Below are 72,089 nucleotides of genomic sequence, written 5' to 3' on the forward strand. Positions count from 1 at the left end.
AGTTGAGTTGAGTCACAGCTGAGTGACTGAGACCTTCGCGAGGCCACAGAGGAGGACGAGGCGCTGGCCCCGGGACTGCGAGGACCAGCATACACCATCTCCAGCTGGTCCTCTTCCCGTGAGACCTGCGCCCCCTTCCAGTGCCCCGCCCCCAGCTAACCACTACAACTGCTCGTGACACCCGCTTCGTGGGTGCCACTCGTGGAGCAAACGCTTTTGCCACAGGACCGCTTTTGCCACAGGACGAGGCGCCGGCCCCGGGACTGCGAGGACCAGCATACACCATCTCCAGCTGGTCCTCTTCCCGTGAGAGCCGCGCCCCCTTCCAGTGCCCCGCCCCCATACAACTCCTCACTCTACAAAGGTGCTTCCTGGACCGTGCATCGCGGGACGCGCGCGGGTCGAAGTCCGGGGCAAAGCCCGGGCCAAGGGCGGGCCCGTTGTTGCCCGTTAGCGCCCGATAGAGACCGGACCGGGCCACCCCCCCTTCATCACCGAACCCACAATCAGGTAACACCATGCCACCTAAAACAAGGAGCATCACTAAGACTAAATCCAAGCACGCACAGGAGGTAGCCCAAGTAACAGGTCCGATCGACCTATTCATCTCACGGGCCCATGAGGCAATAAATCAGAGCATCGCCCTGATGGAAAAGAGAGTATCACTAGATCTTATGAACGCCAATGCAAAACGTTCCTCTCTAGGCGCTATAGCAAACGCCACCTCCCCTATCCATCTCAACACACAAAACTGTTCCCTTCCCGTGACCCTGTCAGTACCAGACACAAACACAGTACCATCAGTAGTAAACCTTTCCATTACACAGTCTGAGTCAGACCTCTCTATAACCAGACCTTCCAGCCTATCGCGATTTCGCGATTTGCAAAAAAATCGCGAAATCGGCCGATCCCTGCAAATGCCGCGATATTTACAAAAACGGCCGCGAAATCCGCCGTTTTTGTAGCCAGTCAGCAGCAACGTCTCCTTTCCATCTCGCATCTGAAGACCTCGGGCTACAGTTACCTGTTCCAACCCCGGTTTGCGGTTGTCCAGAGTGCAGTTATCTTTAGAACGTGTAGCCTTTGATTGTTTCACGCATCCTTGGGCACTCCATACAAACCGGATGCATGAAATGGGCGTTTGATGTGTTGGATCCGGTGAGGTTTTTTTTCCCAGTTTAGGCCCCGCGCACTCTACGGCTATCATCAGGGTGAGGTCACAGGAGGAGAGGCCCTCGGCCTGAAAACTCGAGGGCCCCGCTAATCCCATCATTACGGCTCCCGTAATCCACCGTGACAATTAAATGTTGATGGCCCTTCTCCGAGAGGGGCTACGGGCCTCTCTCGGCAGGAGGCGCACCTCGCCCTGGCAGGAATCTGTCCTCGCGGATTAGAGACTGCTCCAGCCCGGTGACTGCTGGAAGATGGAGGAAGGAGCGTCTGAAGGGGGGGGACGGAGAGAGAGGGGGGAGCTAGAGGAGTAACAGAGAGAATAGAAACTTGAGGAAGGAACATCTGAAGGGGGGAACGGAGAGAGAGAAAAGAAAGAAAGAGAGGGAGGGAGGAAGAGAGACAGGGAGAGGGCGAGAGGGAGGAAGAGAGAGAGAGAGGGAGAACGGGGGGAGGGAGGGCTGCAGGAGGACAGAAAGGGAGTGTGGAGAGGAGCTGGAGGAGTAACAGAGAGAATAGAAACTATAGGAAGGAACATCTGAAGGGGGGAACGGAGAGAGGGAGAGAAGAGAAAGAAAGACAGACAGGGAGGGAGGAAGAGACAGGGAGAGAGAGAGAGAGAGGGAGGAGGGGGGAAGAGAGAGAATAGAAACTAGAGGAAGGAACATCTGAATGGGGAACGGAGAGAGAGAAGAGAAAGAAAGAGAGACAGGGAGGGAGGAAGAGAGACAGGGAGAGTGAGAGAGAGAGAGAGGGAGGAAGGAGGAAGAGAGAGGGAGAGTGAGAGAACGAAAGGGGGGAGGGGGGTCTGCAGGAGGAAAGAAAGGGAGAGGAGCTGGAGGAATAACCGAGTGCACGTTAACACCACAATAATTTTTTCAGATCAAGGTAATCGATATTAGAAACCATTAAGATATTGTTTTCCCTGCAAACAGCTCTACAAATTCTTCTTCAGCTTTCATTTTCGAACGCTAAGCTGCCAGCTGTCTCTTCTGCCCTGTGAGTTGTCACTTTAGACCTACTTCACTCTACAGCAGCACTCGGTCACTTGCCACACCTTACACCTGAGAGATTGCGCAGCTTCATGCTGGTATTTCTTAAGTCCAATACCATTGCTTTTTCTTGCATGTTACAGCTTTGATACCCAGGCTTTGAGAGGTCTACTCCTACACAGGAACCTAGACTTGTGACCACTGATAGTGTAAGATAGTGTCCGTTTTTTTTGTCGGTTACCCATGCCGTTTTCTCCAACGGCAGTGTAAAGTGTTATAGAAGTCGAATCTTTCTTTAACGTTATCAGTGTCTTTCCCAAGCTACGCCAGGGAGGAGCACTGTCCTTGCTTGCTACCAAAAATGGACCAGCGGCTCGAGACTATTTATGATCCCTTGTCTGCAGTTCCGGGGGGGGGGGCGGGGGCTGCTCCCAGCCGCGAGTACGTTTTGTTAGCCAGACCCTCCAGCTTATCGCGATTTGCAAAAAAATCGCGAAATCGGCCGATCCGTGCAAATGCCGTGCAAACGCCTGCAAGGAACACGGCACAACTCACAGCAAGAAGGGAGAGAATGCTTTTCGAAGGAAACAAAGTGTCTACATTGTAATTAAACCAAATATACATAGCTTCATGTTGTTAAACAACTAAAAAAGCTAAGATATCTGTGTTTGTTGTAGGAAAAATGGCCAGATAAAATGCCGCAAAATTGCCGCTAAATTTCCATATTTGTGCCGCTAAATTTCCATTTTTGTGCCGCTAAATTTGCGAATCCATGCCGCTATATCCTGGGGGGTCTGTATAACGTCCGATGATTTGGAAATAACCCCTGATCTAGCTATTTGTCAAACTCAGGAGGACGCCTAGCCAAACGGAAACCCGCACCAACAAGGTGATAGGGAAGGAGCAATTCCGAAAAAACATTCACCAATCACCGGAGAAACAGTAACCAAGATCTCATGTCCCGAACATACGACATCTCATTCAAATCCCACAACGTCGCACAGTATACTATTTCCTTCAGTAACCAACCAACCACCACACAAGGCAATTTCAAACGAGCACTTCGACAATCAATGCAAAACATGCAGAGTCACCTCGCAAGTACTCACTACAACAAAGGATCTGTTATTCCAATATCTGAAGCCCATCCACTCAGCATCAGGAATCTAGAAGCTCAGTTAACCATAATCTCGGCCACCCTTCTCGACACTAACACCCGTATAAAAATGAAGGGCCAGCGGAACACTTTGCAGCCACCTAAAAAACAACATCAAGCACAAACACAGAAGACAGCTAATCACACAAATCAAATGACCCTAGTACAGAAAAACCACAAACAAAACACTACACATCAAAAGCCATTACTTAAAACGCCCCAACCCCAGAGAAATAAACCCTCCGCTGTACCCATTCAGCGAACAGAAAACAAAGATCCAGTCAGCACAGATACCCCAGGTCTAGCGACAAACACAGATACCAGCAGAGCCTCTCCAGAAAAAAGGCTTGAAACTCTCCCATCGAAACCACTGACCTCTCAGCCGACCCCTAAAAACACCACCAGAAAACCTCTAGCAGCTAGACGCCCTGCCCACTTGCCTCCGGAAGCCACCCCTTACACAATAGTCCTCACAGGCGTACCAGAGTTAACCGATGATACACCTGAAACTGCATTGTCACTTAAAAATAAGGTCATGCAGTGGTTAAGCATCAACAGGCCTCTCGAATCCCACCTATCTGGATGGATCACCACAGCCCGCAGGGTAGCCTGGATAGGCAAAACGTCAAAATCAATCCGCGGAGACTGCATCATTGTAACATGCAGAGACCCCTCCACAGTGGACTACATCTGTGCCTGGCCCCTGCTCGACAAAAAAGGGGGGATTGACGCTCGTCATCTCTCCTTTTTCTACCCCCCAGCAAAACAACATCGCAATCCCCTACCCTGGACATGGCACCAGCTTCCTAAAGAACCATGGAACCAGGAGCCATGGAATCAGGTGCCATGGAACCAGATGGAATACACATATGATCATGCAGGTAGGAGTGGACCAAGAGAACGGCCAAGAGAACGACCGAGGCACTATTGGCAAGAAAGACCCTATCAAACCTATGAAGGCTGGCAGGGTCTCCCAACCCAAAACCGCTTTGATTGCCTTGAGATGGTCGACTGACCATTCAGGGATGAACCTAGACATGTTAAACCCGGTATTACTTCACAGTTAGTTAATGTCACACAACATTCAGCACCCGCAGAGTTCCCCTGTGACAAACACGAAACTCCATCCCAGGAACCACTTAACATTCTCCTTACTAATCTCGAAATACCTACCCATACCACCCAGGAACCACCCAAAGTGCTCTTTAACGCTTCAAAAAAGGCTGCCTCTATCATCTCCTCAGCAGAATCTGGCACTACCTCTGGAACGTGCCACCAGCCAGTTGCAGCCTTTACAGTTTCAGCTGAATGCCCCTGTGCCAAATTACGACAAACACCAGTAACCGAGGCCGCTAACAACCCGACAAAAGTATTACACACTGTGAAGGAATCCTCAAATCTGACACTTTCCATCGTTTTTTGGAACATCGCAGGCTTAACCACAAAAATAACTTCCTCTTTATGGCTCGACACAGCAAAGAGACATCAAATACTGTGCCTGCAAGAAACTTGGTGTACAACTCCACTCCATTTAGCTGGCTATAAAACTCTTTTCACCCAAGCAATACCTGGTAACATGGGCAGACCAAAAGGGGGGCTCACGACCTATATTGCCAACACCCTCCCCTTCAGCGTGAAATTACTAAAGGAATCACCCTTTTTTCAAATCATACTAATCACACAGCTAACAGTACCTAAAGGAAATCTCTACATACTCATAAACTATTATAATAACTCAAGCCCTTTGGAATGCTCCTCTCACCTAGATGAAATAGTCACATCTATAACTTCACTTCAAAAAGACAGTAACAAATCCACAATTTACCTTATCTGGGGTGGCGACTTCAACACTAGACTGTGCCCAATGCACAGAAACGGGAATTGTGGGCTTCAGAACGAACTTGGAAATCCTCTTCCTCACTTCGTGAATACGCCAGGTGGCAATAACCTAAACGAAATCCTCTTCGCACTAGATCTGGACTTTGTCAATGAACTAGTCAATCCGGAGCAGGACTACCTACCCACCTTCCATGGGCGAGGCTGTTTTTCAACCATTGACTACATCTTAGCCTCAAATTCCTACAAAGGGCAACTAAGTAATCACGAAATTGGGTCAAACCCAATAAGCGACAAATATCCGCTCAGTGTGGAAATCCACATGAAGCAAGCAGGGACACTCCCCGTAAAACCAAGTTCCCTTGATCAACAATCACTGTCCATGAAGAAATTGAACGGATACGCAATTAAATGGACAAAGATCGATCCGGAAGAGATGACACAGAGGATTCTCGGAAAAACACACCACTGGATAACCAACTGCTTGTCCCCTGAGACACCACCAGAATCAATTGTCATCTCCTTCCAAAGCATCCAAAAAGTAATAAGGGATGAGCTATTCATTAACACAAAAAACAAGTCCAGACTCCCTACCGCGAGATGGTTCGATACCACCTGTCGGAAGGCACTCACATCCCTCAAAGAAGCTCTACACAAACAACCAAGAGACCCCCAAAAAATCTCCCAATTGAGGAAAACCTACAATACCGCTCGGAAAAACCGCAAAAAACAGATCAAGCGAGACCTCTGGCTGCGATTACATGACAGTGCACAAAGGAAAGACAGCACTGCATTTTGGCAGACCATAAGATCACCCCTCCTGGCCAACACCAGCGATCCTGACCATCTAGACGTGGCAATAACTGAGGAGGACTGGGTCTCCCACTTTTCAAAAATTTTCGGAACACCATCAGATGCCGCACCTACCATCCAAACACAGGAACCCGAATTGGCGAAGAACAACATCTACCCGATCAATTTACATTTTACTTTAAGTGAAGTCATAAAGGCAATCAAGGCCTCAAAAACAGGCAAGGCCCCTGGTCCAGACGGGGTTCCAATGGACTTGTTCCTACATGACGTCGATCATTGGTCGAAAATAATTACACGGGTCATGTTAGCAGTAGCCTCAACCGGACTCCTCCATTCATGGTCAACCTCGACATTATTACCCATCTTCAAAAAAGGTGACCGCAACGACCCTACTTGCTACAGACCGATCTCCCTTGTGAACTCCACGGGCAAGTTTGCAGGTCGATTACTCCTGGACCGACTACAATCCTGGGCCCGGGAGAATAACATCATTACTGACCTGCAATATGGTTTCCAGAAGGGGCTCGGAACCGTAGAACAGGCCCTAAATCTCGTCCTTCTGGCCGGAAAATACGCTCGAGCTAAAGGAGGTAACATCTTCCTGGTCTATGTAGACTTAAGCGCGGCATTCGACTGCGTCCAGCACGCAAAGCTCTGGCAAATTCTAGCTCACCTCGGTGTGGACCCTTCCATACTAGCCTTTTTAAGAGAGCTATACACCAACGCAGAAGGTCGAGTCCGATTTGGCATTAACGGTGAACTATCACGGCCCTTCCAAATCTCGAGAGGAGTAAGGCAGGGATGTGTACTGGCTCCCTTCCTGTTCAACCTCTACACAAACGGACTTGAACAGGCGATGTTGGAAGGGAGCCAGGACCTTCCCCAGATAGACCACGGCCCGATACCTATCCTCCTGTATGCCGACGACTCTGTAATCCTGGCACGGACCTCAAACCAACTCCAGCGGCAGCTTAATAAATATGTGACATTTATGGACTCACTTGGCCTCAAAGTTAACATCAAAAAAACTTTCACAATGAACATTGGCCCAAGGACAAAAGTATCCAAGCCCATAATGATTAACAACAACAGACTAGAAAAAACCCCGGTGTACCCATATCTGGGCATCCTAGTGGATGACACAATGAACTGGCACAAGGCAGTGGAAGCCAGAAATCTCTCTTTTCGCCGTGCTACTTCCGCACTAATCGCTTTTTCGAGGAAACTAGGCAAACCAGCCCCACCGGAATTGTTAGCCATATATTACGCAAAATGCCACAGTGTGGCCACCTACGGAGCTGGTATCTGGGGCCATGGATGTATTGACCAACTTCAGGTCACCGAAAATGCCTTTATCAAATACATCCTAGCTCTTCCCCAAAGTTCCCCGATTTTAGCCTCGCACCGGGAGCTAGGCATGGAATACATTATCAACACCATCCGATGCCAGCCTATCCTAATGTGGCAACGAATATGGTGCAATCCTGAAAGTCATATAACCCGTTCCCTTATCACTGACTGTCTTGGCTTATCAAATTGGCGGAAAATCCTGTGGCTTAATTACATTCATAAGTTCTTTAAAGATCTGAACTGTGACCATTATTTCCTCGAACCACCCTCAATCGAAGACATTTCAAAGAAACAGCTAAAGCAAATATGTATGGGCCATTTAAGAGAACTTCGAAACCAAGCAGAGATTACCAAAACACAAAATGAGAAAACTTGCTTGTTACAGCCAGGAAAACTTATTCAGCCCTACTTGACATATTTCCTATCGAACTATGAAAAGTTTTTAATTACAAGATTCCGTTTCGATCTCTTTTATCGTCTGGTCTCATTCCCGGAAATAAAGAACTGGTCCCGTAATTTGATGAGATGTCCCTGTGATGGAGTTTCAGCACAATCCACGATTCCCGTCGTCCTCTTTTGTAAATATTACAGACAAGCAAGGAAAACATGGATTATTCCCATCCTCCGTTCCAGTGCACTCAGACAATCGTATCCAGCACTCTCCTATTTACAATCCCCGAAATCCCCGCATGAAGCCAAACTGATAGCAATCTTTTTGAAAACAGTAATTTTAACACGTCGCAATGTCTCTATGTAAAACAGTATTTTTCTAATTTCCAGAAACCACACCACCATTTCAAAAGTTTCTCATTATAATGATTTAATTTTTGTGACTCTAATGCCTACTGTTTTTACCTTTGTTCTATATCCAAAAAGTTCTTTTTTAAAATGTACTTTTCATGATTATATAAACTTATAATCGAATAAAAGTTGATGAAATGAAATGAAATATATATATATATATATATATATATCCACTGAAAAAACAAAGGTTACATGGGCATTATATTTAGGCTCAGATTTAACTCCACAGAAATTCAGTAGTATGTGGATTAAAGTGTGTGTGGGAGGCATGCACATGCATGTTGCGTGTGTGTGTGTACACAATGTTTTGTGTGAGAAACTGGCACACAAGAGTGAATCTGCCTTTGGAATTTTTACACACAGAGCAATGAAGTGAGAGCTGTGTATTGGATATGAAAGTAAACTAAGGGCAAAAGTGCAATCGCTGCCTTTTAAAAAATTTCTCACAACTTCCTTTCCTCCGTCATTCTCCAATCTAACAAGCCTTTCATGTAACATTGTGTCTCAGTGATGCAATCAATCTGTGATTTACAAATAGTCTAATCCCCTGTTTTGATCCTGATTATCGATGCCAAAGTCTTTGAATTTTTACTGTTGATATAGAGCACTTTAAGAAGGTGCTTGTGTAAAGTTCATATGGTGTGATGACATTAGTCCCTCCAACCCAACTAACACCTTTATCTTTGCAAGTGGGGAAAGATGTGGTCAAACAATTGCCACCAAAGTGAAGATCATGACCACAATTGTTAGCTATGGATTTCGCTAAATGCCCCCTCTTCCCAAGAAAGGCCGTTGTAATAACCACCTATATTTTTTCACAGCTCCAAAGTTGTTGCATATCAGTTGCATCAATGACAATGTGTAATCTGCCGCCCAACATGAAATGGAAAATAATCTGGAAAGGAGATGATCACCCACCAGATCTAAATGAGCTCACAACAGACATACACTCTGGCCAACGCCCAATGATGGAATCAGGAAATAAGTGCATACTGTGAAAGGACACACACACGCGTACTTATTTTCAAAAATATACCAAAGTGAATATTTTAATTCAAAAGGAATGCCCCGGTTACTTACCGGTAATCTTCATTACTCCGAGTATAGTCTTCCTCGCCACATGACTTACATAGTGAGCATAAGCTCCACGACAGAACCCTCCAAAGCAAAAAAAAAAGCCTCCCACCCCTCCCAACATGGCCGACCAGTCCCACCTGACCTCTATAAGAGGCGGACCGGCCCAACCAACAGCCTGATCTACCAAGCAAACAATGAAGCCGATAGCCAGACAGGGAGGGGGGGAGGGAACTCATGTGGCGAGGAAGACTATACTCGGAGTAATGAAGATTACCGGTAAGTAGCCGGGGCATTACCTCCTCGTTAGTCTTCCTCGCTACATGACTTACATAGTGAGCAAATACCCAAGCCAACAAGGCTTCATTGACCACCTTAAGAACAACACCACACGGTGATGCAGAGAAACCAACACAAGGTTGAAGCAGAATAAATGAAAAGAAAACAGGGATCACAGGAAACCTGAAATCAAGACTTAAAGGAAAAGCAGGCCAACCAGGAGTCGCAGCTCCAGCACTCAGAACGGCCCCAGCGAAGTCCCCCCGGGACCGATAGTGTCCCATGAACAAGGTGGGGGACGACCACGGCGACGCCTGACACATCTCCACAGAGGAGACACCCACGAATGGGGCCCAGGACACAGAGCCACACCCCGTGGACCGACCCTGGACCCCCTCCGGATCCACCGAATCCAGCGAAGCATAGGAAAGGATGATAGCCTGTGTAAGCCAGCCACTCAAGGCGGAAAGATAGGGCATGTGGCCCGAATGAACAGGACCTAAAGACACCAACAGGCAATCCCCCCGGGAAAGGGAAGACGTGCGCTCAAGAGAAGCCAAAACAGCACGCCGGACAACCAGCACGGGCAAGAGAGGAATCTTGCCGGCAGGGAAAGGCGGTAAAGACACCTCCCGAGCCCGGGACACCCGGGAAGGAACCCCGGGAAGGAAACGGGGGACATGCCGGAGGGACAACCTGTCCGGCAAAACCCGCAAGAAGGGAGGGGAGCGGAGGCACGACCCCCGCACGCCCATCCGCCCAGCAGACACCACTGCCACCAGGGAAAAACCACCTAAAAGGTAAGGAACCGTAAAGCCACCGAGGCCAGGGGCTCAAAAGGGCGGACCCTGAAGAGATCGCAGAACGAGAGAGAGATCCCAAGGGGGAGACCGGCAGAGCGTCCGAGGGCGACGGAGAAAACAACTCCGGAGCCAAGCGAGCCACCAGGGAAACCAGCCCGTCGAACACCGGACTGTGGAAGGCCCGCAAGGCCGCCCACCGGGCCCACAGGGAAGAAGGGGCCACGCCCCAGGAAAACCCCCAGTCCGGAAAACCAAGACCCGCAAGGGGACCACGGAGGCGGGGACAGCACCAAGCCGACCGCGCCAATGCGAGAAGGACGCCCAGTGCCGGGCACAGGAAGAGAAAGTGGAAGACCTGCGGGAACCCAGCAGCAAAACCACAACCCCAGAAGAACAACCCCGAGCAAGCAGCGTCATCCGCTCAAGAACCAGGCCTGCAGATGGAGTCAGGCCAGCCGAAAATAGCCGGCTCAACACCGACTCCGAGAGCGGGGGACCCAACCACGGAACGGGAAGATCCGGGATCGGCCAGTAGGCCCGAACCGCCAGCTCGCAAAAGGAGAGGGTACCCGGGGCGGCGGACCCCGCCGGGAACCACAAACAGGAACGCATCACGAATTTGCGTGTCAACCACGCGCGGGTGCCAGGCACATCCTCTCTGTAACGTTCCCATATTAGTCCATGCGCTGCCGAGGCGAGCACCCAGGAGCACCCCGGCCCTGCCCAAGCGAATCCAGCAGAGGACCCGTGATATCAGAGGGCACGGGGGAAACGCGTACATCAGACCGAAAGGTCACGCGAAAGACAGGGCATGCCAATCAGCTCTGTAGCGGAAACAGAGACAAGAATAGCGCACTACTCACCCCCAAGGCGGCGCTAGCACGAATGCCGCAGTGGAATCCCAGCACACCCTCTGAGGCGCCCACACCCGGACACCCCCAAGGAGGAGGCCAGGTATCCGTAGTATCGTGGGGGCCGGCATGGAGAATAAGCAAGCTATAGCCCAGAGACTCAGATTGGGACTACATGAACGGAGCAGCCACCGAGGCGAGACTTAACAGGGCAGTTGAAAATTTTGGACCCTAAGACCCCTCGAGGCAGGGAACCGAACCCAGGTCCCGGGCCAGACCACAGTACCAGGGTCAGCCGCCATTCCCTGAGCCACACTACACCACCACCATTACTCGCACCTATCTCGCCGAAGCGTGAATGGAGCAGGCCCGCTGACGGCGACAGATGAGGAACCAGGACCCCCGCCACCTAGAGGTGACCAGAAGCACAGGACCACAGTTCCACCGGGGGAACACGGGCCCCCAGGACGCCGGAACGGAACGGAAACAGTGGGTAGCTTTCGCCCGCCCAACCAGTGGCCGTAGAGACACCAAGCGGCCGCGCCAGCAGGGAAACCCAGCCGTGCCGAAGCAGAGCCGCCTGAGGACGACACCAAGAGCAGAGGTGGCCGGGAGAAGATAAAAAAACAATCACCTACCGGGAGGCGACCCCCTGGACCCCAAGGGCGTCCAGCACAGCTCCGCGCCGCCCAGGATAGGCAACCCGCGGCCAGTAGCGACCTCCCGTCGGTCCGGACAGATTGCAGTCGAGGGGATGCAGCTCAGTGGTAGAGGCGCCGGGCGAAATCCCCGGCATCACCAGGAGTCACCGCTCCGCATCTCGGCATATACCAGAAGGCAAGCCCACCAGAATACGAACCCAGGGCCCGGGCGAGACCTCGGCCTCAGGGGCCGTAGCCCATACCATTGGACCAACACAGGCCCAGGCGAAAACAAGACCCCGCCCACAAGAGGCGGGAAGCGCCCGGAGCCAACCCCAGCGCGGCAAGCAGCCGCGGGCCCCAGGGAAGCAAAAAAACTTTTTCGAATGGAGGCGGCAGTGACCAGCGCCGCGCTACCGAACTCCAGCTAGGAGAGGCCGGACCCGGTCAGCGGAGCCGCCTCGCAGAAAACCAAGGTAGGACCGTGCCCGCCCCCGCAGTCTTCAGACCCGTACGCGCCGTTTGTAATGTGCAAAGGCGCCCCAGCACGCCGAGGCGCACCACCCCGGCCAGGCTCAGTGCAAGAATACACAAAGAGGCACTAAGTCAATTTAGGCTGCCGGGAATAAGGAACACAACCCAGCACGCCTGTTACCCAGCACGTAGTGTTCACAGAAGCGTCCCATGGGCAAAGGCAAGTGAATGAACCCCTACCCGTAAACGGGTGTGGAACAATACACAGCTACCTGCAAACCATTCGGGACCAAACATGCACGGCAATCACCATTACACAGGAGACGCCCGTACAGCACACAAAACCGGGAATTCATCCCATGCGTCCAGCGCATTTGAAAGCAACCGGAGCCTCCCACACCCAGGGGAACCACCAGCGCTGGACCCGAAGCCCCCAAACGGGCCAGGACCCTTCAGTAACGACCTGGGGAGAACCGGGAATGTACCAACACCCCACATCCCCGGCCGCCCCCCCTCCCCCCCCCTGTAAACCCCTGGCACGCTAGAGCAGCACCTAACCGGCCCCATAGGACCGGGGGAAGGAAGAGGGGGGGGATTTTTAGGCATAAGGCACCAGGGACCGCTAGAGCAGGTCCTCAACCCTAAAACCCAAGGGCCAGCTCACGCCGGCCCATCTTACCTGAACAGCGCCTCTGGAGAGAATCGCGCAGAACAAAAAAAACAGGCTGTTGGTTGGGCCGGTCCGCCTCTTATAGAGGTCAGGTGGGACTGGTCGGCCATGTTGGGAGGGGTGGGAGGCTTTTTTTTTGCTTTGGAGGGTTCTGTCGTGGAGCTTATGCTCACTATGTAAGTCATGTGGCGAGGAAGACTAACGAGGAGGTAATGTGTGCACTTTGAAATTTCTCATTGGTTTAGGAATGCATTTGAACCAAAATCTAATTTTGCGTTATGCTTATGATTTTTTAAAAAACTCCAGTCCCATGTACATGTAGTTTCATGAAGTATTTTAAAGAATAACACTACCGAAGGAATATTGCCTGGCTTTTTTTTTTACCTTTTGTTCTGCCACTGCACCTCACAGTTTCAATCCAACTGCAGTGCTCTGCCTCTTTAACAAATAACAGGCTCCCATAGCAGTGGATTACATTGTGATTGGAGAAGCCTCTTGTCCTATTAAGGCCTTTGTCCAGTTTCATTAGCCTTTTCATTAGGCTGCCTGTTATGGGTGAAGCGCGCTGCCCGCCTTTACACCTTGACAGCAATCAGATGTGCTGCTGACTGAGTCAGTTGTGACCCTTCTTACGATAACCCCGCCCAGATTGCACCTACGCCCATCACGTGGGGTCAGAGGGCGCGATTCCTCAAATAACATTTTACGGTTTTATTCATGCTGCTGTTTTTGTTTTTGTTTTTTTGTTTAAGTATGTGACTCGTGCGCATTCCAAAATTGGCATACTCAATGCACCATACGCATGAGCCTGCAATACTGCTCGGGGCGTTCAAGTGCCACGTTAGAATAGAAATGGAGAGACATATGGACAGAACATAGAAACATATACTTGTTTGTTGCATCCAAGGGTGTTCCCCGTCCTGAATTATCAAATATAGTTAGCCTCTTAAATAATACGATGTTGCAGGTGATAGAGGTGAAAATTGTATGTGTACAACAACTCGTCACTTAAATTTCTAGAGAAACTGGCAGCGTTGTACGTTATACATCGAAGTAATATATGTTGTTACCCTCAAAGGTACTAGCTTTCGGCTTGTAGAGAGATTGGAGACAGACACTTCCACTCCACTTAATGGATTTATCAAATACCTTATTTCATGCTATCTGCGTTTGATTTATGAATTTTGATCCTGGAGACAAGGCCTCTGTGAGTATTGATTGTGGGAAATGTCAGACCAGCAGAAGTTAATTTCAGTCGTACATGTGGAAGTCTCTGATTCTGTGACAGCGCTGTCTACGGAGAATCAGCTGTCACCGCGCGGAAGTGACACAATGCCGTCACCACAGGGGGCCTTCCCGCCCAACAGGCAAAATTACACCATGTTATAGCGGAAGATGACATACAAATATATGGCTAAGAGGTGGTACAGTGCGCATGTTTTTTTTTCCTTTGCATAAAAAAAATAAGACGTAAGAACAAGACAACTGCGAGAGATGTCGGGCACAGGCAGCAAGTGTAAGTTGTCAAGAGATGGGTGGAGCTCTGTCCTTTGAGGTTTCATGCATTTGATTGCAATATGCTTGACGGGATAATGGAATGTCATTCTGCCAGCTCTCCGGCTGATTAGGGACAGTTTGTTTATTGATTGGGTTTCTTTGCAAATTATCAGTCTTTTTTTTTAAAGAGTCATGGGAAAGCGTAGACAGTCGGTTCTGTACCATTAAGCACAGAATTAAAGATTAAAGCAGCGTGCTCCAGTTAATATGTTGCAGGGCGTTGTACGTGCATGCTTTAAAAAAAAATATATATATATATATATATACAAGCGTTGACGTGGTTTGGTTCTTTGAACTATTTTCATAAAATGTGTATTTCCCTTTTTAGGGTTACAACAAGAAATTCATGAAACACTATTTGTATTCCCGATTGAAGACATTCGTTGGGTTGTGACAAACCGAGACAAGTTATGAAATTAATGGAAAATAACGTGTACATTTTGTGTAATGCACATTGGGGTATCTCAAATGAACATTGAATGTAAGGGAATGCCTCACATTCAAAAGTGACTGGAAATACCTGCAACGGCACTTGCTTGAGAAAAAGCATTCCGCGAGTTATCATCTGCTCAAACCAGTCTTCTGAAAGATATTCTCGACTCTCCTGCACCAAAAAAGTTGCACAGTTTTTTACGGTGTAGTTTTCCAAATGTCACATCATTTTTGTGTACTTTTTGTTCCTGCCCATTTAATCCCCCTTGTATGTTTCACTTTTTGATCACTGGGATGTTGGGCTTTTTACTGAGTTTGATTCTCACTAGCTGTGTCTCATCTGTGTTAATTACAGGGTAATTGTTTACTGCCATTGTGCCATTGTCCACCTTTTAAGATAAGGCTGCTGCTATACAGTTAGGGTTGGGAACGTGGCTGGTTACATCTAAAAACGATTGTCACCTGTGTGCACACATGTGAGGGCTGCACAGTGGCGGCTCGTAATGTCGACGAGTAGTGGGGCGGGCCGCGGGCATGCACAAGCACAGTCCCTTCCTCCCATCCCTCACAAGCACCCACACACACATACTCACTCCCACCCATCTACATGTGCACTCACACCCATCCATTCACAAGCGCACACATACACCCATCATTCGCTAGCACATACCCATGCACACACCCATTCAAAGCACACAGCACTAATTCACATACATTTTTCTTGCGCCCACCACAACTTATGGTATAGGGCATCGGATCAGCCCCCTTTGAGCCAGTGTCTCGAATTTTCACGAGTTACGACATTTTTGCTTGCCATCCATGTGCACATTTGCCATAAAATTAGCACCCTTCAGTGTTACGGCTGGTAAACCACTGTGCTGTTTACATTTAAAAAAAAAAAAACATTTTTATGAACGTTTAGTTTACCTCCTTTTCAGTATAATACAAGGGAACAAGAGATTTAAAATACTACAACCCCGGCAGGTGCAACTTCGATTACTCCCGACGCCGACAGGTCATACAGCCCACACTCAAACACCAAAATATGGTGGCCATTTTGTGATGCTTTTTTCATGCAATAAGTTAAATAAAAATCAATACGAATTACTACTATGAGAAATACGGCACAGATATCAGCCTTTCAGTCCTGAAACGACTGAATCTCATTACCAAAGAGGTACAGTACAATGTTTTTATCATTGGTGTTTAGAGAGTGCATTTGCTATATTATTCAGCATGCCCTTTCATAAGCCGAGCAGCCTTGCCAGTCATGCCCCCGATTTTTAGACAAGGTATTTTGCAGACGTTCACTAGTAAAAGCTTTCTTAATGTCACGATTCTTATATTGGGGGGATTGCGAAAAACAAGGACCCCCTGGACACTGATACCAGTGGAATCCTAGGGCAGGGACAACAATGTGTGAGTAAACACCCTAGGCAATCAATAACAATGGCAAAACAAGTAACATCAATTGACAGTAAAACTAAAGGTGAACAAGGAAAATAAAAATGGTCAAGATTTTAATGTAAACAGTTAAAAATCATACAAATAGATAACATTTTCATAAACATACAAAGTGGACATAATAATAAAAAACATACATTTGATTACTAATAATACATCTGAAAATAAAACTCATTTAGTTAATAAAAATCAGCCAAGGCTGGTTTGAGAATTAAAAGGGAGAGGATTTTACTTTTGATCCCCAGGATCAAATGACAGAGCATGTGGGGCTCCACTGCAATCCACCGAAAAAACCCTGAGGTGACCAAGTGTCTTAGAGTTTCATAAGTAGTTATTGTTCCAGGGAGGTGGCATGCGTGGGACCTCCCCTCCAGAGCTCCATGAGGCCCAGGGATGCTAATGCCTGGGCTGGCATATGCCAAGAAAGGGCCTGGGACCCAATCCTCAAGATCGCAACAGAGTAAGAAGGGGAGAGCCACCACCCCCCAAAAAAGGCAATAGGCTCACCCCTGGTCCCTAATCCTATGTCCGGAGGGAGCAGTGCAATCACCTCAAGAACAGCACTCTGGCTGCACAGACAGAAAGAACCCAGTGGCCGGCTCCCCTGGCGGCAGTCACCAGAGCCGTCTGGGCAGTGGAAGAAGTGGGCTTTCCGCTCTACCCCAGCAAAAAAGTACATTGAATTGTCCCGGGTGGCACTGTGCAGCCACTGCACAGAGCAAAAGAAAACATGGCGTGCATAGCACAGCAAAGCAAACATATGAAGCAGCTAATTCTATATTCAGCATCCTTGGAGGGAGCACCTCATAATGCACTGCAGACTTTGTTTACTTAAAGTTTCTCACATGTGGTGGCCCCAGAATGGCAGTGCCACCACCAACGGTATGAAAGAAAGTTGTGTGGATGCTGCAGGCGATGCACTAGTCCCCCCCAGGAAATTTAAGAACTGATCCTAAGTGTACATGGTCAAGTAATCTATAACCTCCCCCACCCTCACAGTCTTTCCCTCAAGTGGTGGATCCTATGGCTGGATGATTTGGGACCTAAAATGGTTTAAGAAAGACACAGACACATGCTATGTTGTTTGCAATGTTTTATTAAAAGATGTATTGCTGACTGATTTATTAGAAATATTGCAATGCTTTATTGATAATAATGGTTGCAGATAAAACATGGTTATTTATGTCAGTAATATATAGGCGGTTTATGTGATTCTTGGTCTTTAAATGTGATAAACCAATACTCCTGCTATAATTAAAGTGATGCCCACCTATTCAGTACTGTGTTATCTAGTATGGGAGGGTGGTATTGTAATATGACCATTATTTATTGGTCAATAGTGATTTCAAGGTGTCACCAAGGTATTTTCACCTACCATATGTATATATTTGTAAATTACGGCATAGTATTTAGTAGTTTGTGTGTGTGTGCGTGTGTAATAAATGTAAATTTGCTTTTTCTAAATACAAAACAAAGACTGGACAATCATTTATTGAGTGTTATTATTGGGTGCCAGCCAGCTGATGGTGATTACTAGCCCACACCACCTTCCCTGAGTAGACCTTGGACTATTGTGTGAGATTTAGGCACTGCAGTTGGGAGCTTCGATCCTTGTAAGGAAGTAATTGTGGCACTAATGCTTGCTCAGGCCTGAAATACTTCACAACAAAAAACTGTTTTCCTTATATTGTGTAAGGGAAAAAAATCAGTGAAGCCTATAGAACAGTGGTGGACGGCACAGGTAAAAACGGTCAGGTGGTGGGGTGGGGTGGGGCAGGTGGTGGGAGGGTGCAGATGGAAATAGACATACAACAGAATAGTATAATTAAATAAATAAGTAACACCTATTATGTCGTCTGTCAGCTCCCCTCCTGCTGCGCCCAGGCCCACCCACCGCCCCACTGAGTTTACCTGTGCTAGCCACCGCTGCTCTAGAAGGGGCCAGATTAGACCAGTGCTCCAGCTCTATTTATCCTGCCCCCCACCCCCAATGTGCCCCATCATCAAAGTTACTGAATGTACAGGGAGGTGATACAGAACAACAGCAGACAAAGCATCTTGCCACAAACATTAATTTGTCCAACCACCTTTCACTGCAAAGCAGTGTTGTTTGCTTGAAATACCTAAATCTAACTATATTTTTGTATTGCTTTATATTTATATATTCAGTGAAAAAAACATAGCTTTTACAGACGTTATAGTTAGGAATTAGCATTTAAAAAACCTTAGAAATTCACTGAAAAAACCATAGGTTTCAGGGACGTTATAGTTAGTTGGAAATTTGACTCATATAAAAGCAGAGAAATTCGCCAGTTACAGTTAGTTGAGCTAACTATAACTCGCGCTCCTACAATGCAATGCTGATGATGTCACATATTACATCACTCATGACATGGCCAGTGATATCACTGATGACATCACTGATGACATCTCAAATGACATCACTGATGACATCATCCAATAAATGTTTATTTCTGTAAAGTTTAATTAGTTTGCCTATATATCTATTCCAAGGTGTATTGAAGAATGAGTGGATTTACAAGTGGCTGAAGGGATTATTTAGTAGGTCCGTGACTGACTGTATAAGTGAGTGATTGAACGTGTTTTACTGAATGCATGAGTTAGTGACTAAACTGTGTGAAAGTCTGTATTAGTCTCTCAGTTGGTGTGTAAGCGGCTGCATGGGTTGGTGAGTAGCTACATGAGTGTCTATATGGGTTATTGATTTGTTGTCTGAGTATCTGTATGGCTGCCTGAGTGCTTGTGTGGGTGGGTGGGGGGTGTGACTTTGTGCATAGATGTGTGAGTGATTTACTGGGTGTATGGGTTCAAGAGTGCATATGTGAAGGGCTGTATGGGTGTGTGAGTGCGTGTACGGGTGTGTTGGTGAGTGAATGAATGTCTCAGTGGTATATGTGTGAGTAACTACATATGTTTTAAGGCAGTATATGTGAGTGTTGGTGTATATAAATGACTATACGTGAGAGTAAGTTATTTGAAGGGTGGGTGTATAAATGAGTGTCCGCTTGTATCAGCGATTATATAAGACAGTAAGTATGTGTTAGTATCTGCATAAATAAGTGATGTGATGTGTGTATAAATAACTCACTTGCTGTGTATACCTGTATACATGAGTAAATGAGTATGTAATTCATTCTTTGCATGACGGACTAGGTGTGTGAGTAACTCTATGGATGAGTGATAGATTGTGGCTATATGTATAGGTGTCTGAGTACATATTATAGTACTGTATTGATGAGTAACTGTATGTATAAGTCACTAAATGTGTGTATAGACCAAGGAAACAGTCGGTGGTGTGTAGTATCTGGCATTGTTGTGTGTATGGTTTCAAAAATAGTAGTCTGTATTTTAGAGTGGGTGTACCAAAGTTTATATTAGAGCATCAGTATGTGCATCAGATTATCACATGTATGATGTCATCAGTGATGTCATTAGTGATGTCATTTGAGATGTCATCAGTGATGTCACTGACCATGTCATGAGTTATGTAATATGTGACATCATCAGGAGTGCAATGTGGGCGCGCAAGTTATAGTTAGCTCAGCTAACTATAACTGGCGAATTTCTCTGGTTTTATATGAGTCAAATGTCCAACTAACTATAACGTCCCTGAAACCTATGTTTTTTTCAGTGAATTTCTAAGGTTTTTTAATTGCAAATTCTTAACTATATCTTCTGTAAAACCTATGGTTTTTCAGTGAATTTCAAAGGTTTTTTAAATGTTAATTTCATATTTTAATATTCATAAAACCTATATTTTTTCTAATCGTTTTTTAATATTTTGCAACTCTATTATCCTTTTTGTAACATTAAAAATTATGTAATGTTTTATATCTTCCCCAAAAAAATGTATATCATTATTTTTTGTGAAAACTACAGTCCCATACAGGTAGTCTACCAAGCTCAATCAGCACACGAATCGTATCCACCACATTTAAATGATGCGCATTTCGTGTCCGACATGTTTGTGTCACCGCATCCCGCGTAACAACATATACATATGAGGTCAAGCCAGCTGCTACTTTGGTAGGCGACGGGTACGCACTTTCAAGCCACGCTTTACGTCATATACGTATGGGGTCGTGCCCGCTGCGCGCTGCGCGCTGCGCGCTGCGTATGCGATGAGTGGACGCAGCCACACCTTGTGTTACATCATAGACGTACGGTGTCGCGCCGCGTATGCCATTCCCTCATTTTTCTTTGTCTCAAAACTATATCTAAATAACTTTAAAGTGTATATGAGAGCAAGCGATAATCAAAAATATTTTAAACATTTATATATTTCTAAATGTAATAAACTTATATTATAGTAAATATATTTTCTCAAAATCACATCGGGTGCAGTCTCCTTGCGCGCTGGGTGCACGATTGCCATGTGACGATAAAAAAAAGCATATCATTAGTTCATAACATTTCCCATTGTAACAGTTGGAAAATGCCACCCATTTTAGTCGATCTCTGTACTGCATTTACAATGTACACATATCTTACACTACACACAACATGCAACCATCATCTTTATCAATATTCATACTTTGTAAAGTAGCCTTCTACCTGTGATGGCCATACACCTAACAGTTACATAACCAAAGTTGTCTCCACGACCAGAGGTAACATGGTTACATACGCTGTCCACAGCACAATGTAATGTAGTACGGCCCAGAGGAAGTATATTGCATAGATAATGAACACACGGACACAGATAGATAGTGGAAGTGGGTACTGGCATGTGCGATCAACTCTTTTTTATTACCAGCATCACATATCCAGTGACGTCTGTGCTGTATGCATGTGGGGTGAGTTTAAAGCAGCCCTGAGGGAATGGTTGCGGCTAGCATCAACTACAACAGTAATCATTGCATCACACCCAGCGATTCAATATTAAAAGAATCAATATTTGTGCTGCAGTAAAGTAGGGACAGTAGATGTGAAATAATAAAGAAATGTTTTTATCGTAAAAGAAACACAATTTGTGGTATACTGAGAGACATTCAATAGATCTGAAATAATACACAAAAAGATTATATCATAAATGCTCCATCAGTTGTAGTGCACTCACATAGCCACATCAAAGGCATTCAGCATGTGCACAGCCAGCGATGATGCGTACTGCGGGTGGGCCGTACTAGGAGCAATATCTGTTGCCATCAACACTGCATCATCTGCAATAGCGACTCAATCTGAATTGTGGACACTGCTGTCTGCAGTGTAAGCCAGACAGAGCGGTCAGCAAAGGCCCACAGCCATGTGGCATTGACTTGAGATCCATAGTTTGCAGTACGCTAAGCAAAAAAAAAGCGTGTGCGGAGCCTGCAATGATGCGTATGCGTGGTGCAGATAGAGCGCACTGGAGCAATGTCTTTTCCTACAGGACTGCGTCATCTACAATAGCGACTCAATCTGAATTGTGAACACTGCTGTCTGCAGTGTAAATTGAAGGCAGTACTCACACAGACATCCATAAATACTTTTTCTCACTTCCTCTTCACAAAATACAACAACATAAATTATAGAACACTCAGCAATAAATTAATCAAAACAATTCGAATAGCGATTTCTGCAGTCCACAATATAGACTATTCAGTGTTCCTTTGAACTTGCAAGATGAATTTGGTCATTGTAGTAAACCTATAAGTCATCTAAAATAAAAATTCATCAAGCAAGTATACTAAAAGGATATTGTGTATATTTCAATAGACGTTCTAGTTACTTGACTACTGGACTGTAATTAAACAATCACCACTCAATCTAAATTGTGAGCCCTGCCGACCGCAGTGTAGGCCAAAGACACTATTCAACAATGTGAACTTCTGACATCCTCAATCATAGAATCAAGACCCTGTTTCACTGTTCGTACCTGCTGTACCACGGTGTACTCCACCGACTGGTGTCAACTAAGCACAATAATCATGTGCAACAGTTAGCTACGTAAGCACAGAGTCTGATGCACCTCAACGGAGGGAGTTCAATGAAAACCAAGCAACAAGTAATATCGGACATCTTCCATTGTGTAATCAAGACAGCGTTCCACTGTTGGGACCTAGAGTTGGATGCACCTGGTCGAAGGGAGTACCTTCATCTCTACTGTCAGATGCAGTTCTAACATCGTCCATTGTGGGATCAAGATACCATTCCACTGTTGGGACCTAGAGTTCGTTGCACCTGATCGGAGGTGGTACCCAAAAATAATCACAGACTTCAACTTCTGACATCCTCATTCATAGTATCAAGACCCTGTTTCACTGTTCGGACCTGCTGTACTGCAGTGTACTCCACCGACTGGTGTCAACCAAGCACAATAATCATGTGCAACAGTTAGCTACGCAAGCACAGAGTCTAATGCACCTCAACGGAGGGAGTTCTATGAAAACCGAGCATCAGGTAATATCGGACATCGTCTATTGTGGGATCAAGACACTGTTCCACTGTTGGGACCTAGAGTTGGATGCACCTGGTTGAAGGGAGTACCTTATTTTCCACTCTCAGATGCAGTTCTAACCTCGTCCATTGTGGGATCAAGACACTGTTGGGACCTACAGTTGGTTTCACCTGGTCAGATGGGGTACACAGAAATTATCACTGACATCCTCAATCATAGAATCAAGACCCTGTTTCACTGTTCGGACCTGCTGTACTGCGGTGTACTCCACCGACTGGTGTCAACCAAGAACAATAATCATGTGCAGCAGTTAGCTACGCAAACACAGATTGTGATGCACCTCAACGGAGGGAGTTCTATGAAAACAAAGCAACAGGTAATATCGAACCCCGTCCATTGTGGGAGCAAGATACCATTTCACTGTTGGGACCTAGAGTTGGTTGCACCTGGTCGAAGGGAGTACCTTCATCTCCACTCTCAGATGCAGTTCTAACATTGTCCATTGTGAGATCAAGATACTGTTTCACTGTTGGGACCTAGAGTTGGTTGCACCTGGTCGAAGGGAGTACCTTCATCTCGACTCTCGGATGCAATTCTAACATCGTCCATTATGCGATCAAGGCACCGTTCCACTGTTGTTACCTGTTGGACTACTGTGTTAGTACCTCGCAGACCTCAGCCCCGGAGCTTCCACTGGCAGGTGGTGGGCCCTCTTTCACATAATGAGGTAGCGAAAGGTGAACTGTGGGGCATATGTGCGTCGCAGCGGCCATGACAATTTCTGGATACCAGCAGGCTGAGAGCATCATTCACGCACCCACCTTCGCTCATGGGGTCAACCTCATTGCGATGTAAGCTAGGCAGACCTGGCAGACACCTTCGCCATTACTGACCAAAACCCACAGTAACATGCCTTTTATTTATACCCCAACGCAAGCCTTGCGTACGCCGAGCCAGACCACTACGCTAAAGATTTGGGAGGGAGGGTGCACGTATGCACTATGTTTTCATAATCTTCCCTACTGACTGTACGATCAAGGTTGCGTCCACTGTCTACTTCACTCAATAGACCATCAGTGTATGTTCACATGTACATGTTTGTGCTCTGCATACTCAAGTCTGTCTGGCACATCCCCTCAACACTTTGCTTTGTATACTTTTATAATCGAAAATCACATCCCACCTTTGCACATATTTTACTCCCATCTCTCCCTGAATTCTGCATTGTGTGGCAGAGGTGCCATTCCATGATTGGTTTGTATACATGGCTAGCCACAGTTCCCACAGTACATAGTGTCATTGTGACTGCTAGGTGTACATGTTGTTTGTCATGTTGCATGTGATTATATAAGGTAGCACGTTTATTCACGAGCAGTGGTTTCTGCCATTTACATATTGCTATCTTAAAGAGGAGGTAAGTCTAGAGAAAATCCCTGGAATGGTACTAGAGATTACAGTGTGCAAGGGACAATTGCTATTTAATGTTCAAAAATCCTTAAACATATATTTAAGGGACACACCAAAAACTAAAGTGTAACGTTTACAATCTTTTATTAAAACAAGGAAATGATGTTAAAAATTTCGGAAAAAAACAATTAATTCTTCTGAAAACATACAGTGTCAAAAATGTAAATTACCATTTCATACTAATAAAAAGCTTTTTTTAAAACACATAAATGACATTTTCTCAATTAAAAAGGACGCTACATACAGACCTAAATGCAAAATAAATACAGTACAGTATAAAGGTATCAATAACACAAGATGTACAGAACAAAAACACCCCAATAGTAATACTCGCTCGAATGTTATTTCAACCAATTAATGGGATCCAATAGCCTTACTACATTCGCAAATTAATACCACAGGTATTGGATTTGTATATAGTTGGTATCTTCTAGGCTTTGTTGGATTCTCTATCTTTTCCATGCGCATATACTGTACTGTATTTATTTTGCATTTAGGTCTGTATGTAGCGTCCTTTTTATTTGAGAAAATGTCATTTATGTGTTTTAAAAAAAAACTTTTTATTAGTATGAAATGGTAATTTACATTGTTGACACTGTATGTTTTCAGAAGAATTAATTGTTTTGTTCTGAAATTTTTAACATAATTTCCTTGCAGATAACACAAACTTCAAGTAAAATACAGTCCCTTTTAAATACGAACCTCTCATTACACTTTGTGAATTGTTACACAATTTTGAACACATCCCACACTCAAGGTTTGGCAAACTTTTTTAGCACGGTCTCCTCCGGCCTTCTCACACTCTTTCAAACCTTTTTGGGTATAATACCAGGCTTCATTTATTCGATCATCTATGGAATAACAGGAACAGTGCCCATAATTCTCGCTCTCTTTGCGGCCATTCTACGACTATTTTTGCTTGTAAAAAATGGCTGCGCTCCCTGTGCTAACAACCATGTCCAACAGAATACACCTCTACACGAAGCTACATCAATACTGTGAAAAAATGGAACAACTTTTTGGCTGCCTGGCTTTATCTTTTATCGGAGCCAGTTACAACATGACATTTATTTACACATATGCAAACTGCGTACAACCATATTTTTATTGCAAAACTTGCCCATTCGACTGGCAAATTGATCTATGCCTTGTCAACATCCCAACAATTACCCCCGATATCCAGCAGGTAATAGAGTATCTTGAAAACCATGAACTTAATTGTTCAGGCAGTGGCGCACTGGTAGATGCAAAGCAAAAAGGTATTGTGGCGGAATGGGATTTCTGCGCAGCCGCGAAAGATCTCCTGCAACGTGCGACCTTTGACAATATTGCAGATTGCCTGCCAATTCAAATTGGCGCTCCAACATTCGAGGAACATTACTGTCCCTTCGAGAATATGAATTGGATTGCTTCGCTTTTCTCACACAATGGCAAAAATGGGCTCTTGGAACATTACGCATTTCAAGCTGCTGAAGAACTTCCGGACTGAAATCTCCAAGACTTGTAAGAAATTCACCTTATTCTTGGATTGATTTTTCCCAACTTTTTGACTTTTTCCTTTCAATGTTTGTACTACACTTTAAATTGAATTATTCTCATATAATAACTTCCTAAGTATGCTCATTCATTTGAACTCTGTTTTCATTTTTGCCCCTTACGTCTCCGCTCTAACCAGGGATCGGTGATGTATGGTCTATGCAAATACGCTATTTACTCGCTAAATTAGCATAAACCCGACATCCATTTTGGAACCATGTCTATTCCGTGTGCATACATCTCTCTGCCAGCCTGTTATCCACAAAGCCCTTTCACACAAATTTACTCTTCCTCAGCCTGTGCTCACAATCTGGCGATCAAGATAAAAAAACACAACATTGTTTAGGAACTCGTTGGCACAGTGTGGTAATCGTATCCTACCTTTATTTCCATTATTCAATTTAGTCATTCATGTCTAATAGCTGTTGTTCATGCCACATGGAACTGTAACATGTAATGTGGAATTCACTGATGCAGGAGCTTCTGTTTGACTACAGCAGAAGCGGTTGGAGTTTGCCTCAGCTCGATGCCTTAGCTCTCTGCACAAGAATATTTTTTTGAAAGAGCTGAAGACAATAATGTATGGTTTGACCAGAAGGGTACCGGATGTGCTTCTCAGAAGCGCAATGTTTGTATGCGTCCTCAAAGTTCCAGTGTGGGTAGAACTATTACCAATTCTGACACGCACCAGACTGAATCTACTGTACAACAGATTCCTGACTGTTCTACTGTTGATAATTTTGTGTTACAAAAAAGCAGTACCAGAGTACCTAAAAAGTGTGATGATTACATTTTGCAAAATCATTTTTTTTGTTATCCTAAAGGATACATGTGGTAATCATATCCTACCTTTATGTTATAAAATTTAGAGTCATTCAAGCCTAATAGGTATTGTTGATGTCCCATGGAACTGTAACATGTAATGTGGAATTCACTGATACAAGAGCTTAAATTTGAATCCAGCAGAACAGCTTAGAGTTTGCCTCAGCTGGATGCCTTAGCTATTGCACCAGTGGGTCCATTTATGGCACTTAAATAAAGACACTTTTTATATAACTTTCAAACTCCATCGCTTTATTACACAGAGCCACTTTCTTACACACACCTGATATCACCATTTGTCTTCTGTGGCATTGCAACATTCTGCATTATATTCTTCATGTTTATTTCTTTATTCCTGCTTGCTAAAACACTGCATTCGAGTCTTCAGACCGGTAGGGGTGAGTAGTTTGTTTCCCACTCCCTGTATAGTATAAACGCATTCTAACACTACTTACACGGGTATGGTACTGCGGCCAGTATCCTAAAGTGCCCACAGCACATCACTTTACAGCAATCAGCTCACAACTTAGACTCACAGTTTCATCCTCGAGTCTTCAGAGCGGTACCAGTGAGTAGTTTGCTTCCCACTCCTGCTATAGTCTAAACGCATACTAACATCACCTGCACAGCTATGCTACAGCGGCCAGTATGCTACAGCGCCCAGAGCACATCAGTTTACAGCACTCAGCTCTCAGTTTAGGTGCACGGTTTCATCGCCGAGTTCACGGGTACCTCGCCTCAGCACCATCTCACTCTAGGCAAAACAGCATTTTCACACCAGTAAGGGTAAATACTTTGCTTTGGCCAGTATGCTACAGCGTCCACAGCACATCAGTTTACAGCACTCAGCTCACGGTTTAGGCGCATGCTTTTATCCCAGAGTTTACCGGCACATCACCTCACCACCATCTCACTCTGGGCAAAACACAACTTTCACACCGGTAAGTGTCAATACTTTGCTTCATACTCCCTCTATGGCACACCCTCAACCAACACCCCGCAAAGCTCCTAGCGCTCCTACCCTTCTCTTTCCCACTCTTTATACCCTTTTTTTCCTTTACTCGTTTACACAGAATCACAAAATGGCGACCAACACTTCCTAGTTGCAAACGCTTGCACCGCTCGCAGCCAATAAGCAGCAAGCTCATGCTCGTAACGCCTCAGTCAATCAGATTGCAGAATTCCCAAATATCGATGTCTGTAAATTTTGATATTTCTCCAAAACTACTGAACGAATTTACACCAAATAAACAAAAGCGTGCTTTCTGGACCAATACCATTCTTCCTGCCAATTTGGGGTAATTCTCTTCACCTGTTCGACCTGTAGTCTTGTCTAAAGTTTCTATGAAAATTAACATGGAGAAAAAACATTTTGGGACCCCCCTTTTTTCTTGCCTCCCCTTGACGAATCACCCCCAAACTTTCAACAAAGGAGCTGATATGCACAAAGAATTCATTTTGAAAATTTCACAAATCTTCATCAAACAACGCCAAAGTTATAAGCAAAACAAAAAAATGTTCTTCCTATGGAAACTTGGTCCTAACTATAACTACCTACTGGCGACTGCCAGTATGTAAAATATAAATGTATATGTATATATATATATATAACATAATATATATATATATATATATATATATATATATATATATATATATATATATATATATATATATATATATATATATATATATATATATTCACTTAAAAAAACATACGTTTTAGGGGTGTTATATTTAGCTGGACATTGCACTCATCCAAAACCATTGAAATTCCTCCTTTATAGTTAGTTGTACTAACTATAACTCGCGCGCCCGCAACCCACTGCTGATGATGTCACATATTACATCATTCGTGACATGGTCAGTGACATCACTGATGACATCTCAAATTACATCACTGATGACATCACTGGTGACATCATCCAGTGAATGTTGTTTGGATCGATATTTAAATAAGCATTATATATATAACAATGTGCATTGAAGAATGAGTGGATGTATAGTTGTCTCGATGGTGGATTTAGTAGAAATGTGATTGACTGTCTAAGTGAGTAATTTAAAGTTTCTGACTAAATATATGAGATAGTGATTCAATTGTGTGGATCTCTGTTTCACTTTATCTGTTGTTCTGTAAACTACTACATAAGTTGATTACTAGGTGTGTGAAAGTTTATATTAGTATTAATTAGTTAAGTAAGTATTTGTATGGGATAGTGAATGTATGTGTGGTTGAGTGGGAGGTGTGTGACTGTCCAAAGATGTGTAAATAGTTGATTTAGTAGGTATATGAGGTTAAGACTGCAGGTGAAAACACTTGTTTGGGTGACTGAATGTCTTTATGGGTGTGGTGATGTTATCCTCTCCGTCCTCGGGATCAGTTTGTGGTATAAATAGGCCACCTCCAGATCTATCCAAGCCCCGAATGCTAATATAGCCGTGGGCTAGAGAAGGATCAGGTGAGGGCAAAAAACAGGAAGGAAAGGTAGGGGACTGCAGGGAGGGAGAGCTGTGAAGACAGAAAACAAAAATAATGATTGGTATCAACACTAACGAATGTTTTCTTAGTACTATGGCTAACAAGCAAGATATACTGTTTTATACCTGTAACTGGAATGCAGACAACACTAACTCAGGAGATACTTCTCTTCCACTGAGAACACGTAAATGCAGCCTGTGTCTGCCTTCCCCTGTAAACACAAACCTCACTATTGAAACAGCCCATAAGACCCATGTAATAGCAGACCTATTCTGGTAAAGAAGGATACTACATACCCTGATATCTTTCCCTCAGAGTCCTGAAGAAAATGTAGCCAGGGTTCTAAATAATGCAGCTTCAGTACACAGTATCTCCCAAAAACAAAAACAAGGGTTACGTCACCCAAATGAAAGGAGAACAAGGTTACCTGAAGAAATGTGCTTTCAGGTGCAGGAAAAACTCTTCGTCCCAGCCTGGGACTTAATGAAATGAATCCTCCGCAATAGCCGATGCAAGAAGGCTTTCCAACGGAGGATTTACTTTGGTAAATAATGCACTCAAAACAAACAACTGTTTCCTCCGCAATAGCCGGTGAAAAAAGGCTCGCCAACGGAGGAAACGGAATCAGAATAAACCCCTTGTCTAGGAGTTGAGCAAACGTGTCCTCCGCATGAGCCGATGCAAAGAGGCTCGCCAACGGAGACACGTGAACGTAGAACACGGCACAAGAAAGCCCGTCCTCCGCAATAGCCGGTGAAAAGGCTCTCCAACGGAGGACAAAAACGAAGAAACAAAGCTGGAAATACTCTCGACAGACTTGCACCAACCCGCAAGGTCGACAGGAACGCTGGTGAACTCCAAACCGCAAGGTCAACAGGAACGCTGGTGGTCAGGAACCAAAATATCCGACACCGGCTGCAGGAAGTGGTGTCTACTTATACCCCGCCTCCTAACAGCTGAGCATTCTGAGACTTGTAGTGTCTACCCCGTCCGTACCCTTTACAGCGAGGCGCGACAGAATCTGACAGTACATCCCCCCTCACCTAGAGCGCCGAAGGGGACCGGGGCGCTCAAGAAATTGGCGATGATAAGCAGCCACCAGGCGAGGAGCATGAACACCAGACGCCGGCTCCCACGAGTTCTCTTCGGGACCGTAACCTTTCCAAGCCACCAGATACCTAAGACCACGTCCCCGCCACCTTGAGTCCAGTATGCCCTCCACCTCGTACTCCAGGCCTTCAGGTACCAGCAGAGGGGGGGAAGGCGCCGTACCACCGCAGTTGCAGGTTTGAGCAGGGACACATGGAAAACGGGATGTATACTCAGATGCCTCGGTAACAGCAACTTCACCGCCACCTGATTGATGCGCTTCACAACACGGAATGGACCAATGAAGCGAGGGTTAAACACACTGTAACGCCTGAACCTGAAATTCCGGGTGGACAACCACACCCATTCCCCTACCTGATACAAAGGACCTGGCCGACGTCTCTTGTCTGCCGTCTTCTTATATGCCACCTTAGAAGTTTTTAGGGAGTCCTGAACCTTCTCCAATACCATCTTGAGTTGGGAAACTCTTCTGGCAGCTTCAGGCACTGTCTCCTCTGTGTAGGGCTGTACAAAAGGAAGAAACCGGGGATGATGACCGTAAGTACTATAGAAAGGTGATACTCTCGTGGCAGAATGTGTCGCATTGTTGTATGCCACCTCCGCAAGCCAAAGATGCTCCACCCAGTTATCCTTACCCTGAGACACATAGCAACGCAGGAACTGTTTCAATGTCTGGTTGAGACGCTCCGTCTGTCCATCAGTCTGGGGATGGAAGCTCGTGGATAAAGCTGTTTCTATATGGAGAGAGGAGCACCATGCTTTCCAAAACCTTGCAGTAAATTGAGAGCCCCTATCTGACACTATGACATTTGGTAAGCCATGCAGGCGCACAACATGGATCATAAGAAGTTGCGCTAATTGACCCGCCGTAGGCACCTGAGGACAAGCAATGAAATGCCCCATCTTAGTCAAATAGTCAATGATTACCAATACTGCCATACAACCATGATCTCTGGGTAGACCTACCACAAAGTCCAACGAAATACGCTCCCATGGAGTAGAAGGGGTAGGCATAGGCTGTAGAAGCCCTGCAGGTCGACGATGATCTGACTTGGCGCGGGCACAAACATCACACTCATTCACCCATCTCCTTACATCGTCTTTTATCGTTGGCCACCAACATCTACGCTGAATTAGATCCATAGTTTTATCCCCTCCAACGTGTCCAGCACTGGGAGAATTGTGACACCATGAGAACATTTGTTTCCGCAATGATTCAGTAGGAATCAACAATCGCCCTTGATTAATCGGAAAGCCATGTTGTAAGTGCCTGCAACCATTTCTTCCAAGGGTCCGCTTTTATCCCATACCGTATGCCCTGCAAAAAGGCATCACGTTGGATACCACAGACCACCCTGACCGGGTCCACTATTGGAATTTCTAACCCAGCATCAGGCGTCTTCGTGGAGGATTGACGTGACAAGGCATCCGCCTTTCGATTGTCTGCTCCGGGCCTGAAAGTAATGATGAAATGAAACTCTGAAAAGAAAAGCATCCACCTGAGCTGTCTAGGGGTGAGATGTCTAGCCGCTGACATAAACTGGAGATTTCGGTGATCGGTATAAACCGTCACTACGTGCTTGGCCCCCATGAGGAAATGTCTCCATTACGTGAATGCATTCTTGATCGCCAAGAGTTCCTTTTCTGCTATGCAGTAGTTGAGTTCTGCACCCGTGAGTTTACGTGACATGAAAGCCACTGGATGTAATTGTCCTGTGGTCTTATTTCTTTGTGAAAGAATAGCTCCTATAGCAACCTCTGAAGCATCTGCCTCAACTATAAACGGGATATCAGTATTGGGATGTGTCAATATTGGAGCTGTGACAAACGCCTCCTTTAGAGTTACAAACGCCTCTTGGGCTTTCTCATCCCACCCAAAACTTTGGTCTTTTTTCAGCAGTCTGGTTATGGGAGCCACCACTCTTGAAAACTGGTTGATAAAGCGCCTGTAGAAATTGGCAAAACCTAGGAAACATTGAACATCCTTGATGTTTCGAGGACTTGGCCAATCACGAACAGCTTGAATCTTTCTTTCCGCCATTTCCTGCCCCTGAGGGGTGAGCATAACCCCTAAAAATTCTACGGTGGTGACATGAAAGTCACATTTAGACAGTTTTCAGTAGAGATGGTGTTGTTGTAATATACTCAGGACAGATTTGACATGCTGTACGTGCATATCCTCCGATTCAGAATAGATGAGTATATCATCTATATACACTATGACATGTCTATCAAGTATTTCTCTCAACACGTCATTTAAGAAAAACTGGAACGCCGCAGGGGCATTACAAAGCCCGAAAGGCATGACCAGGTATTCGAACAACCCATACCTGGTCTGGAAGGCCGTTTTCCATTCATCCCCTGCTCTCATTCTCACGAGATGATATGCTCCTTTCAAGTCTAACTTGGTGAAAACCTTGGCCTTTTTCACCTGTTCCAATAGTACGTTAATTAACGGCAGAGGGTATCTGTTTTTTACCGTTACTGCGTTGAGGGCTCGAAAGTCTACACAGGCTCTTAATTCCCCATTGGCCTTGGGGATGAAAAACAAAGGGGATGCCGCCGGTGATCGTGAAGGGCGGATAAATCCCAAAACCAATAGTTTGTCTAAATATGTTCTCAAATAAGCGTTTTCTGGCTCCGTCAACGCATACAGCCTACCCTTGGGAATCACTGCCCCCGGAATTAACTCAATCTGGCAATCGTATGGCCTATGTGGAGGCAACTCTTCGGCCAATACTTCATCGAACACCCCTTCATAGTCCTGATATACCTCTGGAAGGGTTACTGCCTTTTCTGCTGCCGTGGCTATCCGATCCCCATAAGCTAACGCAAACGAAGGACTCTGTGCGTATCTAAAGCAATGCTCCTCACAATATCTGGAATTCATCGCTATAGTGTCCGTTTCCCAATTGATGTCAGGATTATGTCTTTTAAGCCAAGGAATGCCTAGGATTACCCCATACTGTGGTGCCTTGATTATGCTGAAAGAAACTCTTTCTCTGTGAAACCCAAACCTCATCTCTGTCATGGCCGTCTGATAACTGATGGGCCCCGTATTTAATTTCCTGCCATCTACTGCAAACACATCGGTACCTTCTTCTTTAGGGATCAGAGGAATGCCTATTCTTTCCGCTTCCTTTACGTCCATAAAAAAGCCAGTGGCCCCTGAATCCACCATAGCATGTGTATGCACCTCCATCATGCCAATCATCAAAATTATCTTGATGAATAAATGTTGTGCTCACACTACAGTACTCGACATAGAAGGGATACTAACATGACTCCAGGGAACCCCTTCATCATCCCCAGAGCCCTTCAGTTTTCCGCCGGTTTCTCTGTAGCTGCTTAAACCCCCCTATTTAAGCGGAATTTGGAAAACTTGGGTTTGACAGGGCACTCTCTCACAAAATGGCCCTTTTTGCCGCAATAGAGACATAGACCAAATTTGCGCCTCTGTTCCTTTTCGGTAGCGGTTAAGGCCGCACGGACCGCCCCAATTTCCATGGGTTCAGGATTGTGAGATGCCGGACTATCAGGGGTCTTCACCGGTACAGAAGAGGGAATAGTTCTGTTCTTAGCTCCGCTAACGCCTTTACGATTCTTCATCCTATGATCCAATCTTAATACCAAATTGATCAAATCCTCACATGACACTGGTTGGGGGTCTATTTGCGCTATGATGTCTTGCATTTCCTCAGTTAACCCCTGATGAAAGATTGATGCTTGCTTGGCTTCTGGCCATTTAGTTTCAGCGACTAGTCGTCTAAAATTGTTCAGATAGGTCACTATATCTTGATTCCCCTGACGTAAGCCTAATAGCTCTTTATCCGCCGTATACGTATCTGCTCTTCTATCGAATACTTTCGTGAACTCAGCTTGAAACGCATCCCAATCATGTAACAAGGGGTCGTTTCTCTTAACTATCGGAACTGCCCATTGAGCCGCGTCCCCCACTAAATACGAAATGACGAACGCAACCTTTGACTGGTTGGTGGGAAATGATCGGGGTTTGCAAGAAAAATGCATCATCGCTTGCGTCAAAAATACTTGCACTGACCCAGCGTCTCCGTTAAATCGTTCTGGATGTGCCAACGGAATGCTAGGGGGTATTTCCACCACTACTGAACTGGCCGTACCAGACCCTGAAGCCCCAGCACTAAAAGGGTTTTTCTGAATGTTATCTAACCGGTTCCTTAATTCAGTGCTTTCTTGTCTGGACGCAATCAACTCAGATTGCACCACCACTAAAGCAGCCATCACCTCGTCCAGAGTAGCCATAACCTTCAAACTGATCAGGAGGATTACAATTCTTGGGTCGGATATTCTGTTATCCTCTCCGTCCTCGGGATCAGTTTGTGGTATAAATAGGCCACCTCCAGATCTATCCAAGCCCCGAATGCTATTATAGCCGTGGGCTAGAGAAGGATCAGGTGAGGGCAAAAAACAGGAAGGAAAGGAAGGGGACTGCAGGGAGGGAGAGCTGTGAAGACAGAAAACAAAAATAATGATTGGTATCAACACTAACAAATGTTTTCTTAGTACTATGGCTAACAAGCAAGATATACTGTTTTATACCTGTAACTGGAATGCAGACAACACTAACTCAGGAGATACTTCTCTTCCACTGAGAACACGTAAATGCAGCCTGTGTCTGCCTTCCCCTGTAAACACAAACCTCACTATTGAAACAGCCCATAAGACCCATGTAATAGCAGACCTATTCTGGTAAAGAAGGATACTACATACCCTGATATCTTTCCCTCAGAGTCCTGAAGAAAACGTAGCCAGGGTTCTAAATAATGCAGCTTCAGTACACAGTATCTCCCAAAAACAAAAACAAGGGTTACGTCACCCAAATGAAAGGAGAACAAGGTTACCTGAAGAAATGTGCTTTCAGGTGCAGGAAAAACTCTTCGTCCCAGCCTGGGACTTAATGAAATGAATCCTCCGCAATAGCCGATGCAAGAAGGCTTTCCAACGGAGGATTTACTTTGGTAAATAACGCACTCAAAACAAACAACTGTTTCCTCCGCAATAGCCGGTGAAAAAAGGCTCGCCAACGGAGGAAACGGAATCAGAATAAACCCCTTGTCTAGGAGTTGAGCAAACGTGTCCTCCGCATGAGCCGATGCAAAGAGGCTCGCCAACGGAGACACGTGAACGTAGAACACGGCACAAGAAAGCCCGTCCTCCGCAATAGCCGGTGAAAAGGCTCTCCAACGGAGGACAAAAACGAAGAAAAAAAGCTGGAAATACTCTCGACAGACTTGCACCAACCCGCAAGGTCGACAGGAACGCTGGTGAACTCCAAACCGCAAGGTCGACAGGAACGCTGGTGGTCAGGAACCAAAATATCCGACACCGGCTGCAGGAAGTGGTGTCTACTTATACCCCGCCTCCTAACAGCTGAGCATTCTGGGACTTGTAGTGTCTACCCCGTCCGTACCCTTTACAGCGAGGCGCGACAGAATCTGACAGGTGATGAGTTAATATATTTCTCAATGATCAAATATCCAACAAAGTAGAAATATAAAAGGTACCGTATGTGACAGTTGTTGTTTATAAATAAGGGTACATAAGACTCAGTGATTGTATCAGTGACTGTATTGAAAACTGTATACTTGTGATACGGATTTTATAACACTAAGTATGAGTTACTATTTATGTCAATAAATAAAGTGGTGTTTGTATAAGTGTGTAGCTGAGTTAATGTAAGTATGATCATTTGTTTGCATAACTGAGTAGGATGACTGCGTAAGAGAATAGGATGTGTGCTGGTGTGTAATGTCAATGTAGGTGTATAAGTAGATTTAATTGTTTTATATTGTTCTTTGTTAGCATGTATGAGTGAATCTACAGGTAAGTGTTTAGATGTGTGTGTAGATGTAGGAATCACTGAGTACGTTTTTAGAGACTTGTATTGGTGTGTCAATGATTTGAAATATGGTATTCCATATTTGATAATTAGTGTTGACAGGTTATACTAGTGTATGATGTCACGTGGATGATGTCATCAGTGATGTCATTTGAGATGTTATCAGTGATGTCATCAGTGATGTCACTGACCATGTCATCAATGATGTAATATGTGACATCATCAGCAGTGGATTGCGGGCGCGTGAGTTATAGTTAGTACAACTAACTATAACAGAGGAATTTCACTAGTTTTGTACGAGTGAACTGTCCAGCTAACTATAACACCCCTAAAACGTATGGTTTTTTCAGTGAATTTCAAAGGTTTTTTAAATGATAATTCCTAACTAATACTTGTCTGAAACCTTTGATTTTTTTTAGTGAATTTCAAAGGTTTTTTAAATGATAATTTCTAACTATAACATGTCTGAAACCTATGTTTTTTTCAATGAATTAAAAAGGTTTTTTCAATAATAATTTTAACATTTATTAATTGTTATTTTTTCATATTGTTTTACTACGTTTTTTTAATCTATTTTTTTAGACATTTTATTTTTTAAATTACATTAGACATATTTATTAAAAATACATATTTTTAAAAATTAAAAATATCTATTTTTTTAATAATTTTATGTTCTTTTACATATATTTATACTATTTATTGTAATTTTTTTTCTATTTTTTTTCAGAGTCCACACCCAAAGCACACCCTTCTCGCTCACTGCGCGGAACGTTTCCACCATTAGGACTCTTGTGAAGGATCCCTGTACGGTGTGTGACAAGTACGACTTTCCCAATGCGGACGCTATGCGACTGGTGCGAGACTTACAGCGCATATGGGACATGTACGTATTACGCGACGGTCGCGAAGTTGAGCGTGACGTCATATACGCATCGGATGCGGTGGGTGCGGGACCCCCATGAAATGTTTTAATGTTCAAAAACGTATATATTTAATATAAATATTAAGCTAAAACATTATCCCAACTAATCATAAAAATAATATTCTTTAACTTTCTTAACTTTCCAAAAAGTTACATTACTTTTAAATGCAATTTCGCGAAGTCGCGCTTGGTGCGAGTTGGGTGCGAGCTGCGTACGGGCACCCTACTCGTACCCCATGTGACCTAGAAAAAAAGAGATTTGATTGGTTCAAGACACTTCCTATTGTAAGTATTGAAGGACCCCACCCATTTCAATCACTCATCTTAGACCTTCCTTAGGAGAAGACTTCTGCTAAGAAGAACTGCTGTTTTTTGCTGATTGCAGACCTGGTTATCCTGATAATTTTGAAAATGGCTACAAACCAAACTTCTTCTTCAGATTCAAAACATTCTACCACTGAGGAATTTGTTCCAGAACCTTCCCCTCCAGAGAGATATACTTTTATTGTCTGGACGATTTTTACTTTCCCACCTGGGCAAAAAAAGGTGAATGTAACAAAGGTCACATGTAAAATCTGCAAGGCGGTCTTCTCCAGAGGAGACGCAAATTAAAAATACTCATGTGGAACAGCTAGCATGAGGAAGCACTTGCAGACACGCCATCCTGTGAACTTTTCACAAGAGGAGATGGGAAGGTTACAAGAAAATGCACCTGCACTACCAGCTGTTCCAAGCACATCTGGGACAACACCGTCTACTTCAACTTCACGACCAGATATACAAAACCAATTTGGGAGAGTGAGGATGAATTGTGTACAATGCAATCGTCTAATTGCTTATGGAGAACCATCAGTGGACCTTGTTTGTCGTGCTATCGACAACCACCGTTGCTAGTTTCTTTTTTTTTCTCCTCATAGTTTTTGGTTCTGTTCCTCCTGTTCACATTTTTTCCCTGTTTAAAAAACCACCAAAAATCAAAAAAATTGCTAAAAAAATAAATACAAAACTACAAAACAAAACAAAAAGTTATTTTCAGATCTACCTACTCTGGTTAAAAAAAGAGCTAAACTTGTATGCTAGTGTGTGAAAGTTCAGATGAATGTATGTGTAGTGCATAATTGACTGAAAGAATGCATTTGTGATGTGTGGTGAATGCATAAGTGCAGAACTATAAGGAAGTGCTGCAGCATGACACTCTAAACTATTTAGCTACAGCATGCTGTGGTACTTCCGAAACACAGGGATGCAACATATGTACATAAATATGTTGCAAGCCTGTGCTTCCCTCTGCACAGCTGCTTAAACTGCAGCCATGTGGTGACACAGGCACCCTTGCACCATGGTGCAAGGATGTCTATGTCATGCGGCGATTGTTTTTGTGCAGGAAGAGACACATTTCTGCACAAAAACAATCAGTAAAGGCATTATTCTCCTTCAATATATGCTGTGCATTGTAGCATATGTTGAAAGAGAAAAAATGAGAAGTGAAAAAATTCTCCTTGTTGTGCTTTGCTACACCAATTGGAGGATGGTGCAGCATTCACAAACATGACCAGATTCATGATTTTTGATAAAACTGGACATATGGCTTGTTCTATGAGTGTTCTGTGCAAACACGCACAGCAAAACCTATAGAACACCTTTTCAACGCAAAGTGATGTGTATGATTAGATTATATTTACATGGAAAACTAAAGGTATACAGAATGCCTTTTCCTCACCTTGTAAATAAGAGAGTTAATGGCTAGGCCAATTCTTATTATAAGAGTAAATATCTGTACTGCTAACAGAAAACAAGATAAATGTATAAGTACTTATGTTTTAGGAAACTTATAGCACATATTTATATATGACTGAAGAGAAGGGATGAGGCCTACTGCGACATGTGCAAAAACACTCAGTGATGTGCTTTAAGTTAAATAGATTTATTTCTTATAATTCTAAAATTACCAGGACCTACAAGACCACCATATGACTCTATTGTGTACTATACCATGTATCTTGCAGACAGGTGCTTTGAAGCTGTCTCCTATTTGATACCTGTCTGCAATGGAATTCTCTGGCACAAATCTAGTCCATCCATCTTCCTTTTTTTCAACTGTGTGCAAAGACAGTCCATTGTGCATTTTAAGACTTACTTAAACTTACCTCAGCAGTAATACATCTAAAAAACTCTACACATTTTATTCAATTTTTTATAATGTAAAATATAGTAAAGTCCATATTTTAGAATTAGGATCTGTAAAAGAAAAGAAAAAATATGTATAACATGTAATAATACATTTTTAACAGCACAGCATAATTTTAACATTTTACAAAGTAATTTCCTTGCCTTTTTTGCTCTTCTCAGAATATATTGAATTTTACTAGAAATGGTGATTTCAATCGTACTCATCACATAACAGTGGGCAAAGAAACCCCCAATCAATTAGACTGTTTAAAAAAAAAAAATCCAGCCTCAGTAAAATACCGGATAATACAAATCACACATATATAAAATGGTTACTGCTAAGAACATTTTATAACTTACATTTATAAACACTGTAAATGTTGTTGGATGAAAATATACACCGAGACAATGTGTAAGAAAAAGTCCATAATTCAAACATATACCTTTCCTTGAGGCCAAATGGTATTTTTGCACTCCTTTTTATGTAAATTGTCCAATGGTAATCCTATTAAATCATAACAATAAATTCCTCAGAGGCTCAATTATCTTCCTAAAACTTTGGCTTTAAAAATATTAGGTAGGAATTTGGTAATTCGTAAGGCAAACGTTGTTTGAAAACCAACTCAGCATCATTACAAAGTGTCCAGCCTTTGTCACTTTTTAGATAGGCAGTGTAATGTCCAGATGTTGTGGAAGGACCATCATGGAAAATTATTTATACTGCTACAAAAGTCCTTCCTGATATTGATAGTTGGGAAGCTACAAAATGTTGTATTAAAGTGTCCAATCTTCTTCCGTCAGCTGTACAACATTGCATCATTAAAATGTTATATTGTCCATATCTTTGTAAAAATAATGTTGATAACATTTCTGATTTGCATTGGCTGCACTCCATGTTTTGATTTGCAGATTTAACTAATTTATGGAAAGACACTGATTTACAGTCCAGTAATGTCAAATATAGAAATCTTTCAGTGTCTACATTAGTGCTACATGTATGCATACAATTTTCACAATAATGTTCCCATTTATAACAAAGGCCAAAAATATTTTCAATTTCTACACTTTCATTTTCCATTACGGTAAGCATATACATTAGAAATTCCTGAGCATCTTGTTGGATATTTTGCGTAAATTGTGTAGAACCAGAACATACATCCAAAAGATTACGAACGTCAGAAACGGTTTGTATTTTACTTGTATCAGTTCTCAATTTTTCATAAACAGAATGCAACAAGGAACAACATCTTTTTTCCCGATTCTCCATAATTTGCTGTTGCAAACCTTCAAGAAAAAAAACAACATTGACCACTACATTAGCATAGCAGTGGACACCTGAACTATTTTCCAACTGATAACCAACAATCTCTTCAACAATGCCCTTTTTCTTTTTGCTTGCAATCACAACATTATCTTGTTTTTTCCCTTCTCTACACCTTCAGTACAGATATTCTCGTACCTTCTTTTTCGACCAACCACACGCTTTTCAAATACAGGATGTTGACCTAAATTAGGCGCATATGTTCTTCTTAACCTATTATACTCTTTGACACTGTTTGCATCTGCAGTAACCTTTGTGTCATCAAAATCAATCAAAAACAAACCAGATAATGTTTTGACTTGTGAAAAAGCAACATATGCCATACCTTCTTTAAACACAGTATTTCCAATATTCACCAAAGCTCTATCAACACTTAAACCTTGAGATTTATGAATAGTCACTGATATGCCAGAGAAACTGGAAACTGTTTTGAACGGACATATTAATCTTTAACAAGCAAAAAAGGAACTGAACAATGACCAATTTGTTTAACCTCTTCAAATTTAATTTTTAAGAATTCAATACCATCTTTATTTTGATAATTACCAAAATCCAAAACTTTGCCCATTGCTCCATCAACTAAACCTTTTTGTACATCCAAATTACGACTTAAAATGACTTAACAGTCTCTACATGCATATAGATTCCTTTCTAAACCAGCAGTTTTAGATGTTGATTTTTCTAAAGAATCCAATTTTGTCTTCATTTTTTCTGTCAAAATAATAGTGATTCCTTCATGCCCTATTTTATCAATGGCTTTCATTTTTATTATTTCTTTATTTACCAGTTTCAAAAGTTGTTTGTTGAATATAGAACACTCATGCAGTGTTGGCATTAAGCAGATTACAGATTTGTTTTCTGCAATGTTCATGTATAGTTTCTCAGGAACTACATTTTCATTTAGAAACAAATTGGAAAGTAATCGACTCTGCAAAGCTTGTTTGCCATGTTCAGTCAGTAGTCCAATTCTTATATCTTGGAGAATAGTTCCATATTCAACATAATTTGCCTGTCGCATATTTATAATGAGTTCTTTGTATTCAAAATATGACCAAATGTTCACGTTTCCAACACTACCCAGAGACTTTCTGGTGTCTTCATGTGCAAGTGTTTTAAATACTGGTTGTCCTTTTACAGGAGTCAGTTGCAGTAGATCTCCAAAAACTATGATGTGTTTTCCTCCAAATAAAACGTCGTACTCTGTTTTAGGAATTTTCTGCATTCTTAAATGCACAAAGGCAAGCATTAAGTTTGATACCATGCTTAGGTCATCAATAATGAGAAGTTTCATTTTCGGTGTGTGTACCGCGTCCCCCCTTCACTGAGCCTCAACGCTGTGCACTGAGACGCACAGGAAGCTTTGTGGGAGGTTTGCAAACTTCAGAGCCGCAGGCCCCAGACCCAGTCTTCTGGATCCATGGATAACGGCAACTTTCAGATGCCGGCCGGCACCTACCCCTACACCACCGGCACCTATGAGCCCCTGAAAGAGAAGATAGAGGTGGGGATCCTCCCGCACGCCCAGGGGTCGTCCGTCAACTCCACTGTGGTGAACGAGACCACCTACCACAACCCGCCCAAGGACCACCTCATCTGGTCCGTCTTCAACAAAATCTACATGAACTTCTGCTGCCTGGGCTTCATGGCGCTAGTCTTCTCCAAAAAAGGCACAGGATCGAAAGGTTGTGGGGGACATAAATGGTGCCCAAAGTTACGGCTCGACTGCGAAGTGCTTGAACATTGCAGCCCTTGTGATGTACCTGCTCCTCCTCATTCTCATCATCATTCTCGTCGCCACTGGTGTGATTGCTTTTACACAAATGGTCCGTCAACAAATGGAACAAGGAAATCAGAACCCCTTCTACGGACATGGGAAATAATGTGACAAAAATAAATGGTGTCCAGCACTGTGAATCCACCCCTTGGATGTCTACACCTTCTCTAGTCTTCTGACTTTACTTGCAGATGGATACCATGTCTGCAATGTCCGTCCCACATCCTTCACCAGAAGACTCTGATTTCCTCTGCCTGTTCTGTTTGTGACTGCACCAATGCACTGCTCATGTGGTTGCTGAGTGTAGCTTATCTTGTATTCTTTGCTGGGGCTGTTTGATTTGTCCCAAACATGGTGCAAGTGTTCTGGGGCCCTGTGATTTCTCCCAAACATATCTTGAGTGATCTGTGATTTCCCCCTCTCCCCCCTCCTTTCTGTACTTGGCACAGTACATCTTCTCCTCTAACTCCCTTAAGTGCTCTTATTTGTGTTTTTTTTTTTAAATCGTATTTCTCCAAAATTTTACTTTTTTGCTCAGATCTCCAGATTCCTGTAATTTCCCCTCGCTTTTCTCTGATGCAGTGATTAGTCTTAACAACTGTACTACTCAGGCCTAATTGCACTCCTCTTTGCAGGTAGAAACCCTTTGCTGGATTTGTTCTCTGTCCCAGATTGCGTGCCTACACTTATATGAGCACGGAACTAGGCGTGGGCGGAAAATCCGTTCCGCTAGCGGATTTTGCGGATTTTCGGGAAATCCGCAATCCGCGAGATTTGCGAATTTCCCGCAAAATCCGCAAATCCGCGAGCAGCGGATTTTGCTCGCACTGCTCGCACTGTTCGCGTGAGTTCGCGCCCCGCGAATAAGTGCAAAATTGCAGAAATACGATCTTAGCAAAACTGAAAGTAACTACTTACCAGGTTCAAAAGTTCAGGCTCATCATTAGTAGCCATTTCCTGGAGTGCTTCCTGAGGGGCCCCTCCAGAGTTCAGTTGCCAGTTGAAACTAGTATGTGACCCTGCTCTGAACCTCAGAATAGTTACACATATGCCACAAAGGTCCTGAATTACAGCTAAGGGAGACAAGCAGGAGCCAGGCTGGAAGTTAAAATCCATTAATCAGCCCCTAATTCATTATTGTCAGTTGGGGCAGGGCAGGTGTTGTAACTAATTTTGCAACAATGAAAGCACTTAGCAAGTGCAAAAGATCACTAATCAGGGCGCACTAAGGAAGCAGGTGCCAGCTAAAAAAATATTCTGTGACACATGAATCAGCCCCAAATTAATTCAGGTCACTTGAGGCAGGGAAGGTGTGCTTTGCTTTGCCGAAAATAATGTACACTGGACAACCAGAGGGTGTGGTGATGAAACAGAGGGTGGCATGGGTGGGCCAGAGGGTGGCATGAGTAGTCAGAGAGTGGCAGTGGTGACAGAGAGTGGCAGTGATGAAGAAGAGTGTCCCAAACAGGCTGGACACGTAGAAACAACAAGTTCGCGAAACTTGCGACCCGACAGGTAAGTTCGCAATTTGCGAAAGTGTACAAAACCCTCGCGAACTGGCAGAAACACGGGCGAACACAAAAAAAAAAAAAATCCGCAAATTCGCGGGGATTCGCGGATTTTGCGGATTGCGAATCCGCAAATCCGCAAAATTCGCGAACGCGAGATCCGCAAAATTCGCTCATGCTTACACGGAACCCCAGGCCTTGAGTGCTGAAGTGTGCATCATGTAAGAGCTGTCTCCGAATTATGCACTCTGGGTGTAGAGGGGGAGTGGGGCTAACCCAGGTTGATGCTTTTCTAATTAAAGCTCTAATAAAATGTGTTGTGGTGAAATCTAGCAATGAACCGTTGCAGAGGCGTCCAGTCTATAGGGCGTAACACCTCCAAGTGCTGGGGAAGGCCGGCATTATCATCTGTTGCCCTGTGATAGGGCAGCTGCTCTTTTGTATGCACAGCTCAACACACCATGGAAGGGAAGGAGTCTGTACAGGTATTGGAGGATGATGATGTCAAGGGACGAGGTTAAAACCTGCTTTAACAAATCCAGTCTGCTAGAAGTTATGCAAAAGTAATATTGGACAAAACAAACATTTTATGTTTGGGGAAAAAGGATTCCAGTTTTACTTGGTTTTTAGGAGACTTGCAACTGGAAACAGTCAAAGAATATTGGTATCTTGGACTCTGGTTTGATAGTACTCTAAAGTGGCACACTCATCTTGAAGCACAGAAAGCTAAAACTTTTGCATCAATCTGTGGGCTGAAAAAATGTAACCGAGATTATGGAGACATGTCCCATGAACCGTTATTAAAAGCCTTTAGCGTGATGATACCATCCCAAGTCCTTTACAGAGCAGAAATGATTTTCCTAAGTGGCAAACAAGACTGGGATTTAGAGGAAGGGAAGTGTCTAAAAACATTGCTGTCCCTACCACGCTCATCGATGATCCAGGCAATAAGAACCGAGATAGGTTCAACTACCTGGAGCATACACTCAAATGCTTTTAATTAGATTCTGGAAATGACTAGATACAGAATCAGTCCAGAACGTATCTCAATGGTGCAGAAAGGAGATACAATAAAGTAGCCTAAAATGGGCCAGGGAGGTAAGGAAGAATGTTTTATTGGCTAGTGAGAATATAAAGGTGCCTATCTACCAGTTATCATTACATGTAGATTTTCCCAGGAGTGATCTTAGAAACCACAGACAAGAAGTGTCCAAAAGAGCTGATATAGAATACCTGAGTAAGAAAAAATCTGTACAATTCATGAGAGAAACTTGGTTAAAGGAAAACTGGTTACCCTACTTGGATATTCTACCTAACCTTAGGTATAGACAGGAGATTCTAAGATTAAGAATTGGCATTAATCCTTGGCTGATAAACGAAGAAGTAAAAGCTGAAATGTTACTTAGCGATGGATTGTGTAAATGTACGCTGGGTACTAAAGGTGACATAATGTACATTTTGTTAGACTGCCAAACAGTATTAGACCAGCGTAAACGATACCTTCGTCCACTATTTCTAAAATATGATACGAGGCTACGGTCTCAAACTGCAGCTTTACTAGCAGAATTGCCCACTCGAGATAGCAATTGCACTGGGTAACTACATGAAAGCAATTAAAAGCTTTCCCAGGGAGGTTTAGTTTGCTTCTTTTAGAGGTTTTAAATCTGTTTTAATTTTTGTGTCAGGTTTTCAAATTTAAGGTACATGAACTGAATGTCCTTTTAGAGAATGTATTAAATTAGATATACATTTTATAATGAGTTGGACTACTCACCCTGATAATCAGTATTTTATTCCTCTTTTCATAGTGTATCAATTTCCTTGGTGTGCTGAGAATGTATAATTTGTGCTGTTTTATTAATTGTTCTTGGCTTTACTATTGTTTAAAGACCATGGTCTAAATAAACTTTGTTTTTGACTGACTGACTGACTTAGTATGATGTACTGCCAACATCCTGAAATGGTGAAAAACACGTTGACTTACCTTCCTAGAAAGACAAGCCAGAGAATGACCATGCAAACCAGTAATTTTTCTCACTCTGCAAGGGTCTAGTCCTTGCAATACCTTAATCTTTTGTTTAACATTTTTTTTTACTATATGCTTGTAAGAAACGGCATAATTTATCAATAGATTCTTGTTGTACATTGCTTATACTACTGCAATCCCAAGTGTACACTGGGGCTTTGGGACGTCTGCCTAGAACTTCATCAGCTATCACTTGTTCTACATTTCTGGGAACCATTTTCTCTTTCTCAATTGGACAACCATTTCTAACCTCATAAGCTCGACCACTAGTGTCAACTGCATGCAACAAATCATTGGTCTGAAAATAACTCTCCTCACTAAAAAAAGGCTCAGAACTTGAACTGTGTTTCCATTCCCGTAAGAAAATATCACAAAAATTACTTCTGTTAATTACTATTTTCCTCTTACTTTTGGCCTTCATTAAATGGATTGGTTTATCTAGTGATCGAATTCTCTCCAAAAGCCTTTTTAACAATGGATTCAATATGCTTCTTTTTATAAAAGAGTGTACTCTTTGTACATTTCTGTGTATGTTTTAGTATATTATGGACTACTCTGTTGTAAAATATTTTTTTGCACATTTCTTTATATTGATTTTCTCTTCTTTTACTATAAGTTGTATCCTTTGTATGTACATTGCCTTTTTTCATTTCCTATTCTTTGCACTTTTATTTGTGTTTGGAACATTTTTACTGCTTTGCACATTTCAATTTTTTTTTCTGAGTCTAGTAATATTTTTTATGAGATCCTTTGTGCTCTTACCAGAAATGTTTCTCTTTTTAGACACATTATGTTGGTCTTCCAATACTTGTGGTTGAGTTTTTTTCAAGTGAGTATCCTTCTTCTGAGCTTTTCTTCTTTTTTTCTCTGGCATGATAACTTTTTTTGATGATGATAAACAGTATCTGTAAAAAATAATCATAAATAAGTATGTATTAATACCTGTAAAATTATACTTTTTATTACTATACAAACACATTCCATATAAATTCTAACTAAGACATTTTAGACCTGAAGCACAACTGTGAAGTTGGTAAGTGCAGTACATACATATTACATACCAGTTTGAAGCACTCCATAACAATAAAACCTGAAGCACTTTATGAGTACATGGATATTAAGTAAATGATCACAATACTATAAGGAGAGACATTGAGTGAATTCATAATTGGTTCACTGTTACTTTAGTATTTATATTACTACATGGTACATAAACAGTCTCTATCATTTAGCAACAGTACAGATTTAGAGTTTAGAGTAGTGCAGTGGTGTTTGTGTGGTGTAGGGAGTCATTGTGGCGTACTGTTCTAGGGTAGTGCAGGGGTGTTTGAGTAGTGTAGGAGGTTGTGCTGGGGTAGTGTTTTTTAGCGTTTAGGTTAGTGCAGTGGTGAATGGGTAGAGTAGGGGATCATGCTGGGGGTATATTTAAGGATTAGGGTTGTGCAGTGGTGTTTATATAGTGCAGGGGATAGTGCTAAATTACTTTTTTAGGGTAGTACAGTGCTGTTTGGGTAGTGTAAGGGGTCGTGCTGGGGTACGTTTAACGGTTAGGGTAGTGCAATGGTATTTTGGTAGTGTAGGAGGTTGTGCAAGGATAGCGTTTTACAGTTTAGGGTAGTGCAGTGGTGTTTCAGTAGTGTAGGGAGCTGTGCTGGGGTAGTGTTCTAGGGTAGTACAGTACTGTTTATGTAGTGTACAGGCTCATGCTAGGGATAGTGTTTTAGGGTTTAAGGTAGTGCAGTGGTGTTTGTGTAGTATAGGGGGTCTTGCTGGGGTAGTGTTCTAGGAAAGTACAGTGGTGTTTGGGTAGTGTAGAAGGTTGTGCTGGGGTATATTCAAGGTTTAGAGTAGTGCAATGGCGTTTGAGTAGTGTAGGCTTTTGTGCTGGAGTAGTGTTTTAGGGTACTGCAGTAGTGAATGGGTAGTGTAGGTGATCGTGCTGGAGGTAGATTAGGGGTTTAGGGTAGTGCACTGGTCTTTGTGTAGTGTAGGAAATCGTGCTAGGGATAGTGTCACTGCAAGAGTACAAGTATTTATATTTCTGCAAACACATAAACAAACCAAATCATTGTCTCTCAATTTTCCAAAATGGACACTGACTCACAGTGTGATTCTAGACAAATAACAATATTTCTTATAAATGGAGTAGTAGGGTATTATAGTGGTGTTTGGGTAGTCTAAGGGGTCATGCTGGGGTAGGTTTAAGGTTTAGGGTAGTGCAATGGTGTTTGGATAGTTTAGGAGGTCGTACTGGGATACTGTTCTAAGGTAGTACAGTGGTATTTGGGTAGTGTAAGAGGTCATGCTGTGGTAGATTTACTGTTTAGGGTAGTAGAATGGAGTTTGGGTAGTGTATGGGTTGTGCTGGGGTAGTGTTCTAAGGTAGTGCAGTGGGGTTTATGTAGTGTACAGGGTCATTCTAGAGATAGTGTTTTAGAGTTTAAGGTACTGCAGTGGTGTTTGTATAGTGTAGGGGATTGTGCTGGGGTAGTGTTCTAGAAAAGTACAGTGGTGTTTGGGTACTGTAGGTGCTGGTGTGGAATTAAGGTTTAGAGTAGTGCAATGGTGTTTGATTAGAATAGGGGGTCATGCTGGGGTAAAGTATTATGGATCAGTGGTGTTTGGGTAGTGTAAGAGGTAGTGCTGTGATAGATTTAAGCTTTAGGGTAGTGTAAAGGTGTTTGGCTAGTGTAGGGAATAATGCTGGGGTAGTCTTCTAGCATAATGCAGTGGTGTTTATGTAGTGTACGGGGTCATGCTAGGGATAGTATTTTAGGGTTTAGGATAGTGCAGTGGTGTTTGTGTAGTATAGGGGGTTGTGCTGGGGTAGTGTTCTAGGAAAGTACAGTGCTGTTTGGGTAGTATAGGAGGTTGTGCTGGGGTAGTGTTTTAGGGTTTAGGGGACTGCAGTGGTGAATGGGTAGTGTAGGTGATTGTGTTGGAGGTTGATTAAGGGTTTAGGGTAGTGCACTGGTCTTTGTGTAGTATAGGAAATTGTGCTAGGGATAGTGTCAATGCAAGAGTACATGTATTTATATATCTGCAAACACATAAACCAACCAAATCATTGTCTCTCAATTTTCCCAAATGGACACTGACTCACAGTGTGATTCTAGACAAATAACAATGTTCTTATAAATGGAGTAGTAGGGTAGTATAGTGATGTTTCGGTAGTGTAAGGGGTCTTGCGGTGATAGATTTAAGCTTTAGGGCACTGCAATGGTGTTTGTTTAGTGTAGGGGGTCATGCTGGGGTAGTGTTCTAGCATAGTGCAGTGGTGTTTATGTACTTTAGGGTATAAGGTAGTGCAGTGGTGTTTGTGTAGAGTAGGGGTTGTGCTAGGTTAGTGTTCTAGGAATGTACAGTGGTGTTTGGGTAGTGTAGGAGGTTGTGCTGGGGTAGATGTAAGGTTTAGGGTAGTGCAATGGTGTTTGTGTAGTGTAGGCGATCATGCTAGGGTAGTGTTCTAGGAAAGTACAGTGGTGGTTGGGTAGTGTAGGAGGTTGTGCTGGAGTAGATTTAAGGTTTAGGGAAGTGCAATGGTGTTTGAGCAGTGTAGGCGGTCATGCTGGAGTAGTATTTTAGGGTTTAGTGTACTGCAGTAGGGAATGGGTAGTGTAGGAGATCGTGCTGGAGGTAGATTAATGGTTTAATAGTGCACTGGTGTTTGTGTAGTGTACAAAATCGTCTTAGGGATAGTGTCACTGCAAGAGTACATTTATTTATATTTCTGCAAACACATGAAGCAACCCAATCATTGTCTCTCAATTTTCCAAAATGGACAATGACTCACAGTGTGATTTTAGACAAAGAACAATATTTCTTATAAATGAAGTAGTAGGGTAGTATAGTGGTGTTTAAGTAGTCTAAGAGGTCGTACTGGGGTAGGTGTAAGGTTTAGGGAAGTGCAATGGTGTTTGGGTAGTGTAGGAGTTCATACTGGGATAGTGTTCTAAGGTAGTGATGAGGAAAATCAAATTTTATATGACCAGGTATGTCCCCTATCGTGTACCTCAACGTCCCATGTATGTGCGTGACCTCCATGCATTTTCCCTCCATGACCGAAAATGAAGACGCAAATGCATTTGCGTCCAACGGTAACATGTTATCTACCAAGTTCTCCAAGAAAGCAACATTAATTTGGTTTCTAAACCTATGGTGCCAACGTCTTTACATGGTACGCATTTGAATCTCGCACACGTTTTTCTCCATGTTTCCTGGCTCAGTCGAGCTAGGCCCTTACTTGAGGCTCCGAAGTCTCTTCTGTCCCTGAAAGCTGCATTTTAGGTATGCATCCCTGACCTCTGCCTTACTTCCTGCCCCAGTGAAACGGTGCCCGGCTCAGCCTGGCCTTCCTGCCAAAGACAGTATTTTGCCTACAGTTATCTGCTCAGCCTCCTCGAAAACACATTCCAGTTTAGTGAAATAGGTAAACAGATTCCCGGCTACAGAGCAAAGGGCCCGGCCTTCCTGTCCTCCTTGCAAGTGATTTACAGAACCCGTTACCATGGTAGGCCCATGGCCCCGCGCATTGCACCAAGACACGTATGCACGCACTAGCATCCAGTATTGAACGGCCTCTGCTCGAGAGACCTTTTACTTCAAATACTACATCCTCCAAACATGAGATATCAGATATGCCATAGGTACAGGTCGTTCTGACATCCCAGACACCAGTCTCCTCTACTAGTGCTAAAGTCAAAGCCCCCAGTTCTCCCCAGTTACACGTCATGCTCAGTTGCGCACGCATCTAGGCCAAAAGTTTCTGCTGACCCTGCAGGAATTCACTATGTATCCACCCACTTATGACACTTCTTGTGACGTATTCGGTACACGCCTATGTGTACGCCTTCTTACACGCCTCCTGTTACGCACATGCGTTCTTATCTTTTACTTTTCACTTGTTACGCCTACTGTATTCATTTCAATTATACTGTTTTACTATATATAATGTGTGATGTTAATAAAACATTGAATATCCCTTCCTGAACCTTAGTGGTGATGGAACATGATGTCCTGTTCCTCGAGGATCATAATTAAAGCCCGTATGACTCAGATACCACGGACTCTGCCTCTCATTTGATTGAGCTGTCCTTATTGATATTTAATGTATGGAAAAATAGTCCGGTAATTTTATTTACCACATATTCTGGCACCCGAATATGGACCCCCCCCCCCTTCCCCACTCGCCGGCGATGTAACGCAGGCCTTGACCCCTTCTACAGCCGTGAGGGATCCAGTGCACACCTGCGGGTTTTCCTGCTATCTCCCTCAGGCCCACGGAGGAGACGGAGACTGCGGTCCGGCATCCAGACGAGGCGGTGAGGAATGCGGAGGATCCCGACCAGAGCCCCAAGTCGAGAGAGCAAGGTCCGAGGTATCCGGAGGCCCACCTGTTCCGAAGCGCATGCGTAGGAGAAATCGTAGCCCGACGCAGTCCAGTCCAGTCCAGTTTCCGAGGCCTTCAGTTTCTGCTTCCCGGTGAGTACCGTTGTTGGGAACGCATCTAGACGGGTTCATTAATTTGTGCCCGGTCAAGACGGGTCTGGGTACACAGACCTGGTCCAGACGTGTTCACTTAGGTGAATACGGTAAGACGTGTCTCTTTATGGGACCGGTATTGTCTGTACTGTTTTAGCAGTGCATCTAGTAATCCAGTATTCTAGTATTGTTTCTCGAGATTTCCAGAATATATGTTTTCTATGTTCCAGGTAATATCAGTCTGAAATGTTTCAATGTGTTTAATGTCGTGGTATGAATGATTGTTTGCTATTCATTACTGTGTTTATTGTGCTTACATTCAAGTCAGTTCAGAAATGCCCCTGTTCTCGAAATTACGTCAGATAGGAACTAGGAAAGGGATACTCGAAGAAGCAGTTCCGGTCCCGCCTAGGGACACTCCAGGACATTTTATGTACCACAAGCACGGCTTAGATGCCATACTGTATTTAGACTTGTGGGTCGATTATACTAGGGATCTGGAAGAGAAGTATAGATGGCCTGTCTCAGGGACATGGGATGCTGAATGCATCATGAGAGTAGAGGAAGCAGTATGGAAGAAGAAAGCCAGACAATCCCAGAAAGATGCCATAGAATTATGGCGTAAAGAAGCGCATAGAAGAACAGAAAAAGAAATCAGAAAAGCAGAGAAAAGTAGAGAAGAATCTGAAAAAGCTAAAGAAAAGGAATTACTAGAAGAAGGAGAACGAGTCAGAATAGAACAACAAGACCGACAAAGAAATGCCTTTATTACAGGCATGTATCCTGTTCTTGCCGAGGGCCTGCCTAGGGCGACCCCGGAAGGACCCTGTAACTTGCCACCACCATTGGTCCCGACTAAACTCCGTCACAAACAGACCGCAGCGGACATTTTCCTTTCTTCCTATTTAGATGATGTTGCTCCAGCATACACCAATGTACGCGTACCACCTGCTAATAATGTACAGCAGCCTATTCAGCCTGTTCAAGACACGTTACCTCCACTCCCTCAAGACTCGACGCCCCCACCCGTTGTCACTTCCCATCGTGTCACTACTACTGCTACTGTTCCATCAGCACTAACCCCCAAAACTGTTCCTCCTGCTATCCGTCCTACCAATCCTTTTTCTACACTTACAACCCAGAGTCTGCCTACATTACCTACACCTACTTTTCAAGCTATGACACCAGTAGTATCAACACATCTAGTTGATGGTTATGCTTCCGCTTCAGGAGGCGCCGTAGGTGGTCGCCCTGTGACCCCGCCCCAAGTAAAACGAATGACGCTTAGAGAAGTGGCGTTACAGCGTACACCCAAAGCTGCGACATTCGCAACCCTTAGACAGTACATAACAGATTGTAGATATGACCCAGTACCAGGTGTAGAAGATATGATGTTAATTTCATTACGTTTACGACGTGTTGCCAACTATTTGATTCTTTTACCAGAAATGACTAACCATTTAGACAATATATACCATTTTATTAGAACAGGGGAGAGACCAGAATGCATTCGCGAGGCCATGACACACCACAAGGTTGAGACACAAAGAATGATCTTACAGTTCTTGATAAATTGTTTGATAAGGGAACGAGATCGGCCAGGTACAAGCAAGGAAGAGATGGACATACTGATAAATTGGAGTAACAATATAGCTGATGGTAAACATAATAAACAAAGTTGTATAGAATCCATGTACAGAAAGATCCGTAAAGAAATTATAATAATACACGAAAAAGAAAAAGCAGCTAGGGAAGACGAGAAAGAGAATGAAACAGAGGATGAAGATATAGAGGATGCAGAAGACCCAGATAGAATAGCGTACGTAGGTAGAGCAAGACCTTTTGACAGACCCATTCGCCTAGAAAACAAGAAACGTTTCCTTTCTCCCATACCAGAACAATGTTCTCTTGAACATGTATTCCAAGCCACCGATAGAATACTGAAAGAAAGAATAGGCTACAGTGAACTTAGTACTATGCGTGATCAGGAACTAGCACGGTCAGCAGTACAATGGGCTGGAAATACTAGTATATATAAAGATGATTCAGTAGCGCAAACATTTTTGAGTCTTACCCCAGACGAACAGCGACTAGCTGGTATGTACATGATCCAGCATCTCATTACACTATATGAAAGCGAACATTCTGATCCAGGTCCCCTATATAATATACTGGAAGATTTACTCTTAAAAAGATGGAGAGGCCTAGGTACCGATTTAATCAATACCATTCTAGAACAACGCCACAAATACAGAACTTTCCTGACTCCACATTTTGTTCCTGTTCCACCTCCAGTAAGACAGCCATTTTACATAGACAGACAGAATCCCTTATGAGAAGTTCATCCCGTCCAGACCCCAGGGGGTGAGCTTCAACGAGTATTTGTATACACACCCCTGACCAAAATGGAATTATTGGAAATGAAGAAATTAGTGCCCTGTCATGATAAAGATCCAGCAGGATTCCACCGTGAATTGAAAGATATGTTACTAATGGGGGATTATACGTATTCCGACATTCTTAAAATGTTAAAGGTATTGTTGCCTGCCGGCATTTACGAAAAACTTAAAGAAAAAGAATGGGAGGTGGGAGATAAAAAGATTATTTGGACTGAATTAGAAGATGAAGAAAATAGGCGAGTCCCAGGTACAGGTCTTGGGGACAAAGCCAAAGCATTACCAGGATTATTAGTACAAGTCTTGCCTAGGTTATTGACAGTTAAAAAGGAAGACTGGGATGCAATCTCAGCCTGCAAACAGAAACAAGACGAAGACACTAGTGATTTTTATTCCAGATTTGAGAAATGTTTTATTATTAATAGCGGCCTGAAAACAAGTAGTGAATCTTATCCACATCTCTTTGTGACCAAACTAGTCGAGAATTCCTTACCACAGGTTAAAAACAGAGTACTGAAAGTCGAAAGTATATGGCAAGCTAATACTCCTTCCCAAATGTTACAAATGTTACAGTACCACCAGAACCGAATCAGAGAAGAACACGAACAGAGCCGTATGAAAGACACGAAAATGAAAGCACTAGTTGCCCAGTCCGTCCCAGCAGATAGCCAGAAGAGAGGTACGACACAGACTAGTCACCCTGCAGCTCCTGTTAAAGGGAATTGCAACTACTGTAAACAGCCAGGTCACTATATAAACGAATGTACCGTTCTAAAATACAATATTGCTACAGGCAGGACGAAAGAAAGACCGCGTCCACCTAGACCAGAACATGTTCCACAGAATATTCCACAGAACACGCAACCTCCCCAGAATGCACAACAACAGACAGTAGCTGTACCCCGGCCCCAACCCATTGCTGCCACGCAACATGTCACACAGCAAATGTACCAGTATGCACAGTCAGAGTACCCCGATTATCAGTAGTATTCATGAAACAGCCTAGAGAGGGAGGTTGGCTTGCCCCTTATCGAGGTTCCTGTAGATCAAGAGGGTCCCTATGTACATAGTCAGGTATTAGGGAAAGACAGAAAATTTTTGATTGACACAGGGGCGAGCAGAACTACCATCAGTCACGACGAGGTTCCAGGGGCACCCCTCTCAGGCTCACAGAATGTTTCCCTTGGATTTTCAGGAAAGCCTATTGTTAACGAAGTGTCAAAGCCAGTTCCCCTTGAAGTTGGTCCATTGTCTCGTACTACAGACTTGTTACTTACGAAATCATGTCCTGAAAACTTGCTTGGTATTAAAACATTGAAAGCACTAGGAGCAGTGATATGTTGTTCTCCGGAAGGAGTGAGATTGTTTTTACGTGACTTTAAAGGTCATTATGTGTTGAGAGATTTTGATCCAAGATTGCAAAAATGTACCACAGCATTTATGGGCACAAGGTCCGACTGATGTAGGTTGTATGCACATTACACCATATCGTGTCACTCTCAAACATGGTGTTGTACTGCCCCGAATCCGACAATACAAGTTGCCACCTGAGGCTGTAATAGCCTTACTGAAAATTATTGACGAGCTCATTGCACAAGGAGTAGTTGTAGAAACTGACTCCAATGTATGTAATTCTCCAATCATTCAGATTCTTAAACGAACTGACCCAAATGCACCACCAGTCTACCGATTGGTGATCGACCTTCGAGAATTAAATAAATGCATCATACCGCAGTACCCAGTGGTCCCAGATATTTCTTCCCTATTGACTGCCATTGATTCAGAAGCTGCGTTCTTTACTGTAATCGATCTCAAGAACGCCTTCTTTAGTGTCCCCATACATCCGGAAAGCCAGTACCTTTTCGGTTTCTGTTTGAATGGCCGTAGCTTCAAATTTGCACGTGCACCTCAAGGGTTCACAGAAAGTCCTAGTATTTACAGTCAAGCTCTGAAACGACAACTAGACAGTATTCACATGCCTACTGACACTGCACTGCTGCAATATGTTGATGGCCTGTTAATTACAGCACGGACCGAACGTGACTGCGAACGCGCATCACTGACAGTCTTGTATTTTCTGGCCGAAAAGGGGCATAAAGTGTCCCCTTCGAAGCTACAATTCTGTGCCCAGCAAGTGGTATACCTTGGACACTTGCTGTCCAAGGGGGGTAGACAGTTGACACCAGACCGCATCCAGTTAATTGCACATCTGCCACAACCCAAGACACAAAAGGAAGTACGGGCCTTTATTGGCCTCACTTCTTACTGCAGACAATAGATTCCTCAGTATGCATATCTAGCCAAACCACTCATACAGTTGACAGCACAGGAGGCAGCGACTTCGACTGTCCTCCCTTGGACTCAGGAACATACACAAGCTTTTGATGACTTGAAGAAAGCTTTATGTCAAGCACCAGTTTTAGCTACACCATGTTACAGCAAACCTTTTACACTTTTTGTCACAGAACGCGATGGCACAGCATTATCTGTTCTCACACAAGATCAAGCAGGAAAACACAAGCCTTGTGCTTATTTTTCTAGTACATTGGATCCAGTAGCCCAGGCCTTGCCTGCGTGCTTGAAATCAGTTGCTGCAACAGCTCTAGCTATCAGACAAAGCGACTCAATAGTATTAGGACATCCTCTGACAGTACAGGTTCCACACTCCGTGGAAGTTCTCCTAAACCGAACCCAGACTCAGCACTTGACCATAGCACGACTGACAGGTTATGAACTAACACTTTTCCAACCACACATAGAAATCAGACGTTTAAACATACTCAACCCTGCCACGTTATTACCCTCCATTACAGCAGATCCAGCACCACATGACTGTGTGGAAGTCATTAATACAGTGACAAAGCCCAGACAAGACTTGACAGACATTGCATTGTCCGACCCAGACCTGACACTTTACGTGGATGGTTCATGTATGAGAACAAGCACAGGAGAGTTAGTAGCCGCATATGCAGTGACCACTGAAACTGAAGTCATAGAAACACATCGTATTGACACATTATCTGCCCAAGCAGCAGAGCTCATCGCTCTGACCCAAGCCTGTAGATTAGCCAAGAACAAGAAAGTAAACATATACACAGACTCACAGTACGCATTCGGAGTCGTTCACGACTTCGGTGTTCTCTGGGAAGAAAGAGGTTTTTTAACTTCTCATGGTGCCAAGATACAACATGGTCCCCTCATTCAAGCCCTGTTAGAAGCAATACATTTGCCTACAGCCATAGCCATCATGAAGTGCAAAGCACATACTAAAGTCACCGTTACTATTTCCCAGGGTAACGACCTGGCAGATCAAACAGTTAAATTCACAGCTCAGACTCAGACAGACATACCAACTGATCCGACAAAGACTGAAGTAACTCCTGTGACACATTGTATGACAGTTAAGGATCCCATGCTAGATGTACTTGACATACAGACACATGCAACTCCAGATGAAATCAAGAAATGGACTGAACAAGGAGGGGTCCAGACAGATCAGGGATGGATGACGAAGGGAAGAGCCACATGGTTCCTTCCCGACTCTATGGTTCAAGTTATCATTAACACAGCACATAGTCCAGCACACTTAGGAGAGAAAGCCATGTTAGACAGTTTACACAATCTTTGGTTCAACAAGCATTTACGTGCAGCAGCGAAACAGAAAGTGCGTACCTGCATGATCTGTTGTCAGTTCAATCCAGGCAAAGATATCCCCGTGGAACAAGGTGGATTTCATCCTCCTGACCATCCTTTTGAAGTCCTCCAGATGGATTATATCCAGATGGACAGATGCCGAGGATTCAAGTATGTCCTCGTAGTCGTATGTGCCCTTTCTCGATGGACAGAAGCTTACCCAGTCCCAGATTACACTGCTGTAACCACTGCTAAGCAGTTGGTCCGTGAATTTTTCCCGCGATACGGTTTGCCCCGTGTCGTGTACTCTGATAATGGTCAGCCATTCTCGTCCGAGCTCATGAAACAGGTATCACTCCTGTTAGGTTACCAGTGGAAATTCCACTGCGTACGACACCCTGAAGCCGCCGGTCTCATTGAGAGACATAATCAAACCCTGAAAACACGGTTAGCGAAGGTCTGTGCAGAAAAAGGTGTAGATTGGATAGTAGCCCTGCCAGTTGCCCTCTTTTACATGCGAATGGTAGCCCATTCTAGAACTGGATTGTTTCCGTATGAAATAATTTTTGGACGTCCCCCAAACATGTGGGGTGCGCCTATGCCCCGAAGAATAACTGATGTTGACAGTACTATGCTGACAGATTACCTAGCTTCCTTGATGTCTGCACTACTATCTTGTCGTTCACAGGTCGCGGCTGCCTTCCCGGACAACACCCAAGTAAAACCGCATGAAATCGTTCCAGGGAATTACGTCTACATCCGAAATTTTGACCGATCGAGCCCTCTGGAGCCGAGGTGGAAGCAGCCAAAGTTGGTGTTGATGACGACGAGGACCGCTGTAAAAATCGAAGGCCGGAAGGGATGGTTGCACTCCAGCAACGTGAAGCGATTTTATGGATTGTGTCCAGAAACTATAATCAAGGACTGCCCCCTTTCAGACACTGACTCTAAACTCCCCATGCTAGAGAAAACTCCACAGCAGGAGTACCGAGCCAAGTTGAGGTCTAGTAAGTCAGACAGCGTTTAATTGTTTAAGTCCCCCTCGGGTGAAGCGGTTAGACAGGTTTCTGACATGTATAAGATAGACCCCAGTAGTCAGAGAGATAGGCGAAACGAAAAGAGAGAAAAATATTGTAAAAATCTGCATAGCCGATGCGTTATTACATTAATTTTTATGTTTCTTCTGAGTCTTACGATCATATGCATAAGTTTAATGCTACATGTTTTCTTTCCTCTTTATTCTCATGTATACACTTCCTCTAATGACACCGTAGAGCGCACTTTCAGTGACCTGCCCCCACACGAGTTGTCCTATCGACTAGCAATGCGCAACAATACATTCATCCGTATGTTACACCATTCTCACCAGACTAGCAATGCCACGAATTGCTGGGTATGTGGCCGACTCCCTCCTTATCAGAAATACAAGGGAGTTCTGCCCCTCTTTCCTTATCCGTTTACACATAATGGTTCGTGTGGTGCATGGTTTACTTTAATGTCCTCCCTAGACAGTAAGTCCAAAGTTTCCCAAGGCAATTGGATTTGGGGGAACTTGAATACAGTTATGAATAAAATATGTTTCCCAGACAAGGAAGGTCTTCCCCAAAGGACAGGGACCGATCTAGAAAATGAAGTGTATGGATTAGGTAATTTTACACTTAACCTCATGATTCTGAACGTACAATCCGAGACTAATTCGGACTTGCCGTCTATTACAGTTTTGCCAGTGAAAGGTGTATTATGCGTCAGAAAGAATGGTTCAGTACATCTAGGACACAGTGATTGTAATACTGTGGTCGCATTCAGTGATAAAGGAAAATCTACTTTCAAAGCCTCCCGCCATTCATATTTTATATGTGGTCAGACAGCTTATGTACGTCTGCCATTAGATTGGGATGGGACGTGTTATATCGCGTTCCTATTGCCACCTGTTTTTCTAGCCCCACCCGATTATCATCGAAATTCACGTCTTGTGCATGTCAGACATAAGAGAGATCTTCCTCCTGTTATCGATTATTCTGAGTCAGCATGGGACCAGTATAAGGATTATATTAAAGGCTACTTCTGGTTCATAGGTCCCATCCAGAATAGTGAGATAATACGAAGATTGACCAGAACCCTTGAAGCAGTAGTAAATGAGACTACTTTTGCCCTAGGTAACTTGACTGAGGAGCAGTCTGCTATGAGACTTGTTGTTCTTCAAAATTGCCTTGTCCTTGACGTCATCCTGGCCGATAGGGGCGGGGCTTGTAGAGTCATCGGATCTAGTTGTTGCATTTTCATTCCAAATAATGCACCGTCAGTATACAAAGCCATCACAGGGCTTCATGAGATAGCTCATCAGATGCACCAGAATCCAGGCACCTGGACTTGGTCCGGTTGGTTCTGGAGTGTGATTTCCGCCTGGGGATGGAAAGTATTGTCATTCCTAGGAATAATACTGCTCATAGTATTTAGTTGTTGTCTTTGTCTACAATGTGGGCCAGCGATTTGCGGCTTGTGCGCCACAGCCTGTATTCCCCGTCCAAGTCCACGATCCCGAGCTCGAATAAGAAAGGACGAGCAAATGATGTTATATGAACAGATAGATGGTCTCATGAACATAGATATATCCTGAGGGGAACGTAGGGGACAAGGAGGGAATGAGGAAAATCGAATTTTATATGACCAGGTATGTCCCCTATCGTGTACCCCAACGTCCCATGTATGTGCATGACCTCCATGCATTTTCCCTCCATGACCAAAAATGAAGACGCAAATGCATTTGCGTCCAACGTTAACATGTTATCTACCAAGTTCTCCAAGAAAGCAACATTAATTTGGTTTCTAAACCTATGGTGCCAACGTCTTTACATGGTACGCATTTGAATCTCGCACACGTTTTTCTCCATGTTTCCTGGCTCAGTCGAGCTAGGCCCTTACTTGAGGCTCAGAAGTCTCTTCTGTCTCTGAAAGCTGCATTTTAGGTATGCATCCCTGACCTCTGCCTTACTTCCTGCCCCAGTGAAACGGTGCCCGGCTCAGCCTGGCCTTCCTGCCAAAGACAGTATTTTGCCTACAGTTATCTGCTCAGCCTCCTCGAAAACACATTCCAGTTTAGTGAAATAGGTAAACAGATTCCCGGCTACAGAGCAAAGGGCCCGGCCTTCCTGTCCTCCTTGCAAGTGATTTACAGAACCCGTTACCATGGTAGGCCCATGGCCCCGCGCATTGCACCAAGACACGTATGCACGCACTAGCATCCAGTATTGAACGGCCTCTGCTCGAGAGACCTTTTACTTCAGATACTACAGGCTCCAAACATGAGATATCAGATATGCCATAGGTACAGGTCGTTCTGACATCCCAGACACCAGTCTCCTCTACTAGTGCTAAAGTCAAAGCCCCCAGTTCTCCCCAGTTACACGTCATGCTCAGTTGCGCACGCATCTAGGCCAAAAGTTTCTGCTGACCCTGCAGGAATTCACTATGTCTCCACCCACTTATGACACTTCTTGTGACGGCCTTCTTACACGCCTCCTGTTACGCACATGCGTTCTTATCTTTTACTTTTCACTTGTTACGCCTACTGTATTCATTTCAATTATACTGTTTTACTATATATAATGTGTGATGTTAATAAAACGTTGAATATCCCTTCCTGAACCTTAGTGGTGATGGAACATGATGTCCTGTTCCTCGAGGATCATAATTAAAGCCCGTATGACTCAGATACCACGGACTCTGCCTCTCATTTGATTGAGCTGTCCTTATTGATATTTAATGTATGGAAAAATAGTCCGGTAATTTTATTTACCACAGTACAGTGGGATTTGAGTAGTGTAAGAGGTCATTCTGTGATAAATTTAACGTTTAGGGTAGTGGAATGTTTTTGGGGTAGTGTAGGAGATTCAGCTGTGGTAGTGCTCTAAGGTAGTGCAGTGGTGTGTATGTAGTGTACTTGGTCAAGCTAGGGATAGTGTTTTAGAGTTTAAGGTACTGCAGTCGTGTTTGTGTAGTGTAGGTGATAGTGCTGGGGTAGTATTAAGGTTTAGGGTAGTGCAATGGTGTTTCAGTAGTGTAGGGGGTCGTGCTGCGGTAGTGTTTTAGGGTTTAGGGTAGTAAAGTGGTGAATGGGTAGTGTAGGTGGTCGTGCTGGAGGTAGATTAAGGGTCTACAGTAGTGCAGTGGTGTTTGTGTAGTGTAGGAAATCGTACTGGGGTAGTATCACTGCAAGAGTACATGTACTTTTTTGTATGCAAACACATCAAGCATCCATTCCATATATTTCAGAACTGCATGTTACTAATAAAGCTAAACTCATTTTGGAAACACTTAACCAATGACTATTTTCTAATTCTACCAGAATGTGAGAACACAATACGTTTTTAATCAATTACATATCAGGAAACACATGAACTACCAAAATGCTTCTCTCAGAGTGATTCCTAAATGCACACAGACTCACTGTGTGATTGTACTCAAGCAACTCTATCCCTTGCATTTTATCAAAACACATTTACCAGTCAAGAAGACTTTAGGTGACTCTAAACATTGCACAGAAATTTCTACTTCACATTAGTACAGAGTGCTTCTATCAGAATGACTCCTAAATGCACACAAGGCTCACTGGGTGATTCTAGACAAACAACACTATCATTTGCATTTTACCAAAACACATTTCATAGTCTAGAAGGAGTACGGCATTTTAGTGTAGTAATTTGAGTCGTTTTCCAAATAAATAAAGAATAACTGGTTTATAATTCTACCAAAACATGGGAATAGCATAGTTATCTGTCTGCAAACACATAAAATGCACAAATGCTTATCTCAGAATGCTTTCTAAATGCACACACACACTCACAATAAAATTCGAGAGAAAAAAAATATTCCCTGCACTTTAGCCGGACAAACACATTGGTCTGTTTAAAATCAAAATGCACCACATACATTCCCTCACAAATTAATAACTCACCTTTCCAATTGTTTTGTAGAATAAGAAGTATATCAGTCACACAGCAGATTTTCTTATACAGAATCTATGCTTTTTACAGCTCTCACCAGAACCAAAGAATGGCAGAGTTTCCCTCTCAATTTGAACACATATACACCTGAAAATCAAATCACATTGGTTCCCACATTAATTCATAAGGAAACACACATTTCTGTTGGTTACACATTTCAACCCTTTCCAATTGACATACATTTGATCCCTGCTCCCATTCTGCCTTCTCCCTGTTACCATAGGAACACTTCATGGAACACTTAACTGAGCACACAGGTCAAAAGTTCATCACACAATGTTGCTAATCAAAACAGCAAGTGAGCTTGACTTTTCAACATATCAGCTTACCTTATGTAACGTTCCTTTCTATCAGTTTTTGTTAACCAATAAGAATCGTGCTTTTAAAAAACAGAAACATGCACCCTAGTTTTTAGTGTAGAATGTTGTCAAACAACCAATCACTTCTTTTCTTTTTTCAACACTGCATCTTATCCACCATTTTAGAACAATCTTAGTTTTCAAACTGCCACATCATTTACAGAGTGAAGTGAAGTGAAGTGAAGGGGTTTTGTAGAGCGCGGCTGCTGCCCGAAGGCGTCCAAGCGCTAATGAAGGAAAAGGAAAGATTCTGAGGGTGGGAGGGAGCAGGGGAATTAGTTTCTAAATAGGAGTGTTTTGAGTTCTTTGTGGAAGTGTAGAAGGGTAGGCTTGGCTCTGAGTGGGAAGGGGAGCGAGTTCCAGAGTCTGGCAGCGTTCAGAGAGAAGGACCTGCCTCCTGCTCTAGCTTTTTTGATTCTGGGGACTACGGCAAAAAGTGCATTCGTGGAGCGCAGGATTTTTCCAGGGCAGTAGGGGGAGAGAAGTGAGTGGTTAATTTCTGGGCTTGCTCTGTGGAATGCTTGATATGATATGCAGAGCGCCTTGAATTTTATTCTCTCCCTGACTGGGAGCCAGTGGAGAGCTCTGATTCCTGCCTTGACTGACTCTCTGCGAGGAATCTGTAAGAGAGTGCGGGCGGCACAATTCTGTGTTTCAATTCACAGAGACCATCTGTGTGCATCCAGACCTCCCTTCAAGATGCTTAGAGTGTGGATTGTGGGACACAGCTATATTTTCTGGAGCCAAAGGTATCCAGAACACGAAGGAATTCACAAAGACCTAGGTTTACTAAATGTAGACATTAAATGGATTGGACAGAGAGGGTTAAAGTGACACCATTTGATGTCATTGCTTAAAAACTTTTTGCATCTCCAACACCCTGACCTCATAATTGTGCACAGTGGCGGCAATGACCTAGGCACTTTGACTGGGGTAGGTCTGGAAATGCTTATGAAGGACATCTTTGGAGAATTGATGTCACTTTTCCCCCAAACTGCCTTTGTCTATTCTAACATTTGCCAAAGGCAGAAATGGAACTGGTCCAATCAATTTTGTCCACAGATTGAGAAAGCTAGGAAACATGCGAATAAATCTGTTTCTGCTTTTCTCTGGGACTATAGAATGGGGTCCATATACCACAACAATCTGCGTTTCAATATGCATGGCATCTATAGGAGAAACGGTGTACATTTTACAGATGAAGAGAACAGAGTCTTCCTCTTGAACTTTAGACTCTGCGTTGGTACTTACTTGTAGGAACTAAAATCTCTCAATAAACACTCTTTTTAGAGCCACCTAAGAACTAAACACATAAACTTGATGTATATCTGAAAAATATTATTTGTTTTTTGGCTTGGAGTCGCACACCCAACGTGCCAAATTCGTGCAGCCAATGCGTGCAAGTCGTGCACCACTCACGCTGGAGTTGCGCACCCTATGGGTTAGAAGCTGTACATCCAACGCGTGCACACCAGGGGCCGCACTAAACGCCGCGCTGGGTGCGCGACTCCTAATTTTACCGTAAAAAAAATAACCCCTATCACTAATTTGTATTATCCCCGGGGACACTATCCCCCGGGGCTCATAAAAAACGTTGGGGACCATGGGGGAGCCCCAATGCCCCCACGGTCCCAGCCGGCTCCCCTCGTCCAGCAGGAGCCTGCATTCCTTTTCCTCAGGGGGAGCAGCTAACATGCTGCTTCCCTCGTGGAAAAGCAATCTGCTTTCCTATTTGGAAGTCCAAATAGGAAAGCAGCTTGCAATGACAGGGTGGGAGCCCCGAGGCTCCCGCCCTGTCATTGCAAATGGCAGTGTACCGGGTTTGGGCATCCTGGGACACTGCAGGAGCCGGCACTGGGGGGTGGCGGTCCCCAGGGCCATCTTGGGCTCCAGGAAGGGAGCCATGCAGACCCCCTCCCACACTTTCAAGAAGCCCTAGGGGTGGCGGTCCCCGGGGCTGGGGGGCTTCAGAGCCCCCCACCCATTTTAAACAAGCCCCAGGGGGCGGTCCCCGGGGATGCAGGGGGGCCCCGTGAGCCCCCACATATATTAAGTTAGACTCCCGGGGTGGTGGTCCCCAGGGCAGTGTGGGGGGGATTGTGACCCCCCCCCCCACACTATTTTTTGAAAATGCCCCTGGGATTTGGCCTTCCCGGGGCTAATAACCTTTAAGGCGTGGGTAGCCCCCACTTCATTATTTGTTTCAGCAGCATGATGCGCGGATCCTACGCGCATCCCGCAATTTATAAAAAAAAACATTTTTTGGCCTTGGGGATCCTTCTGGGACCCCCTGAGCAGACCTAGGGGGTCACAGTGTCTACCCTGCACCCTTTTCCTGTTTTGCACACATATTTGACAGACTTCTTCAGCCTCGCTTCTACCAAGGCATAAAATGGCTGCCAACAGTTCCTAGTTTTGAATATTGACAACCACTTGACAGCCAAGTAGCATTCAGCATGTGATCGGGAGGGTGCGCTTATGGTGTGCTTACGATGCGCGCAGGGTGCGCGGATCCACCGTGCCCACAGATATATGAATGGATTTAACTTTAATTTTCTCAGGAACTATTGAACGGATTTACACCAATTAAGCAAAAGGCACGAGTCTAAACCAAGGTCTACCTCTTTGCTACTTTTGGTGTAATTCCAGTCAGCAGTTCAGGCTGTAGCTGCGGCTAAAGGTCCTATGGGAAATTGCATGGGGAAAACACGTTTTGGGACCCCCTTTATTCTCGGCCTACACTTGACGAATCATCCCGAGACTTTCAGGATAGGAGCGGACCGGAGCTGGCCAAAAGTCTAGAAATGTCACAAAGATTCATCACCCGGAGCCAAAGTTATTCAAAATAGAATGTTGCAGATTTCCTCTGGATAATAGGTCCTAACTATAAATACCTACTGGCGACCGCCAGTAGGTAATATATATATGTGTGTGGGTGTGTGTGTGTATGGGTGTGTGTGTGTGTGTGTGTGTGTGTGTGTATATATATATATATATATATATATATATATATATATATATATATATATATATATATATATATATATATATATAATATATATATATATGATTAAGGAAGGATGCTGTGGCGGCCGAAAAGTGTCTCTCTGTGCAGGGTCAGAGGAGGCTTGAGGCTTAATTCAATAAAAAAGCCTTTACCTGAATAGATAGATAAGAAAAAAAACATATTCAACTATTTGAAGAGTACACCATGGTAATTACTTCCTATACAACTTTGTTCATAAGAACAGTGTCTAAATTCTGCAAAGTGTATTGAGCCTATGTATTGTCAAGTTGATTTTTAGGGCACAAGATCATTCTTTTGAGAAGAAATTGAACAACAAACATACAAACATTTGTACATTTATGTACTGCTACTATTACTAATAATAATAACAATAGTAATAATGTTTATTCAGTTTATCACATAATCACAAACATCCTTTATTCATTGGTATTCTAGCAGAATATCAAGTTTTAATATTGTCCTGCAAAAACAATTGCAGTGTCAGTTTTTAGCGATGAGTGCAGTATGTCTTCAAACCTCACCTCATAATTAACTCAGAAAGGTTTGATTGATTTTCTTTCCAAGAATATTAACACATGGGGTATGGAGGGGCTTTCGGTGTAGAGACAAAATCTCAGCTAGAGTTTGTTATGGCACGCTCTTGCTGCTCCTTTTTGCAATCGCTAAGAAGCCCCTGGCAGGCTACCTGCTTCAACACCATGCACAACGCAGTATCGGCTTCACCTCCAGAGGATTGCTTATATCAATGTATGCAGATGACATGACGATATATTTGGTGAATCCAGAAACAAACTTTGTGCCAGTAATAAGGGAACAAGTGCGCTATGGAGGCCTAACAGTTATCCAGATAAACTTGATCAAATCTACGATACTACCCCTGACAGAAAGTTCCATTCCCTTTAACACTGAATTCCCAATACAATGGGCTAATGGCCCGATCAGGTATTTAGGGATTTGGATTAGTAGAGATTTTTTTGATTTTTTTATTTTTATTGATTTTTCCCCATTGTATGCAAGGAATGTATAGTTCAGCTTACACATACAAAAATAAAGTCAGCAAGTATAATACAAATAAAAAACAGCAAGGAAATACACAAACAAATACAGTCATCAGAAAACAAGTCACTGTAATTAAATAAGAAAATATTTCCCCCCCCCAAAAAAAGATGTTTCAACCAGAGACTGTCTCTATTAGGCATTAAATCTAGTCAGGAATAGCACTCTTCCTCTTCCCCTTGGTCTTATATATAGCTAATTCCAAATTGTACGTAGCAAGTAATCTTGACCGCCAGCTCGAAAATTACGGAGGGTCGGCTGATCCAATCCTTCATTACACAAGCACGTACCACTGCCATACAAATAAACAGAAAAGATACCATTGCACTGGATTTTGTATGAGCAGAGGTATCTGAACTAACACCAATCAAAACCAGTTCCCCAGTTATGCTCACTGATGATCCCATTATTATTCCAAAAAATCGTTCAATTGAACAAAATAATTCAACTAATTTGGAACAAGAGAAAATCATATGGACTGCATCTACAGAAAATACACCACATCTATTACATTTAGTCCCCGCAAATGTCCTCCGTTTTGAGAGCTTACTTAGGGTATAATAAATATCATATATAGCCATATAGTGCTGAGTGTGCATCCTCCTTGTCATCAGAACATAGTTTGCAAGCCCTAAGGATTCTATGATGTTAACTCCCTCTTGCCCCAACTTTATTACCCATTTACCTTGACATATCTCGACATCATCTGGGAGTTTCTCAATCAATTGAGCATGGAATTGACTGATAGGTGTTTTTGTCATTATTCTTTCAATAAGGGGGATCTTTCTTAATTGATGTTCAACTCCGGGACCTAACGTATTCAAATAACTGCGAAATTGCAGATATTAAAAAAATTCATGTTTGGCCAGACCACATTTTGTTTGTAGCTCAACAAATGATGCGAACTGTCCGTCATCACACAAATCCCCAACACATTGAATTCCCTTCAGGCGCTATCTATTGGATATATAATCACAGAAGAATAATGGAAGTAGCCCGGAGGCTGAAAATGGGGTATATGCGTTCAGATTCGAGACTCCCAGTTGCCGCTTGGCCAGTCTCCAAACAGAGAATGCAGCTATCAGTATTTTGAATTTAGTTTTCTTAAAATAGCTGGGTTCTAATCTTTTGACCAGACATCCGCTAGCCTCATCTCCCAACCCAAATTCAAAGATTGGAGGGCTATGGCAGGGCAAAATTCGGGCCCTATCCCCCACTACCAAAGGGCTGATAAATTGCAGAACCGCTGCCCAGTAATAAAACATAAAGTATGGGATGCCCCAGTCGCCACGGTTTTTCGGCAGCACCATCTTCTTATATTCCATTCTCTGCTGCTTATAGCCCCACAGGAATCTAGAACTGATCCTCTCTAACCTCTTAAAACATGAGACTGGAAATTCAAGTGGGATTCTTCCAAACATATGTAAGAACTGTGGTAATACCATCATTTTGAAAACATTTGATCTTCCATGGAGAGATAAGTGTAAATTATCAAGTCTCTCCAACATTGAGTTCACTTAAGTGAGCACAGGATTCATATCTAGCTCTGGGATCTTACTAACTGGTGAAGAAATGTTAATTCCAAAACAAGTAACTTCTGAGACAGTTGTTATATTTTCAGGAGGTTCCCCACCAATATAGAGGACCTGTGTTTTGGAGATATTTAATTTATACCCCCCAAAAAAACCAAACTGAGATGCCAATTTATCAATTGCAGGGAATGCTGAAACAATATCTGTAGTAACAACAACAATATCCTCCGCACATGCCAGAGCTCTATAATCTATATGCCGCAATTGGACAGGTTTGATGTTGTTAGCCATATTTAGCTTATTCAAAGAAACATTTATGTATAAAGGAAATAATAAAGGTGAGCACAGGCATCCTTGCCGTGTACCTCGACCAATTGTGAACAAACTCGGCTCTTGGCCGGCTATTCGAACACAAGCAACTGGGGATGAATATAATGACTTCAGCGCTTGCCGGATCATAGGGCCAAATCCCTTCAGTTTTAAAACCTCCCACAAGTATGGCCAGGAAAACCTGTTGAATGCCTTCTCGGCATCCAACAGGGTTATCCCCATTGTGGAATTGGTTGCTTGTGCCAAATCCACAAATGATATCAGACGCCGATCATGATCTGCAGTATCACGCCCGGGAATTAAACCATGTTGGAATTGTGAATCCAACGCTGAGATTATTCCAGATAAGCGTGTTGCTAGTGTTTTGGAATAGATTTTGCTATCTGAGTTAATTAACGAAATAGGTCTGTATGATGACGGCAATAAGATGGGTTTGTCCTTTTTTAAAAAAACAGTAATGATGGATTTCCGCCAAGACAGTGGCGCATTCCCCTTTTATGCAGCCAAAAATACCGACATGAGTTCCTCTTTCAACGCATGCCGAAAGGTTCTATAAATTCAAGCGGAATGCCATCTGGCCCCCCCCTGCCTTGCCGACAGCCAATGATGTTAGTGCTGCCTCCACTTCCTCCCAGGTGATATTGATGTCTAGCTCTTCCATTCGGTCATATGTCAATTTGGAAGTTTCGATATGATCACAGAACTCCACCACTTTACCTTCAACTCCAGAAATATCATCATCCGTATACAATTGACTATAAAATTTACCAAAAACCTCTAGCACTTCGGATGGCTTATCACAAATCTGCCCCAGCTCATCGTGAATGTTTTGGTCCTTTTGGCAACCTCTTTTTGATGTAGTCTTTTGGCCAGTATTCAGTCAGAATTTTCCCCCACCTCGTATATCCCTGACCTAAATACTGCGATTTGCGCTGCCAACTTTGTTGCAAAATTCTGAGATAGTCTCATTTTTTGGACAGCTAAATCACTCAAGATTTGATCGGTATCCTGACCATTAATAACTGCCACCATAAGCTCGTTTTCTAACAGCCGAAGTTTGTTCATCTCAACCGGTAATTCTTCCCGTAGTTTATGCTGTTTATTAATGGAGTAACTTAAAGTTTCTCCACGAACGCCTGACTTAAATGCGTCCCACACCATATGGCCAGAGGCGGACCCTCGATTATTTTTAAAGTATTCTACCATCCATTTACACATTTGTTCACAATAAGCCGGATCAACCAATAATTTGCATTCCAAAGTCCAAGCCCCTTGCAAAAGATCTGTAGCTAATATCTGTTCTAACATAGTAGGGTTGTGATCGGATATTATTTTAGGCTGAATATCGAACCTAGCTTTACTAGGGTACTCTGCAGTTACAAAAAAGTAATCCAAGCGCACATGCTTTTTGTGAGGTGCAGAATAAAAGGTGTTCCCTGGAGCTCCCATTCCTTTCACCCACCATACATCTATCAGCCCACATTCTTTAACAAGCCCTCTAGTGGCTTTAAAGACTTTATTTAACTTCCCATTTTAAAGATAGTCGCTTGTTATATCGACAATCTCTGCCAGATGGACATTAAAATCCCCACATAAAATCAATGGAGATGGCCAAGCGGCTAGCTCAATACTCAGATCATAAACCATTTCTGGCTCATCTAAATTGGGACCGTACATTGAACAGATGGTCATTGAGACACCTTCTATCCATAAATCCGTGATCACCCATCAGCCACAAAGATCTTCCTTTACAAGTTTACACTCCCCCCACCCAAATCTTTTCAAAATTGCGACCCCTCTCGTTGTTAACCCTTGTCGTGTACAGCCCACAAGCCCCATGCCCAGATCCTTTAGGCACCTCCTATTGTTCCATGCAATATGGGTCTCCTGTACACAGAGCAGATCCACCCTCATTGAATTAAGAATCTGGGCCATAATCAATCTTTTTTTCCTATCATGCAGGCTACAAATAATCCATGAGCAAACAGAAAATGTACCCATCCTCATAAAAAAGATGTTTCAAAATAGCTGGGTCACTTTGCCTTACCACAAGACTATATACCAATATTAATATGAAAAATGCAACTTTGAAAACTTTATTCACCCAATCCTTGCTGCTACTCAAGTACCAAACCCCATCTACACTGTTCCTTGCCCCACCACCCCAGCCACCCTCCCCACCCTTACCACCCCAAAGACCATCCCCCCACCCACACAACCACCCAAATGAGGCAACGGGACTGAATAGTCCCTATTTGTGATGGAGAGAAAGGGTTGAGTGCCCTCCACTGACCCCCCTATCCCCCTGGCGTAGAGAAAAAAAAGACATATAGATTCCCTATACTGCAACCATTCCACTAAATTGTACCCAGAAAATCCCTTGCCGCAATCTCAGAAATGAAAAATAGCGTGTTATCCTTGTGAATAATTTTGAGCTTTGATGGATTTAGTAGATAAGCCTGTGCCCGTTTAGCTTGAAACAACGGGATCAATTGACGCAAATGCCACCTCTGCTGAACTGTGGCTTGACAATAATCTGGGCATAAAAACAATTCACATCCCTTCCCTCTTTTCTTACGGTCTGGCCTAGCTAAATCGTACAAAGATTCACAAAGCAGAAAATGATTTAAACAGATCAATATGGCTCTAGGTTTACCATTAGCCCCCATAGTGCCACCCCGCATATAAAAAGGGAATCTGTGTACTTACTGCAGTTCAAATTCCCACTTCCATTGAGTAAATTCAGGGAAGGCTTCCGAGAACAGATCAATGACAAATTAACGAATATCTTTGCCTTCCGTTCCTTCCGGAATGCCAAATACTCGCAAATTGTTCCTCCTGGATCAATTCTCTAAATCGATTAGCTTCCAGTTTATATTGTCCTGAAAAGAATGTAACGAAGACACATCCGCTTTCTGCTGTACAATTTCATCCTCAATTAGGGAAATTCTTCCCTCCGCCTCCCTGATCCTAGCAGACATCTCCGTGCAGGTCTTAACGACATGGCGCACCGTGTTTTGAAGCTTACGAACTGTGCCCTGTGTCCGTAAACCTTCTGCCTTTGTCTCCTCATGGTGTGTCATTATAGCTTGATAGATAGTGGCTAGAAAGACCTCCTTCTCTATCATTTTACCAGGGCAAATAATCTCTCTGTGTGCGCCTGCAGAGCCACCTACGGAGCCACCTCTACTGTTATTCAGCACCCCAAGTTGTGGTAAAAAAGTGTCCAGGGTTAGTAGAGATCTACAAGAGATATGGTTGGCCAATTATGGGAGAGCGATTGACTGGTTGGTGGGAAAAGTGCACAGATGGAAGACTCTACCATTGTTTCTGGCAGGCCGTATAGCGATTACGAAGATGGTGATACTCCCAAAGCTGTTGTACCTCTTTGTAAACATCCCAATGCAACTAAAACAAACACTTTTTAAAAAGATTACGATCTAATATATTGGAACTGATATGGGCTGGTAAACAACCCTGCTTTTCTTGGAAT

At 43.5% G+C, this 72,089-nt stretch overlaps 1 non-coding gene and 1 pseudogene across 1 annotated transcript; one reads left to right on the forward strand and one right to left on the reverse strand.

The window, feature by feature from the left end:
* Positions 1-10,872: 10,872 nt before the first annotated feature.
* LOC147723129 (U6 spliceosomal RNA) lies at positions 10,873-10,979 on the reverse strand. Its single transcript, XR_015295411.1, has one exon. It is a non-coding gene; the product is annotated as a U6 spliceosomal RNA (small nuclear RNA).
* Positions 10,980-41,822: 30,843 nt separating this feature from the next.
* Positions 41,823-42,748, forward strand: LOC147723130 (dispanin subfamily A member 2b pseudogene; annotated as a pseudogene).
* Positions 42,749-72,089: the final 29,341 nt, after the last annotated feature.

Source organism: Lissotriton vulgaris, chromosome 4_1 (assembly GCF_964263255.1).
Source record: "Lissotriton vulgaris chromosome 4_1, aLisVul1.2, whole genome shotgun sequence".
NCBI classification, from domain to species: Eukaryota; Metazoa; Chordata; class Amphibia; order Caudata; family Salamandridae; genus Lissotriton; species Lissotriton vulgaris.